This window comes from Aulostomus chinensis, chromosome 22 (genome assembly GCF_037954235.1).
Source record: "Aulostomus chinensis isolate RoL2024-O1b breed Wild chromosome 22, RoL_Achi_v1.0, whole genome shotgun sequence".
Classification (NCBI taxonomy): Eukaryota; Metazoa; Chordata; class Actinopteri; order Syngnathiformes; family Aulostomidae; genus Aulostomus; species Aulostomus chinensis.
The window spans coordinates 8,993,458-9,064,419 of NC_141341.1; the positions used below are offsets into that span (position 1 = coordinate 8,993,458).

Sequence of the window (70,962 nt, forward strand, 5' to 3'; positions counted from 1 at the left end):
CCAAAAACCATCTGTCACCAACCACGTTTCCCTTTCTTCTTACTCGCACTGAATGCTACACCTGACACATGTTTTTTTTCTTACAAAAGCACCTGCTTCCCATTTTCTTTTCCTTGTGCTCTCTCCTTCCTTCCTCCTTCCTTCCTGCCTGCTTTCTCCTGCCTACTTTCTCCCCTCATGACCTCTGCTCTACTCTCTCTCTCTCTCTCTCTCTCTCTCTCTCTCTCTCTCTCTCTTTCTCTCCCTCACTCACAACACTTCCCTGGCTCTTTTCAGGACGCTTGTCATTTTCCTGGCCATTTTCTCACGCCAGCGCAGGGTTTGAAAGGATTTTTTTTTCATGTTTATAGGAGAATGGGAAAGCAGAGGGGTGGGAACAGATGGAGGTGAAGGGAAAACAGGAGAGTGATGTTAACATTTGTTGTTTGTTTCGGAAAGAATAAAGGGTTTAATGACAGTTTGGCAATTATCAAGCTTGAAAGGGACAAGTTCTAAAGAGGAGGAGTAAGAGGAAAGGGGGAAGTGAGCGGAAGAGATGAAGCAGGTCTGTTTCCTGGATGATTGATCAGTGCAGGAAAAGCTAATAGCCGATAATTTAAAATAACTATATGAACATAGGGCTGCACAGTGGTGCAGTGGTCAGCACTGTCCCCTCACAGCAAGAAGGTTCTAGTTTCGAGCCCTGGCTCGAACACAGGATCTTTCTGTGTGAGTGTGCATGTTCTCCCTGTTCCTGTGTGGGTTCTCTCTGGTACTCCAGCTTCCTCCCACAGTCCAAAGACATCAAGAGGGGACGAGGCTGATTGATACTCTAAATTGACTGTAGGTGTGACTGTGAGTGTGAATGGTTGTCTGTCTCTACGTGTTGGCCCTGTGATGGACTGGTGACCCGTCCAAGGTGAACCCCACTTCATGCCCGAAGGCTGCTGGGATAGGCTCCAGCCCCCCCGTGACCTTTAACAGGATAAGCGGAAGAAAATGGATGGAAGCTATTAATTTAGGTGTGAAGATTGTTACCTTGATAAGATTGTGGAATAAGAATTTGACACCCCCCCCCCCCCATGTCCATGTTTAGGATTTTTGGTAGATACAGTACTGAATACTGTGTATTCTACATTTCTGTAGTTTTATTTTATACTATGGTATCTGGAGACTACCATCATGCCAAAACTAAACTGGTCTGAACTGACAGTTGACCCACGCTGACACACTGCACCTTTGAATGAACAAACAAGTGGAGGAAGAAAAAAGATTGCAGTCTTTCATGAGATATTAGAAACGGAATACACGGGTGCATTTTACAGTGTCATGTAGCTGCAGGAAACAGTTTTGAAACAAACCATCAACTTTAAAACAGACATACAGTAATCCTTGTTCGGGCCCCTCCTGATAACAAGTGGAGGACTGTTTGGAGAAATTGCAGCTTAGGTGGGACTTCCAGACTTCATATTAACTGATGAGAACATCTGAAAGAAAAAGAGTGGGAAGTGTTGGTTTACAACTGTTTCCTAAAAAAGATTTTACAGGTAAATGGGGGTAGAAAAAGCTCAAGTCAGGCTGTTGCCAGGGAAGAAAACCTGTTCTGTGTTTCATGTGATTTTAGAAAGTTCTTGTTCTTCTCTCGTTTAAGTGGTCGAGTAAATCGATAGCTCAAAGTCTCGCCGCAGTTGAGATGAGCGACGTCTTATATTCATCATTTACAATAAAAGTTACAAAGTTTTCCTGTCTGCAAATTTTTTGGTGCAGGGATGATGAAGACACACGCACGCACGCGCGTGCGCACACACACACACACACACACACACACACACACACACACACAAAGTCTTCAGTGAAGTTGTGATGAATGGGCAGTCTGTGTTCAAGCAGTCACACATTTAGCTCCATTTTTAGTGTGTGTGTGTGTAGGAAATGTGCATAGTCAAATGAGTGCTTTGATGATAGATGGAGTAGATTGTACATGTTTCTTTCCCACGATCAATCAGCAGCACAGCCAGTGAACTTTTCCTGTCTCCATCCTTCCCGTTATCTTCGTCTTTGCCCTTCTGATTCCCTGCTCTCGCATTTTCTCTCTGTCCTCCGTCTCTGAAACCTTAATCCTTTCTCATACTCCTTCTCTGCCCGTTTCTTCCTTCCTTGCCTCTTACTGCTCTCTTTTCTGTTTCTTTCTTTCTAAAAACTTCCTGCTTCTTGATTCTCTCAGTATTGTTTCGTGTGTGTGTGTTTGTGTGTGTGCGTGCGCGTGCATGCACGTGTGTGTGTGTGTGTGTGTGTGTGTGTGTGTGTGTGGGAACTCAGCTGGGTTTTTTTTAGTCAGTGTGTCTGCGTTTGTGGGGGGGTGGGAACAGAGACGTGTCTATCTTTTATTTACTAGGTGTTTTTCTACATCGTGTGTGTGTGTGTGTGTGTGTATGTGTGGGGTGTGGTGTCATGTGGGGGGACACAACTGTTTATTAGAAAGCGTTTTCCTGTTTTGATGTTGACAAACTGGCAGACAGACAGATTGTTATCTACCAATTTGTCTGCGACTTTTATGGCTGTGCCACTGTTTTCATCTTCACAGGTATTGTATATGTGTGTGCATTTCAGAATGTGACTGTGTGTGTGTGTGTGTGTGTGTGTGTGTGTGTGTGTGTGTGTGTGTGTGTGTGTGTGTGTGTGTGTGTGTGTGTGTGTGTGTGTCCAGAGGCAAGTCCTGTCTCTGTGTGTGCATATTCAACGTCCTATTTTCCGGGTATGTATGCACACAAATGTGTTTGTGTGTGAGAGAAACAAAGACAGAATGGGGGGAGAAAAAAATAAATGTGAGAAAAATGGAGAGAAACTTTCCTCAGTCTGGACAAACCCCACAACAGGAAGCACCGTGTGAATTACATTGCTGTATTAGGAGCCAGGAAACGAAGGTGATGGAGTCTCCGTGGTGACAGGGTTCCCAAGACCTGCTTGCTGCGCCGACAGGGGTCAAGCCCTGTTTATGACTCTCTCATGAGAAAGACAGAGGTCGACAGTTGTACAGGACAACAGGAACATGGTCTGTAATGTGCGAATGTAACCTTCCTGTGTCAGCCTTCGGTTCAGTCGAAAGAAAATGCAACTCGCCAGCGACGCTGCTAAGATTGTCGCTGCTATGTCCCACAAACAGCAACACATTCTCATCATTCTCCAGCAATCTATTGTTGTTAAGTGCAACGAAGGGTTGTGGGAAAAACAAGCTGTTCTTGTGGTCTACAGCACTTCCAGAATCTCATACTGAGGTGTATCTGCGGTGTCTGCAGTTTATTTCCCTGCTGTATCTTCAAATTTGCAAAGTGGAATGAAGGGAGCCTCCTGATGAAATGAACTTGTAGCGTCACATTAAAGTTGCTTCATAAAGGTGTCACAGGCAGGCACACTGTCAAACAATTAGATGAGCAGGAAAAGCATGTGCCAGATATGTCTGATTAGTTGTGTACCTGTCTAAATATGAATTATTCAGCTCATGTAATGATGTTGGTTTTCAACTTTACACAAAGTTTACACAAGGCCGATTTTTATTTAACTTGGTGGCGCATGAGCCAAGGACCATATTACATTTTGGGGGTAATCCAGGAATAATAATTTTTTTTCCCATTTTTTTTTTTTTTTTAGATATTGCATCATTTATGTAAGATTTAGTGCAGAGAAAACAGACTAGAAAACCTCCAACAACATGTTTCTGACACAAGGATTCAGTTGCGCACAAGCCCGCAGAAAAGTGGGCTGTTGGCCTCCATACCCTTCTAGCTGTAAATTATGTTGTTGACTTTTTGGCTTGGTATTACCCATCCCCCAAGCTGACACTGCACAAAAAAAAAAAAAACAATAAAAAAATTACATGTTATTCTACAGCAGGAATGTTTTAACGACAGTAAAACACGAGAAATGTCCAGAATTGCTTCAGGGAGGTTTTTCAAATGACAGAAGCAGACAAACAACTCCCCGTTCTCCAATAAACCCACAATACCAACTCTTAGACGCTGACATGTGGTCCAGCTGCAGTCAGGAGGTCCAACTATCCAGACTGGATCACACCTCGGTGCTCTTGAATAAGACTCTGCAGGAGGTGGGGACATTTCAGACACGCTCTTGATAATTTGATATCATGGCACTCGGCTGTTGATGTTTCCATTCGTTGAAGAGGTCTGTGGGAGATGGAAGACCCTGCATTATACAGCAACAAGAGCCTAATGCCCAAATATCAGAGGCATCATCCTCATCCTGCGTTGCCAGGGTCTCTATTGTCTGGTCCTCTTTTGAAATTTATTAAGTTAAAAAAAAAGAAAAAAAAGAAGTTGGAAAGGATTATGGATTTTCATTTTAAACTTCGTGTTGGCTATAATTCCCGTTCCTGGCATCAGTAATGGCTCTCTGTAACGATAGATTAGTTTAATAAAGCACAACTTTTTATTAGCTCAGCTCAGATACGATCTAATTTCTCAGAGTCTTCAAGTTCTGTCCGTTTCCTAAACTTGAAGTTTGAGTTGTGGATTTTATTTTTGAGTCAAGTTCATGCTGAGATATTAAAAAAGCGAGAGGAGCAGATCCATGATAGATACCTGCAGTGTTTGCGGGAGGATTGCGTGGCAGCCAGATTTAATATATTCTCAGTGAGCCGCATTAAACAACACAATGAGACACTTTTGATCGAATTATTGTCATCTCAGCTGACTTCACTTAGCTGAAAGACTGTCAGGAGTCTTCCTCCAGGCAGCTCGGTGGCGTCATTGCTCTGTGTCCCAGGACATTGTCTGATTAAATTCTGTTATTGATGGGTCTTTCATGACTCTGGCGTGGCGTGACTTTAAGCAAGATGCCAATCCTCTTAATTACAAGTTTGACACCCTGTGTGGCAGCCTCCTCCATCAGTGTACGAATGCGTGAATGAAGCAGCACGAAAGCTTTTTGATGGTTGCTGAGGGAGAAAAGATTTGATATGATATCAACCAACTGTGAATAATAAAAAACAAAAACATGCCAACGTCTACAGTATGTGAGTAATGTTCTTATGAGTTCAATGAACAAGAATAGACAGGGAAACCCATTCAAACCCTTTAAGACCAGATGTCTATGTAGTATTAAATGAACAGTGCCTTGAAGTCATTCTACGAAGAAGTCAGAGGTGTTTTAGGGAGGGTTTTATGTCATGTTTCTACCTGCCAAAGAGGCTGGGAAATAAAGACCTTGACAATTCAATCATTTTTTTCTGGTTCTTCTTTGTTAAGCGTTAGGTTTTATTGGGTGCACATCAAACTAGATGCCAGAGTGAATACCACCTTTTCATCAGTCACTATTGCGAATTAATCAAATGGATTAATAAGTCAGGCGGCACAGTCGTGCAGTGGTCAGCACTGTCACCTCACTGGGTTCGAGCCCCGGCTCGAGCACGAGATCTTTCTGTGTGAGTCTCCACGTTCTCCCTGTTCCTTTGTGGGTTCTCTCTGGTACTCCAGCTTCCTCCCACAGTCCAAAAACTTCAAGAGGGGACGAGGCTGATTGATACTCTAAACTGACCATAGGTGTGGCTGTGAGTGTGAATGGTTGCCACTCAATATGTGTTGGCCCTGTGATGGACTGGAGACCCATCCAGGGTGAACCCTGCCTCTTGCCTGAAACCTGCTGGGATAGGCTCCAGCCCCCCAGCAATCCTTAACAGGATGAGCGGAAGAAATTGGATGGATGGATGGATTAATAAGTCTGCACAGGCCAGTTGGTGTGGTTTCCCAGCTGTCATTAACACATCTCTCTTGTTGACGCTGGGAGAAAGAAAATACAACAGTTAAATCAACACATTCAAGACTGGGTTTGGATCTGTGAGAACATTTTCGATGGTGAAGCTGCATTTGAAATCCCCCAAAAAAAGACCTGGCACAGGGAGCACAAGAGGGATAGAAAAATCACCCAGCCTTTGTTCACTTGTTTTTACAAGCTTGTCTTTTCAGTTTTGTGAGTTTGAAGAAGTTTTCCAGTGGTTGCAATAGTTAGACATATATATCTATATATCTATATCTATATCTATATCTATATCTATATCTATCTATATATATGCATATGTATATGAATGTATATATGTTTGTAATAACACAATTACAGCACTTTTGCCAGACAAAACACTGTCTGTCCTGTGTCTGCAGATTGTTTCTCACAAAAGCCTGAGAAACCTGATCAGCCAGGCGTCACTCCTCTGCTCATTTTCTCAGCATTTATCAGGACACAGGAGTCAGTGTTGTGGCCCTTTGTGTGATAAACCAGCATGAATGTTCACAGTTGCTCAATAGACCTTAGATGAATCCTCCTCCGCAGTGTGTAGTCGTCTTCCTTTACCTTTGTCTCAGGTGTTGAAAGTAGTTTGGCACAGGTCAGCTAACCAGGGTGGCTTTGTGTTGCTTTATGTTTTGCGAAACTCCACTCCTATCACGTGACTTGTTTAACTGCTTAATAGACGCTGTTTTAAAATTGAGAATCATCATAATCGTCATGATAGAGAACACATGAGGTGTCACTGTGCAATTGAGGTTTCTGATGAAGTGCAGCAATGTAAAATGTGCCTTCATTGGAATAAGAAGAAGCACAAGTGGTGTAATCCTGTTAGCTCTAATGGAAATATCACAGATAAATGTTTTAGGTTGCATATCTTAAAATTAGTCAGCTCACTTCAAACTGACCACGTTAGTACGGTGACTCTCACTCCTGCTATTCAGATGTTACTTGCTCCCCCTAGTGGATGCATGAAAAAGCTTAACGGGAAATTGTACTTTGTGACCCACCAGAATGAACCTGTCATCTGTCTTTCTGCATATCTGTCTGTGTGTGTGTGTCCAGGTCTTCCAGAGCAGTACTACAGTCTGACATGGTTCCTCAGTCCCGTCCTCGGCCTCATGTTCACCCCTCTGATCGGCTCGGCCAGCGACCGCTGCACTCTGCGCTGGGGCCGGAGGAGACCCTTCATCCTGGCTCTCTGTATAGGAACGCTGATAGGAGTAGCTCTGTTTCTGAACGGGTCGCTGATAGGTGAGAACATTCATGTTCAGTCCCCCCATGTAAGGTTCGATACTTTAAATGTCACTAGAAGCCTTCCTGTTAAGACCTTACAACTCCTTGATATGTATGAATGTATGAAACTCTAAAACAGCCACAAGAGATCATTACCATGAAACATTTAGGATTAGATACATAATCTGGTGTGATGAGGTGGTGAAATTTTATGTGTAAGTGCTTCATTATCAAGATTTGATCAGCCAGTGGAAGGGCTCAACAATTCACTGTGTACATTGAATTTCACGTTGCTTTACAAATTATATGGACCGATGATTAATTTGCATTACATTGCCATCGGCTCGCGTTCACAAAGAAGTGTTGTGTTTAAGAAATAAGAATATATCTGATATAGGGAACCAATTCTTAGTTGATGAGTGTTGCCATTAAAAATTTGTGCGAGAAGCAGAGGATTCTTGAATATGGGAATAACTGCATGGAGGACGCTATCACTCCAAAAAAAAGTGGCATTTAAGTGATTTCTACAGTAGGGGCATGTTTTTAGATAAGGTATCTGACGTCAAGAGACGTATTCCAACCTTGTTTTGTTTATTATACGTTTGTAGATTATTAATGAGTACATCTAAAAGCGTAAGAATAGAAAATAAATAAAAACATGTTTTACTTAATTACTGCACAAATGCACAGGAAAAAGCTACAGCTGCACTGAAGAAGTGTATGTAAGTGTAACTACTACAAGTGTTCCTGAGTAAAAGAAGCACACCATTACAAGTGTTTTTCGATTGTAATTAGCATAGAACATTATTGACTGAGTATAATATCTCCCTGTGAGATATGTTTTGCCTCATCCCTTGTTATTTTATGCCTTCACCGTTTTCCCCTGTCCGGGTCATGCGACTGCCTCTCAGTGGCAGTAAAACTCTGCTGAATCCCGTCAGTTGGAAGCACAAAGACAACTTCCGAGATGTGACCCTCAAGAAGCGCAGCGTGACCATGGACATAATATGTGCGCTGTTGCTTTATCCAGCATGCACTTGCCTCACAGTGGAGCTAAGAGAGCTCATTCTCCTGGAGGCGACACTGCCTCCCTTTCTGAAAACTGAGTAATATCTGACTCTGCACAGAGCACTGCGTCAGAGCAGCGCAGTTCAACTCACGGTCTACTGCATCACTAAGAGGTCATGTCAAGGTCATACACATTCAGTCAATGATCAGCTGTTATTGCGCTGCACAGATATCGATCGCTGAGCTAAACATGACATTGTTGTTCCGTTTGTATCTGTTGGTGCACGTTACACACACATGGATGTAGATGAAGAAGCCAACTTGAGAGGTTAGGTTTTATCTGTGTATCAGACATTTAGCAGTGTTTGCAATGAATGCACCGTAGCACTGCATGCTACTTGTGACTGATGTCAAACCAAGGCATTTACATCATAGAAAGGTGCCTTCAGATAAGGTTGTTTTTTTTCCCCGGTTCTGTTGGTTTTGACTAATCTCTATCCATCAAAGCTAATGCTAATGCTAATCATTGTAGACTTAAAAAAGAAAAGAACTTGGACACAAGTTCTCAATGGACTCAATGGAAAAATATTTCTGCTGATCTTCCCTTCACTTCCAGACACTGAAAGTGGTTTTTCACTTTACAGTATTGATACTATTATTTTTAACTTTAAAGATGCCGAATGATGGCGCAGGCACGGTGGCACCCCTGGTGCTTCTTTGATATATTTGTTGTGTGGTTCATCCATCGCAAGGAGCTTTCAGATTTTATTTATTGAAAGCTACACAATAATAACGAAGGCTTTTTATTGTGAACTCCATGTATTCATAAAGGAACAAACTGTAAATGGGAATTAGCTTGGTGGTAATCGATTGATGAATTGATTGATTGACCTACAACACTGTGTGTACCCTGCGCTTTTGTTCCGTCAAAGTGTTCATAAAGTGAACAAATGGAATGAGTCATCAAAGGAATTATAAATAACTGTAACAAGTGTGTGTGAAGTGTTCTCCATCAGCACATTCAATTCAATGCTGTTTTGTTCTCCGTTCTCCTGCCCAGACATTGGCACTCAGGTCATTTAGGGGCACCAGGGAAGTGTGTGTGTGTGGGTGTGTGTGTGTGTGTGTGTGTGTGTGTGTGTGTGTGTGTGTGTGTGTGTGTGTGTGTGTGTGTGTGTGTTTTAACATGGGAACACAGGAGCAGGCAGTTCACAAGAAAATGCTTCCTGTTTGCTTCCTCCTCTCCACCAATCACAGTTCACTTCCTGTCTGCCTGGGTATTGAGGAGTGACACACACACACACACACACACAGTATGAACATTTATTTCCTTGACATGAATGGATTTCAGTTTGTCATGCTGTGTCAGACCGCCTGTGATGTTGCTCACGCTGCTCACATGCGCATGCACACGTACACACACATTTAACTGCGCATGGAAAAAAACGTCCCCTCGTCGCCTCGTGCTGTTCATGTTTCACACAAATGTTAACAGATGTAATAAGCCACACAAGGTCACACACGTCATGCAAAGCAGTTGAGGCAATGTGCAGTGACCTGTGTTTTGTGTGCGTGCGTGCGTGCGTGTGCGCGCGCATGCTATTCAGCTCATTAGCCAACTATTGATCACATGTGCAGCTCTTATTTACATCATCCTCGTTATCCTCCTCTTGTGTGATTGATTGTGATATACTTTCTCATTTCATGTGGTTATTACCATGATTCATTAATTGTTATATCTGCTCATTTTTTTCCATTTCCAACACAAATATACTGTATGATCTGAAAAAATCCAATCTAGTTTGATGCGAAAACACTTCTTTGGGATGATTTACCTCCAGATAATAATACAAATGAACAATAATAATTGTAAATACATATATAATAATAACATGAGTCAATGTTGTGCTGTCCATCTGTCCATCTCTGTCTCCATCAGGTCTATCATTGGGTGACGAACAGGGGAGACAACCAATAGGAATTGTTCTCACAGTGCTGGGGGTGGTGGTGTTGGACTTCTGTGCAGACGCAACAGAGGGACCAATCAGAGCTTACCTGTTAGATGTGGCGGATGCAGAAGATCAAGACATGGCGCTCAACATCCACGCAGCCTCAGCAGGTTCTGACTTAACTGCTGACACCCATGTTTTGTTCAGAACACTTGTTACCATATTTTAGCGTCAACACATTTGACACTAAGAGAAAAAAACATCAACTGATTGTTGTCAGTTTCAACTTGTTCCTGTGTCCGTGCGTTCAGGTCTGGGTGGTGCGGTCGGCTACGCTCTCGGAGGTCTTGACTGGACACACACCTTCTTGGGAAAAGCTTTTAAGTCTCAGGAACAGATCCTGTTCTTCTTTGCGGCCATCCTCTTCTCTGTGTCTGTGGTGCTGCATCTGCTGAGCATCGAGGAGCAGCAGTACATACCCCAACACGACAGGCTGGACCAGGTACTCTGTTCCTGGCTCTTATGGTGTATTAAAATGATTCAGTTTTACTTTAAAAACACCTGACGCTTAACATAATGTTCATTGAAAAACATATTTCTTCTTTATAGGAGAGTCCAGATCCCACCCACCCACAACCTTCTGCCAATGGCAGGACGGGACTCCTCGCTCCTAAGCTGGAAATGATTGGAGAGGATGAAACGATGGACAGCTACGACCTTTATGACCCCTATGGAGACGAGCAGTCAGAGCATGGGGACATGGACATGGACTTCCTAGAGGTGGAACTTGTGAGGAGTAAGTTTTACACATTTAGGTTTGAACGCCAAAACAACTCAAAAACAAACAAAAATTGTCCCCCTCTTTTTGTTTATTTTTTCTCTAATTCCCTTTCATTCCAGGTAAAAGTGACAGCGTCCTCGCCATGGCAGATGCCACCCTCGACCACCTCGACCATGAAGCCTTGTTCCTGTGCCACATAGAGCCATCCATCTTCACGGATCGCCTCTCACCTTACCACAGCTCCCCTCCTCGAACAGCTTCCTTCTTGAATGCCAATCACAACACTCCCCCTCCCCGGCTCGCCAACATCCGACGCAGCAGCAGCGCAGGAAGTCAGGATCTGCTCCGCCCCCAAAACAGCACCCACCAAACACACACCGGCACCACCAGGATTTGCCGCCTCTCTGCGTTCTTGCAGGAGATGGAGAATGATGAGGGGCAGGAGGCTTTGCTGAACAACCAGCTGAACGAGCAACGGACGCTGAACGGCCGACTGTTGGCCGGCGTGGACACAAGTGATAGAATTGGTACCAACGCTAACAGGCTAAGCGCTAAAGGACAGGCCCATCGTGCTGGCATGGTCAAAGGTTGGTGTTTAATTTCATGTACAGTAACACTCCTGTAGATAAATACATCTTGAAACTCAGAAATTTTACTTGTTATGTTCTGACATAATATTTCCTTAAAGATGAAAAGAACACTCAATTAATTAAGGTCATTATTTTCTGTTCAAGTAAAAGTAAATCAAATGACAACAATTAAAGTAATTAACACCTCTTAACATGTCAAACTGAGTAATTGGAGTAATTGCAAACTTTACTTCACAACATGACATCTTTTTTGAATCTTTGCAACTTCTTGTAACCTGAGTAATTAAGAAATTCATGTTGCCTCCTAATAAGAAGGACAAGTAAAGGAAAAGAACCAGAATTTGAAAACAACAACAACAACAAAACGAACATGGAAATACAAAACTTGATAACAAATAAAAGAACATGGATTTAATCAAACTAATTTAGCAAATTTAAAATGTTTTAAAAAGATTTTCAGGCAAGATGCCTTCCTGTTGTATAGAGCAACAGGGGTAAATTTAACTGCATTTGTCCTGAATTTATCAAACCTGATGCAGCAGACTGATGAGTCAGCAGGCTGATTAGCCTTATCTTAAGTGCTTTTTCCCGGACAAGAAGAAAAGGATGGATCAATTAAGAAAATGCATCTGTAGGCACAATCTCCTGGCAGGTGGACATAATTTGTTAAAAAAAGCAAGAGAAGGACAAAACCAAGAGACGTCCCCCACTACCCTTGGTCTCTTTACAATATGTGACCAGTAAATCATTATGACAAATGTCCTCTCATTCCAGCTGCCAGTACAGGAGCTCCCATGCGGCAGTCGCGTCACCATCACACCTTTTACCGCCAGCCGTCCTGCACCTTCTCCTACTATGGCAGAGTAGGGAGCCACCGTTATCGCTATCGCCGAGCCGATGCCGCTTTTCTCATCAAACCGTCCCGCAGCATGAACGACCTGTACGAAGTGGAGGCCAGACACAGGAGGAGGAGCAGACAGAGGAACAGACACCGCAGTGGAAACACAAACTCCTCCAGTGGCGATGCCGAGAGTGAAGAGGGCGAGGTGATGAGAAGATTCGTTATTCTGATGATATTAATTAACTATAAGAAAAACTATTTTACCCAAGGAAGAGTTTCAAGCACTAGCTATGTTGGTTCAAGGGAATCACATTTTGGCTCAGTAACCATGGCGATAAGTTAACCTCGTATCTTCTGTCTGGTATTTTGTGACGTCTCAGTAATCATCCTCCTCTTCTGGTCAGGTGGAGACCACCGTGCGACTGCTGTGGCTGTCCATGCTGAAGATGCCCCCGGAGCTGCTGCGTCTGTGTGTCTGTCACCTGCTCACCTGGTTCTCCATCATCGCCGAAGCCTTATTCTTCACGGACTTCATGGGACAAGTCATCTACCACGGAAACCCGGCTGTACGAAGGCTGTCCTTAAATATTAAGCTCCAGACTAATGGAAAAAAATTGATTTTATGATGTGTATGAATACACTTTGGGTACCATTTAGCTAGATGGGTGCTATGTAAATTTGGCCAACTCCCATAATAAAATAAAAGCAAGAACAAACAAATCAGACTATTTTTGTAACTATTTTGTAAATGTGCTATGAAGAATCAAAATTCTGATTAATTTATTGTTCTGTAAATTTTCCACTTAAACTTCATCTCCTCTTACAGGCTCCTGATAACTCTACCGCGCTGGATAACTACCACCGAGGAGTTCAGATGGGATGTTGGGGACTGGTGATCTATGCCATGACTGCTGCTACATGCTCAGGTAACAAACATGCACACACACACACACACACACACACACACACGCACACACGCACGCACGCACACACTTTTTTTCATCTGCATTGACACCCCTTCTCCTACTTGCGTCACCCAGCTGTCCTTCAGAAGTACCTGGATAACTTTGACCTGAGCATCAAGATCATCTACATCCTGGGAACGCTGGGATTCTCCATCGGTATGAATCTTCGCACCAGTAGCCCCAAAGACAATAAGCTTGTTCTTGAAAAAAATTACTAACAATTAACTCCATTTTCCTTTCCTTAGGAACTGCAATCATGGCAATCTTCCCCAATGTTTATGTTGCCATGGTGATGATAAGCAGTATGGGCATCATCTCCATGAGCATCTCCTACTGTCCTTACGCTTTGCTAGGACAATATCACGAAATGAAAGAGGTACATTCAGCCTAATCTATGACTCAGTCATCATCACATGGTTGTATGAGTGTTAATTCACAATTGAAAATATTCATTTTTAAATTAGAAATAAAAAAAGGTTTTAAAATGTCTTTCATGTACTTGAACCTCGCTGTAAGTGAGTGTTGATTGGATGGCTGTGATATAAAACCACAAGTGCTGTAAATGTTGTTAGTTATGTCTTTGATTCTCCAGCAGAAACACATTTAGATCGTTTTCTCTACTAACAATAATCTCTCCACCTCCTGCAGTACATCCAGCACAGTCCTGGTAACTCCCGGAGAGGATTCGGCATCGACTGTGCCATCTTATCCTGCCAAGTGAGTGTTTGCAATGTCTCAAAATATTCAGCCTCAAATGGACTTCTGTATTATGACTGTGCTCATATATTTCATATTTCACGTTGCAGGTGTACATCAGTCAGATCTTAGCAGCATCAGCTTTGGGTGTTGTTGTGGAGGCTTTTGGCAGTGTCCGTGTTATCCCCATGTTGGCCTCTGGAGGCTCTCTTCTGGGATTCTTCACTGCCTGCTTCTTGGTCATTTATCCCACGCCACACAACGGGTGAGAGGACCGCCTGTTTTAAATATGTTGCTTCTGTTATAGAGCCTAAAATGTTTTAGTCAATGTTTCTATTCAGCACCTTTGTAGTACCGGTGAGGCTGTATTGTAAATAAACTAAACTACAATGCGAATGCGGCTAACAGTTGTGTATTGACTTGTGGTTGGCAGGGAAGGGGTATCAGCTAAAGCCTCAGAGAAACGAGCTTTGACAACATTGGAAAATCCCAATGGCAAAGAAGCAGCGGTTACCATGGTGAAAGAGAAACCCAGTTTCTGGAAACTGAACAAGGAGGGCAAAGCCACCACAACCACCACCACCTCCACTTCCTGCCACATGGAGAACGAGTCTGCTCTGTGATTGGTCGGCCTGAAAGGAAAGAATCGTAGAAGTGACGGGACAAGTCACTTTCTTCTTCATCATCATCATCATCATCATCATCATCACCGCCATCATCATCATCATCATCACCGCCATCATCATCATCGTCATCATCATCATCATCGTCATCATCATCATCATTGCTTTTGCTGGAATCAGGGGGGTCCTGACGTTGCTGGTGTTCATAGACACAAAGAAGAGACAAGAGGGTGGTTGGTGTTGTGATTTGCTGAAGAAAACTCAATCTGCTGCGGGACCAGAGTTCCACCAGACCAACCTACCCGACTAAAAGCATTCTGGTCCTGATGCTACTTCCGCCCACAGCGAATATCCTTCCACTTTGTCCTCACAGATAATTGATTGATCTGTTTGGGTGTTCCAGTCCAGAAGTGGTTTGACGAAGAGGTTGTTTCTGTCTCTCAGGGGCTCAAGGAGGTGCTACTGAGCAGCTGCCTGGACAGGAATCTTCAGGGGACTCGCCTACTGACGAATGAACACATGAATACTGAACATTAGTCCTCAAAGCTGCAATCATTTGAAAAAAAAAATCCTGAAAATAGTTCTTCCTCGTTGTGGATTGAATCTTTGCGAAGCTGATTGACGAGAGCGTGTTTGTCTGCTGTCTTGACGTCTCCAGCGGAGGCGGCGTGAACACCAAAATAAGCCAGAGACGCTCGACTTTGCAGGACTTTTCCAGCACTCTGCAATGGTAGCTTTAAGACTCTATAGATGTTCAGACTTTCTGAAACCAGGAGCCCAAAGCTTCTTTTTTTTTCCTGAGTTTGAGCCCCCAAATTGACTTGAATGAGTGATCTTAAAAAAAAAAAAAATTGACTAATTAGCCTTCATTCCAGGACAACCATTTTTAAGCAGCTCTGCTAAACAAAAGTAGCGCATGAGCATAAATCTACCTGTATATTGATGGTAAAAAAAAAAAATACAAAAAAAACAATTCCAGGAAAGAAAGAGCATGGATGCAATACATGCAGCATACAGGGCATTACTATCCCAAATATTATTTTCATGATCTATCGAGGGCCCAGAGTAATGTTGTAAAAAGAATGACGTGTCTGTCAAACTAACTGAAATGCTGCATGTTAGAGGAGCTGAGAGGAGACCAACCAAACACGTGGAGTCCTTCTCGATAGCTTCTGTTTAGAAAATGCTGTTGTCACTAACTGCACATTAGCTGAGCCACTGTTGACAGACAGGCTGAACGGTGTCGAGTTGCTTGAAATCCTCTTTGAGGGTCTTGAATTTGTATGTGTTTGGATACCAGCTGAATGGCAACCAGTAATGAATGGAAATGGGAAACAAGAATATAGGAACGCATTGTAGATATTTTTGCTGGAGAGAAAATAATGCAGGAACTCATCGGAACACGAATATAATAGAGGAGAGGTGAACTATAGCAGGCTAGTGTGGAGCCTAGCGACCCACAGGGTAGTTTGGTGCATCGACAGTTTTGGTTCCATGTAAGTGGGCCAAAATGTAGTTAGTAGAGATTGATGTGAATTACTAATATATGTGGTTCACTTAATGTTTGGATGAGGAGCATCGCTGATGGAGACCTGGAAAAATATTTTAAGAAACTGTTACAATGTATGATTCAGAGGTCAGTTAGCTTCGCTTAGCTTAGCCAGTTAGCCTGGTTTGCTGTTAAGGCAGCAGAATCCTCCGCCAGATCTCGCTAGCCAGCTCAAACAAACAACATGTGACGTGATCAATTTGAGAGCTTTTGAGCTTCGAGACAGAATCAGACTTGGTACTCCCATCTGCTTCTAGCCATTGTTGCTAAGCTAAGCTAACTAGCATCCTATTAAACAGAAATGAGGGTTGCAGAAGAGAAGAAGCATTTACAGATATATATTTTGAAAAAAAAAAACTTTTATGCTAGATTAAGCTAAGCAATGTTTGAATTGTTACAAATGTGGAAATGTGTCTTAAGTTAAGATTTATCCAAAATATAACAATTGAGGTATCAAATTTAGATCCCTTATAGACCCAGAAAAAGCAATTTTTTAAGTGTTTTTGAGTTTTGAACCCTTGAACTTAATGAATAGCCTTCTGTGAAACTTTCTTTTCAGATAACCTTTGAAAAACACAAAAACAAAGAATTTCCAGAACCCAACACGTATGCATTTAATAGTGCATTTTCACACTTTGCTCCACCTTGACAAGATGGAATCACAATGGCAGCATCTTGTAGACTGGGGACACGAGGTGCCGGCTGCATGAGGAAGTAAAACTCGTTCTTCCATCCTGTTATGTGCTCATGAGATGCTAATGCATCTCTCTGGGGTAGACTGTTCGGTCGCAAACACAGATGGGAAACGTGCAAGTTGCAAAGCTGAAAACAAATCAAGAGTACAGGACGGGAAGGTGAAGCGGTCGAGTGAAGACAACGTTGGAAATGTGTAAGAAGTTAATTGGTGATATAAAAGCATCAAGACTTTATTGTGTTAGACAAATCAGGTCAGTTGCAGTAGAGGCGTCTGTTAATCAGCGGGTAGACGGCAGTGAGCAGGGTTGATGGGGGTTTCTTTCTGCATCCATTAGGCTTTTGATTTGGGTTAGTTTCCTGTCAGCTCTGTCTGCTGAAACACCTCAAATTGAAAGGAATAAAAATGTAAATGCAAGCGGGTTAATTTCTTCACAAAAAAGGATTTGATTGAGCGTGCGTTGTAATATTTCAGAGGATTCACTCTCTGATAGTGTGGGTTTTTTTTCACTTGTGTGTGCACTGGTGATGAGTTTTTCTTTTTTTTTTCCGATTAAATTTGATTCCTTCCATAATTTCAGGTACATTCAGTTCCAGAGCAAAATGGAGAAATTAGTTCTCTAGGTTGATCTGCTACTCTGGCTGTCTGGATGAAAATTAAAAAAAAACAACACACACACAAACAAAAACAAGCAGGGATGGTGACAAAACACATGCCAGAAAAGTTTGAAATTATTTTTGAAACCACTGTGGCAATACAACATTTCCAGATTTAAAAAAAAAAAAAAAAAAAAAATGGACACCATTTTAGTTTGAGAACACATTTGGTTTTGGGAGGTTTGCATGTGACATCGATATGCATGTGTGGAACACCAAAGTATGACTTTGTACAAATCACTCGAGCTCTTTTTCTTTATCATCCTACAATAAGTCAGGGATGTGTTTTCTAATGCATGTCTGGGTGTTTGTGTCTTTTGTTTGAACTTAAATGTGTAAAAGAAAAAACACGACATGTACTCTTTTAGCTGAAGCACTGCGCTCAGTCTGGGTCAGTACACTCTTAACAAGCATGTGACTTTTCAAAACTTTTTAAAAACTTTTTTATTTTATTTTTTTTGCACATTTATGAGTACAATTTGCGATAACGCACATCCTGTTGCTTTTCAGCATAACTTTCACCCGGATGGTGAAATGTTGTGTTAAAAGTCGAGATGGCTGTCGTTCCGAGCGACACTCTTTGTTAACAGTGTAGGCGAAAAAAACTCCAGGCCGCGAATACTTGAAGTGCAACTTGAGTGTTTTCTGTTCCAATGCAGTGTGAAGTCTATGATATTTTTGGGAGGTTTTGTTCTACATGTCCCGCGCCTTTTACCGCTGACTCTGGAATGTTCTGAAAGCAGCAAGGCCTGCTGGGAGATTGGGTTCATACTTCTGATTCCATCTGGTGACTTAAATGTTATAAAGTCAATGAATGTGAAGGGATTTCAGCTGAAATCCTTTTTGTTTCGATGTTTGACAAGCCGCGGGGGCTGACATTGCACAAATCTTGCACATAAGTTGGAAAAAAAAAACAACAAAACAAACTACAAATAGTCTCGAAAATGGAAAAAAAATAACTGTGGATATTTATTTTTTTTAGCTTTCTTGTCTGTAGAAGACACTTTTCACTTAGTTTCCAAATTGAAATCTATTTGCTGTGACGGAGAGATGTTACAGAAGCGGACTGGAATGTGTGTGAGCACAATTATGTAAATGTGTGTGTGAAGGTTCCCAGCTGCTCACGTGTAAAGAGAGAGGGCAAGAGTGTGTTTTAAAAATGTCATCTCAGTGTTTTTTGGTTCTCTGTTCTTTGCAATCACCTGGTTTACATTTAACTCTGGAATCGATGGCTGTTATACTGGGGGTTACTTACTAGTTGTTTCTGTTCTGATGTTTTCATTCAACTAGAAATTGTCTCGTTTTTTTCCCCCCTCTCCTTGTTTTTAATCTGAGTTTTAGGCAGAGCCACACATAAACAGTTGGCCTTTGCACTTTCCGTGGCAGCCATGTTGGCTCCACCGTCCTACCTGGTGCCCCCGCGCCAGCTGATCATTGAATGAATGTGGCGACGTCATGATGCTGTTTCATATTTCCAGCCTGGTGGCCATGCAGAGTCTAACCTGGCCGACCTCTGCCGGCGCGTGTATATGTGTGTTTGTGTGTGTGCGTGTGTGTGAGTGTGTGTGGCTCTGCCTCAAGTATAAACTTTGTTGACGACAGAGGAGAAAGATGCCTATATACTTTGATCTTCATAGAGATTAAATCAAGACGAATACTTAAAGAATGGGAAAGCAAGTATGCGCAGTGTACTATATAATATGCCTTGTTATTTGAAGAAAAAAGTTGTAAATATACATATTTCACTTTTAGTTTCCTCTTTTTTGCTGCTATAAAAAGATGATTATTTTTGTTAGTAGTTTTGTTTTCTATATAAAGACTGTATATATCTTTATGTTCTGTAAATATGCTTGAGCCTTCATATGTAGGACTCTGGATGAACACTGTATGGAACGCACCTTTAAAATCTGTTCAGAGGCAAACCAACATTGACTCCGCTCTTTATTTGTTCAACTGAACATGTATGTAGATGTGGCACATATTCTTTATTGAATACAAATATAAAAACTCCGGTCAAAATAGAAGTATTGATGACACTTGTTTTTTTTTCGCTGTTCGGTGAAATGAAAAGGTTCTTGCAGGCCGTGTCTACGGACTGAACCTCGTGTTATTTAAGTCATCGACTACTAAACATTCTACCACTGAGTAAATTCAAATTGAAAAAATAATGAACTGAACATAATGAGTGCTGGCTGCAATGTGAAAGTCAGAGCAAAGTTTTGAGCCTGTTTTGAAAATGTGAGGACAAGAAATAACTCAAAAATAAAGGTGGAGAGAACACACTCAAAAACTCACCCTGGGTCTAGTCGTGAAGTATTTGTTACTTCCTGCCTCTGTATGTATGCGTATATGGGAAGTATTGTGAGACAGATAGCAAATATTTAATGTACTTTATAATTTAAACATTCTCCACCAGCACTATTGGAGGTTCGACTGCAGAAACACAAACATGACCTGAAACTTCACAAACAACCTCATAAATGTTTTTCTCCTCACGGGTCTGGTCAACTTCGCCGTTTTTCAGCTTTACTGATGTAACGGCGATCTGTTGGTTCCTTGGCACTGCAGGTACTGTGGCACAGGAAAGGAAGGACGTTAGATGAGAAGAACCTTGTTCATATAACACATGGTTCGAGGACTTGGGTGTCTCTCAGTACTTTGTCAGCCAGAAAAGTCAGTAAAGTGATGATTTATTGGACTGACGTTGTTATTTCACTGTATTGAACAAGGTTATCCAGACTCTCTGCATGTTAGAAATCTTTGCCTTCGCTTTTTTGCAACAGTTGCTTTTCATTTAGAGTGAGTTTACCTCAACAAATACATGCTTTTAGACCGAGATCTGAGGGGGGGAAACAAAAGAACAGTTGTTGGTCTTAATAGTACAAAGACCAGAGATTCATCTTTCCATGTAAGCTGTATGAATGCATGTCTGAGGAAAATCCTCCATGTGACTGCTGGTGAAGCAACCTGCTTGTCTGCAGTTTCAGGGCTGCTTCTACATTTCCTTTCTCTCAATATCATGGCTGGTTTGGTCAGAGAAGAGAGGAAGATAAGGAAGTGCCATCTGCAGAATCTAGTTTCTCCTTCTCATGAGCAAACACTCATGCACTCACACACACTCAAACACTCACACACACACACACACACACACACACACGCGCACACACGCAAACACACTCAGGGTCACTGCCTCTCCTTTTACACACAGAGAAACCAGAGAAGGAACTTGAAACTGATGCGTGACTGCATGTCTTACCCATACTCATCATGTGACAGCAAGACAAGCTGACGATGCGTGTGTGTGCGTGTGTGTGTGCGTGTGAGGTGTAGTTATGCAGGGGTATAAAGTTATTGGCCTGGAACATTATGTCAGTGAACAGTGGTGACCCCCTCTGGAGGGATTAAAGGCAAATATCACTCAATACAGCGACTCACAGTCCCGCTGCAACTGTCACGTAACCACGGTGAACCTGCTCTTCCTTTGATATTTGCAGTTTATTGAATGAGCATTTTGAGAGAAGGCCTTTGTCACAAAAACTGATCATTTTTTAATCTGTTATACATTCTGGATAGAAATGTTCATCAGAAAAGGAGGTACAGAGCCTTAAAGCGCTCCAAGATAAATAAGTTCAAGTCAGTTAAATAGATTTATAAAAATTCATTTATTATGAAAGTTGCAAAGACAGACATCAATCATTTAGAGACTACATCAGTCTAAGCGGAATAGCATTTCTTTATTTTATGCTTTGTTGTCTAATAAGTACAAGGGATTTTACACCAAAATACCTAAAACCTAAAAGGGTCAGACTTGTGATCAGGTACATGTTTGCTTTGTCAACCGTCATCATCTGTTTCCACATCCGCCGCTGCAGCTCATGAGACCCGTGCGGCCCCACCTACTTCTACAACACACTGAGGCTGTGGGGAGATACTGTCCTCTGCTGGAACACGAGTCCCACCCAGTTGTACCGGTGCAAAATAAACGACGGGTGTCTGAGGAGGTCTGAAACATGTTGTCACTGATGTTAGTATTCAACGTGTTAATGAATAGGAAATAAATTATACATAATCATTAGATAAAAACAAGCAATGCAATAAAATATATCCCCTATGTGTAGAAGGGATAGTTACTTTTTTTACACAGTAAAAATCAAATGCAAAACAAAAATCTGCCGATGTCCCAACTAATTATCTTTTATATATATAAAAACGTCCAATTTTGAATTTGAAACACTATGAATAGAAGTAAATGAAAGAAGTAAATGAACAAAAGATAAATAGTTGGAACAACTTTTTACCAAACTAGCCTCCAAACTCATATTCAAGTGCAGCAAGTTACCATTCGTCATTTTTTGTGACTGAGCTCTTTATAGCCAAAGTAGAGGAAATGGAATAAAAGAGTAACGTTAGGGGCGGCATGGTGGTGCAGTGGTTAGGACTGTCGCCTGTCACAGCAAGAAGGTTCTGGGTTTGAGCCCCGGCTCCAGCACAGGATCTTTCTGTGTGAGTCTCCATGTTCTCCCTGTTCCTGTGTGGGTTCTCTCTGGTACTCCAGCTTCCTCCCACTGTCCAAAGACATCAAGAGGGGACGAGGCTGATTGATACTCTAAATTGACCGTAGGTGTGACTGTGAGTGTGAATGGTTGTCTGTCTCTATGTGTTGGTCCTGTGATGGACTGGTGACCTGTCCAGGGTGAACCCTGACTTTGCCCCCACCCAAAAAAAACATACAGACACAAAAATGATTCAACATAGACAATAATTAAAGTAATAGGTTTGAAAAAAGACAAAGAGCTACAGTGTTTACACTTGTGAACAGACCCTTTTAAAGCTAAACTGTCTCTTCTTCTCTCACATCTTCTCTGAATGCATCCACTTTGTCTTTATGCAGCTTCATGCGTCCAAAAAATAGAAGGAACCGGACCACCAGCACAGCAGTGTTTCTTTTATGTTCCTAATCATGAGGGTCTAGACTAAAAGGCTAACGCTGTATTTTTTTGGGGGGGGGGGGGGGGGGGTCCTTGTAGTTGTTTGTCATCTCTCTTCTCCTTTTAATGATGGTGGTAAAACTCGTGGGTTTGTGTGGATGTTAGTTAGTGAGCTGAGATGTTTGGTGCTTGGAGAAGAGGAGAGTCAAAGCCAACACAGTGTTTCAATGCTACGAATACATCCCATTTACGTAATAATGCACATTTTTTTAATATCACCTTTGATCTCTCAGTACAGCTTCATCAGTTTCACAGTAAAGTCGTAGCTTTGTGATCCAGTCTTTGTTGTCAGTGGTCCAACAGAGCAACACCCAAGGCTGCATGTTATTAATCCTTTTAACTAGTTTCTTCCATTTGTTCATAACTTTGGCACGTTCTCTATCAGCCTCTCCACCATGGCTTGTGTCCTGGATCCAGCGCTCAGGCTCAAGCAGTCTGCTCCATGTTGGCTACAGAGATGGGCGTACTGGCGAAGGTGAGCGTAGCCACACTATGAGCTATCGCCAGCGCCGTGCCCGAGCACTTGTTCATCGAATGCCCCTCCCCTTCTCCCCCACTGTGCCCCTCCTCCCCTCCCCCCTCCCTCACTCCCCTCCACCTGGTCCTCCACAGCCGCTTGAAACTGTCCGTCACAAAGCAGTAAACCACTGGATCCAGACAGCTGTTCAGGCTGCTCAGGGTCACTGTTATGTGATAGGCCAACACTTGCCCTGCCCCCTGAACTAGCCCCTCCCCTCTAACCTTAACCCGGAAGTAAACAAGGATCTGCCGGATGTGGAATGGTGTGAAGCAAATAGTGAAGACGAGCAGAACGGTGGCCAGCAGCCTGACAGCACGAGCCCTCCTCGCCCTGCTCTGCTGGGGCATCAGGCCGTGTCCGGAGGACAGGAAACAGGCGACGCGCAGCGTGAAACCCACCACGGCCAGCAGGGGGAGGAGGAACTCCAGGATGGTGAGATAGAAGAGGGCAGGGAGGAGCACACAGGAGGATTGGAACTCCAGAGCTGTGGTCTAGAATGAGAAGAGGAGAAGTTGCCAACAAAGTCTAAAGGTGCTTCATCTACCTTAAAGCCACAGTGCAACACTTTTGTCTCAACACTTTTGAAAGTAGATCAGGGTTTTTTTCACACACACCCTACAAACTGACTCATTACACTATCAGAATTTATCCATTCGGTCTGAGAACATTTTGAAAGTCTAGCAGAGCTACATTATGAAATAATTTATCCACGTTAAGGTTTGCAGAAGGCTAAGTGGAGGCAGCTGCCCTGACAGAGCATGTGCAGGATGGGTCGTCCTGGAAGTGTGGGAATTTTGCCACAGAGAAACTTCATGCAATGTGAAAAATAGAGAAATTGACCCAATGCCCATGAGATGAATGAGCAGTGTGTGAACTTTTGTCAGGGGCCGTTCATCTATGTACAAGTGATCATACCCACCATTTACAATAAACTAAAGCAGGCAAACAGCTCGCTAACTCAAGAGTTTATGGCCTCAAGGTGTGGACGTGAGTTATCAGCAGTTCAGGTATGTTACCGATTTTTCATTATGGAAGCACTGAGTGATAAAGAAATTAAAATAGAGAAAAGTCAAAAGTTGAACATAAGTTCCGGTGTGAACTGAGGATTTGACTAATTTGACTAATGATTAACAATTTAACAAACGGCAATCTTTTCTCCTAAATGCTCTTTGCCTGCATTAATCGAAAAACTGAAAAAATTCAAATAAGAATTGAAAATGGCAAGAAGACACTACTTTCCTGACGAAACCACAAAAATAACTTTGACCAACAAATGAAAACATTTGTTGACAACTGGAAGAGTTCATCTGCTCATGGCTGACTTTCTAAGAGAGGATGATTACTTCTGCTTACTAAGCCTAAAGCTAAACTTAAGATCCTAAACCTGATCGAACTGATGACTTTTGACTGAGATATGCTAACACTTCCCATCCACTGCCATTGATTGTGCTAAGCTAACTAGCAGTCAACAGGTTTCTGTAGGTCTCAGCTCTCTACTGAGAGGAGTCGGGTATCTAGCTAGTTCCTTTAACCCACATTTAACCGTTCATATTTTGTGTTTTTGTTGTGTTTGTAGTGGACGTGTCTTCACCTGGAAAGAGTAGGTGACCACAACTGCTATAAGCCACACTGTTGCACTGACACACCTGGCTGCTCCTGCGGTCCTCCATCGATGCAGGGTACTGGATGCATGGACAACAGCAAGGTAGCGATCTATACAGATACTGAGAGAGAGAGGGAGGGTGGACGAGGAGGCGTAAAACACCTCAAACGATGGGAGCGTTTTTATCGAAGCAGGATCGGCCCACCCACCTGGTGAGAAAGAGTATGCTACAGTACATGTTGACGAAGTAGCTGAAGGTGTGAACGTAGGAGCAGGCCACGCAGCTTCCAGCACTGTGGTACAGGGCGATGCGAGCGGGTAGTGACAGCGCCACCAGCAGGTCAGCTACCGCCAGGTTCATGGTGTAAACCACTGAGGCTGACGGGTGGACAGCGGTCCCACAGAAGACATAGAGAGCCAGACTGTTGAGGACCACCCCGACCACCAGCATCAGACAGTTACACACCTGCAGGAACAGGCTGTTAGTACGCAAATGACTCCGACAACATTTTATATTCATGTAATTTCTAAATGTCCAGATGGTCTAAATCCTGGTAGAGTCGCATGACAACCTAAAGATCTATTACTCTTTTTAAAAAAATTTTTTACTAATGAATATTTTTATTCTCATAAAGAAAAATTTATTGTTTATGTGTTCTTTATCTTGCCCAGTGTATGTGGGCATAACATCCACGCTAGCCTGAAAAAGTTTGAAAAATAGAAAAAAAAAAACCCTTATCAAATCAAATCAAAGATAATACTGTGTGTTCTAACAAATGGTGTAATTACATGAATCCTGTGTTTTGGAAAGAATCACTTTGCATCCGCTTACCATGAGAGCGATCCAGACAGCGTAGAAGTCTTGATACAGCTGCATGTCCAGGTGAGCTAACCTGTGCAGGTACGGCGCCCCCCACCGTTGGTCCCATGTGCTGCAATTCGAGGGGTCAGGGGTCACGAGGGCTCCAGCAGCAGAGGTGGTGTTATTGAGAAGGTTCTCCATTGAGGTTCAGAAAGATGAATAAGAGACTGGTCCGCTTCTGACTGGCAGTGGAAGTGAGGAGGCGACAAGACAAAAAAAGGTATCAATCTTTGTTGAAAGACAATTTTAAAGCATTTAAAACATAAAATGTCATGGAAAAAAAGCAGCGCACACCTCACTTTAGGTCACGGAGAGTTTCTTCCTGGAAAGAGACCAAAAAAAGACTTTATTTTTTCATTTTACTGTGAAATTATATGTGAGTGATGCTGACAAACTATTGGTTTCAAATACAAATTTATTTCATTAATTCTTAATAAATGGAAGTAGAGGAGTGTGTCTGAAAATGACTTTTTCGTCTAAAGAGAAACAACAGAGGTAAAGGTGCTGTTGGAACACTAAGGTGTCGTCTGCATACTGGAGATTATGTGTGTATTACCAAGCTGTAATTCTTTGATGTCATTAGTAACTTGCTACTAAACTCACCTTAAAGACAGAATGTTCTGGAATGTATCGTCACATCATTTGTGTCTTTGGTATCGTGAATAGTGACGTATCGTGTAAACACCCTGACTCCGTTGCTGTAGTTCCTTGGCTGCAAGCCGATCAGGATTAGTCCCAACTATGTTCCTCTCTGATTTTTTTGCTGGAACGATGGTATAATATTTCGGTTTCGCTTGACGGAATTATAAACTAATAACAGGAACATCCAAAATGTTTGCTGGAAATAAATTCATCAACTATTTTTTTTTTTATCCTGGAATCACTCGAAGAAACATGATTCTAGACATAAATGAGGGTGTGTGTGTGTGTGTGTGTGTGTGTGTGTGCTCCGACCGACTTCATATTCAAGCATAGTGAAGATACTAGAAACTAAAAGAATGAGCAATAACCCTTCCCGGGAATGAAAAGTCGCCAACATCAGCGAGAGTTAATCCAGACAGAGACTGTGGAAATTCTGCTCTTATAAACAACATCCCCTTGTCCTGCAGAAATGAGCGCATCAGTCTTCATAAGCTCGCTCAAAGGATGTGACACTTTAAACAATGTTAAGTATCTGGACTTGTGTTAAGGCTTTCAACACTACATATTAATATGAACCACGTCCCTGCGCGCTGCCATTTAACACGCCGCTGGCATGTTGTGTAGAACAAGGGACGCTGATCGTCTCCGAGTCGCAGCAATTTGATGAATGTGACACGTCCTGTTGAAAGGACGGAGGTTTTTCAAAAACTCATCGATCATAGTTGTTCTCTTATCAAAGTTTTCGGGTAACAAGAAGCTAAAAAATAGACCAAAATGTTAAAGGGACACTGTATTTGAAGAAACTTTATTGTCATAGGACAGAATACAAGTGTCTCAAGAGATGCTGCGGTGTTGCAGGAGGCCACTAACATTAACATACGGACACTTTTGGGTGACATTGCTCTTGAAATTAACAATACGATGTAGTTTATACAGTCATCTGACAGTAAGTAAGTAAGTAATCTCAGCTCAAGAACTGCTTAAGTTTTTTTTTGGTGTAATCTGCATGAATTTTAGGAACTCTTGTCCATTTGAAGTGGGATTGAAGATAGCATCTTAACGGACCTCTGCTGTCTCGTTTGGCCGCTTGTCAGCAACCACAATTTTTAAGACAAGTAAAAGCTTCACATTTCACAAGTGTGGTATTTTACTGGTGTTTTTTTTATGCCGTGGAACAGATATCTTGAGCTAATGTGAACCACAGACCTTATTTTAGGCATTTCACAGAAAACCCATTGACTCTGAGAGCAGGGGAGCAGACGTTCAATAATACTAACTTGTTTCCAGGCCTTTCCCTTTCGAAGAACAAATCGATGCTGATACAGTAGTTAAAAACATTCCAGTCAATTTGGCTTTCTAGATATAATTTGCAATTCATCTTCTTGTTTAATTCTTACCGCTTCTCTCTGAATATGTCAGTCAATCTTTATAGGAAAACAAAATTGTGCTGTTTATGAAAAAAGAAACAATAACCCTTTCTATCCTTTAATGGCATTTTAAAATCAATAAATGCATGTTGTTAAGGTCTTTTAACCTCCCAAAAAAGAACGTAACACTCCTGAACCCTAACCAGTGTTTTTGTGTCTATTAACACTTTAATCAGAGTAATAAAGCAAAAATTATATATCATTACCCTTCAAGAATGTATTTCATTTAAAGTTTCATTGAATTCTTTTGCAACAGGCTGTGGTGTCAAAGCGTCCAGCTCATCTGTGGGATGCAGAGGCTGAATTGTGAAATTTTATGACAGCGGAACGAAAAACCACAGCAGCACATCATATTTTATTAACCAAGGCAGAAAACTACTTCATTACATCTGATCGTATGAAGTATTTCAATAAAAATGTGCTGGTTTTGGCCAAAAAAACATCTTTATAACACGCCGGAGGGGGAAGAGCATTCCACGCTTCATCGTCAGACACTTGGATAAAACGTGGCTAGAGGACTGGATTTTGGACTATGATGGAGAAACTGGATCAATGCAGAGCACAAGGCAAGTTTGTGAAGGGACAAACACTTTTCTTTCCTTCACTTACGATCTCCACTCAATTGATATTAAAAATATCTGGTCTGAGATACATAAATGCATCCTTAGCTTATGAGTTGTTGTTTTTTTTTTCAATCACATGATCTGTCCTAAAAAAAACCCACACACTTCAATCGACGGTAATCAAACAGACCTCTGAGAATTTAACTTACCTGGTTGCAGAAGAATGGAAAAAGATCCCGTGTGCAGAATTCTCTCACAGCTTTTTGGACTTTTGATGCTATTCAGAGTTCTTTTGCTCGTACAGTATTTGTGCTGCGATGTGTTTGTGTAGTCGGTCAGTGAAGGACGACAGGAGTGGGTTTGGATGTGGATCCATGTGGGCGGGTCGACCCAGGCAGCCGGACCGCCTCATCGCTTTTCATGTGGCCTCCTCCTCACATAGGTGCAATATTGGAATGGACACAGCTGAGAGTGGAATTTTGTTACCTTCCATCTTCACTCTCTCTGCTGCTACCAGATGACTCCTCATGAACGCTTCATCCCACTCCTAGTCTCTCTCTAACGCAGTGACTTGGAAAGGATAGAAAAAGAGAAGAGGGATTAAATGTTTGTAAAATAAGCAGCACAAGTGTGTAAGTGATTGACAAGGGACAAAATACCACCCCCCCCCCCCAAAAAAAAACAAACAAGTTTACTTGGGTGTTGAGGCAAAAAGGTTGGCAGCAGCTCACATAACACACACCACATACTACAACAGGACATTTGGCAGAGGCATACAAGCCGTGAGGTGGTTATTCTAATGGATCCTTACTGTTAAATAGACCTTAACTGTATCAAGATGGCATAAAATATTGAGTTAATCTGTTCACTGTCATCTGGGAATATTAATAAAGTTTCCTGAACTACAAGACATCAACTTCTTACCTGTAGAGCAACATTGCTGAACCTTGACTTTCTACTGTCAGTGCTAATTTTGTGGTCGTATCCTTTATTTCTATGAGTCTGGGTTTGCAGTCAAAGCAAGCGACCCATACGGTAACTTAGGACTCTAAAATGATAGCGATAGGAGGACGATGCACTGATGGCAAGCGTTTGAAAATAGCAGGATCTGAAGTGACGTGTTAGACGTACCAAAACCCAAGTTAGAAGGAATAAGAGACTGGAACAGACTCTCATAGTTGCCCTAAAATAACATTTATTTAAAGTTCTCTCTGGGGTGGTCCAACACCCAGCGAGACACTGGTCCACCTCTTGTTTGTCTCTGACTCAATTAGGGAAGAGGAGGGAGCGAGGAAGGACAGAAAAAAGAGACGGCAACAAAGAAATATAAACAGTGTCCGTCGATGTTTTCATGAAGCTGCTAGCCCATGAAACAGACTCATCAAATTTACACACACACACACACACACACACACACACACACACACACACACACACACACACACACACACACTTCTTAGAATAAAGTGAATGTAGACAGAGAAAAGGGTCTTTTTAGCATGTATTTCAACATCAATACACCATTTGAAGTGAAAGAACATCACATAAATCACACTGACGTAAATACCCAGAGGCGGCCACCACTCAAGCGTGTGTATGTTGTATTGTATATCCAGGTGAGTGTGTGTATGTGTGTGGGTGTGTGTGTGTGTAGTACATGCCAGAAAGTCAAACAAACCACTGGAGCACAGACCTACGCTGAATCCTTGTGAATTTATTAGCCTGTTACATCGAGGAAGTTGAATTTATGTTGCACGGCTGGTGCCGTCACCTCGTAAAGTGCCTGGCTAATGTTTGATCGAATGTTTCTTGGCTTGTTCAAATATTTGAAATCATTTTGAGAAATATCCTGTCCGAGCTTGTTTAAAGTGCTGGAGACAGAACGTTCGGATGTCCCTCTGGATGGTTCAGTGGGATTTAGTGTGTTGAAGAAATATACTGTGAGTAGTGTGTAGGAAGTCTATTTCTGGAGACGGCTGACACAGACAGATTTGAATGTGAAAACACAATCAGATGACAGGTTTTTTTTAATTGTGCTCCTGACTTTCATTGCACAGTAGACATTGATGCTTAATTGACAGAGGGATCTGGAAAGGTACCTTTTGTCCTCTGTTGAGGTGTGAAGCAACAACACGCTTCAATTTAGGGGACATCGCCGAAGAAGACACAAATCTGGACAAAATTACAACCCTGCAGAATAAAAGAAAATCAATATACTGCCTCTAGTGCGCTTCTTTTCTTTACTTCCTGCTTTTGGGTGTTTCTCACCTTGTGTGTGATCAATGAAGCCCTGGGCAGAAGGGAGAGTACTGGCAGATGAATTAAAATCAAGGAAAATAATAAAATGCTCCATTGACATCTTTTAATTTGTTAAAAAAAACAATATTTTTATCTGTAGCATCTATTTCTGGGGGAATGCTAAAATAAGTCTGAAGTCACTAAAATGATTCCTTGCCTGATTCATGGTGGGAAGTCTGGATCTCCACACATGTACAGCCTCAACCACTTCTCTTTCCGGCATCTGAAAAGTCATCAAGAATCCAGTCCATCATCCCAGACGGTAAAACACTCGAAGCTCTGCACTTCCTGGAGGTGCCAGCGAAACCCTTACTGACTGAGTCAGAGACAAACCTGCAGACAGAGACTTCTTGCATTTATAGTGTGAGGATGGTTTCCCTCTGCTCTTATTGAACAAACAAAAGAAAGCCAATTCAACCTGTAAACAATCTTTATTAAACACAAAGAATTTCACGTGAAAGCCGACGAAAACTGATTTGCATTCTCAAAACATCTTCGTCTCACTTTGGATTTCTTCTGTATGAACAAAATGAATTGTACATTCAACTTAAACTTTCTATGATGCAATCAGCAGTCAGTCACAAGATTTACTCTTTAAAAAGGCAGTTCAGCCACGTTCTGGCCTTTTATACATCGTATTAAAGAGCAGTATGGTGCAGTAATACTATGACAACAGGGAGTGCTGAGACATGTTGAGACATGTTTGATTGCCCGGTGTCAAGCATCACTGCCGATTCATATTCAGAAATGGCACAAAAACAGGGCAGTATTACAAGTAAAATGCAGGAAAAAAATAAACAAATGTGCATCATTCACAGTTTTATATCGATCATTCGAATCCTCTTCAGTCTTTAAATGTGACCTGAACATAAAGTTCTCATACAAGTTGAGAAGGAAATGCAATGTCTTAGTGTTTCCAGCAAAAGACGCTGCAGAGACAGTGGTTGTCATCGGAGTGTGTCCAAGTGCTGCTACTTTGGGACTCTTTATCACATGGTTCACACTCTGGGGCAGGTTACAGGTTTCACCCGGCACGGAAAACGTTATAAAACAACGACTTGGTCACAAAGCTGCCGTTAATGTCATTGTCACTACAAATAAAGATATATTCAATACTCTCAAATCAGGATCGCCTTCCAAATCAGAATTCAAGACAATGCTTTTAAAAGGTAAATACTTGTTTTAAAGGTTTCACACCGGTGAGGGCAGGAGTCACAACCATGAAAATACTGAGTCAATTGGCTACGAATAAGAACATATTCTTGTATTTGCATAGCAGGCACTTCTGTTAATTCTCTCTGACGAGTGGTTTTCTTTAGACAAGAATTTTCCCTGAAACTGGATTGATGAGGAGGATTTTAACAAAGAAAACGCTCCAAATTAACATCTCTACTCAGCTTGTTGTTGGGATCTGGAAAAAAAAGGGAGCAAACAAATCTTCTGCCTACATTTATTATAATATGGCATGAATGGCTTCAGTCTCCGACAAATTCATAATTAGACTCTGAAAATATTTTGGCATGAAAAGGCTCTTTGAAACTATATTTCCTATTTTAGCAGCACATGAAACAAAGCCAAACATATAGAATAAAATATCTCCAAGCAAATTAAAAAAAAAAAAAAAGTACAATAATTAAAACAAAAAACAAACTTATTTGTGCAACCACAATGAGAAAACATTCATAGAAATATATTGCTTTAGTCAACAGCATGCATCTCTTTAAAGTGCAATAAACATTCATTGGTTCAAATCAGTAAATCAATTACTGCATTAAATCAGTGATTTAAATATGTCAAGATATTGTGACATTACTGTAGAGACATACCAACAAATGAAAATATATCGAGTATAAAATAAAATATCTGATTACTCCAATGCAACACAATATACAAACAGCCGGCACTGATCATTTGGGAGGGTCTGGATAAATAAACAACAACAAAAAAACAACAACTTTCTCTTTCACGTTCTCCCTCGATCCCTCACGTTCAAACCGTCATACATTTTTCTTATGATCTTTTAACTGTGGCTTGGAGGAGAACAAGAGAAGCACATCTCCAGGCATTTCGAGGTGATCTGTGGAGGCAGGCTCCACCTTCTGATATGCGCTCGCTCACTCGGCAGTGTTTCACATTTGTTTGTGACGTAAATGCGTGTTTTTTTCTTTTATTAATTTCAGGTTGGATTGTTTGGTTACGAGCAGTGTTTTTCACATTCAAATGCACTGTTGTGTGTGTAAACTCCACCTGAACCTCTCCTTGGCTCATCAGTTATTGATCAGTATTATTGGCTGATCAAAAAACAAACAAACAAACAAACCACTTGGGCATCACACTGATGGAATGAGTCAAACATTAGTTTTTAGCCGCATGACGAGGCGCTGAATGTCTCTGCTGGCTGTCAGAGTTGAAAAATGCCGAGTTAAAAAACGCTTCGCTCGTCACTGTCACTTTTTACACAGCCGCCCAATCACAGTGAAGAGGGGGTGGACCAACTTCTTTCATGGATGAGTGGAAGGACTCTTCCTTTGTTAGAGTTAATTAGTCAAAACATTTTCCTCATATTTTTTGCATTTTTTTTTTAGGTTTGTTTTCTCTTTATGGCCATAGATGAATTGCCCTGTCAATGATTATTGCAGAATCACTGTACTGTGATACTACAGCTATCAGGGGCAAAGTATTTGTGATAGTATTGTGAGTGACTGCGATTCCAACCCCAAGTGCTGACATTTTTATCTCCCGCTGATATTCCCGATCAAAGCGACTAAAAGCACTCCCAGTGTTTTTGGAGGAGAGCCTGGTGCAGGACAGTGTCCAGACCTCATGTTGGAAGTTGAAATGACCAGTGATGGATATAATGAGTGACTGGCGACTGCGGAGCCCCAGGAGTGCTAATGCTGCCTGACTTCTCCTGCTGTTCACATAGCCGAGGTCATTTCCTGACAAATGATAGTCCGTCTCTCTGGCGTTCAGGGAAAAAAAAAAAAAAAAAAAAAAAAAACGGAGTCGCAAATGGTTTCCTGGCTGCTGCTGCGGCTTCCTGACAGCTCTGTACTGGCAGCACTTTTCTATCATTGTTGCTTTTACATTCACTCATTGAGTTGGTGTGTGTGTGTGTGTGTCTGTGTGAGCATGTGTGTGCTTGTCCAGCACTATGTGGAGCTCCCATAATGTATGACATAGTAGTCATGCACATACATCAACACAGCAACAGGCTGGCCTATGATGAGTGACATCCACACAGCGGCGTTGCCATAGTTTCCGTTCAGGAAGCGACCTACGAACAACGCCAGAGGAACCTGGAGGGATTGAAGAGTGTGAGATTAAGGAGAAGAGAGGAAAACAGAGAAGAGGAAAGACCACAAGAAGAGAGGAGAGGAGAAGAGGAGAGAAGAGAGGTGACAAGAAGGGAGGAGAGGAGCAGCACACAGAAACAGGAGGGAAGGGTTTGTCTTACCTGAGCCATCATACCCATGAACGCCCACAGTCTGAACATCTTCAGCGGGACACTCACCAGGTACTTAAATAAAACATTCATCACATCAAAGAACAAACTTTAGCATGTAGAAAACAGAAAAACCTCATCTCATGTAATTTTAACGCATTCTTTGAATTTGTTGCTGCAGGACAAGCACCTCACTACAGTATTCTCTCTCTGTTGTCACTGCTTCCTAAGTGATAAGGTTACTGAAACAGACGAGGACTCCACGTTCTTGGTTTACCTCGTGGAAAAAGGCAGACACCAAGAAGACGGCGGTTTGAGCCAGTATCTTGTTCACCCCCCTCCTCAGCATCGGCTTGTAGAAGTGTCTGTAACCGACACGTGTACAGGAGATATTTGACATTTCATGGTCACAGTACTTCATCAAGTAATTGTTCCGTTCTCACCTCAGACACCACTTGTGAACTGGGATGTTCCAGTTGGACCAAAAATATGTGACACTCTCAGAGTTCCTGAAAAGAACAAGCAGTGAGCAGGAGATGATTTTTAAATGATGATGATATATTTTGATAATTAAGTATTTTAAAGCATTTGGAATGTGTCACAGGCATCTCTCTTGCTTTGGACAAAAGTGTCTGCTGAATAAAATTGTAGAATCTTTCAGCTCGCATCATCAAACAACAGTGAATCAGAACTGAAAACACAGGGACTTACAATGAACCATCTTAGCTTACTAGTAACGTTAGCATGCAGTTAACCAACAGCCTGCTTAGCAGCGGGCATTTTCAAGAGTCAGTATCATCAGATGTGTAATCATCTCTGTTACTCACCACCAGTCCCTGTAGAACTCTCGGTCTCCAAACTGCAGCAGCTCTGCTACAAAGTTCAAAGAGGAATGGAAAAACCAATAGAAGAATATTAACCATATCAGATGGTTAGGGACCTAGGAGAGGAGGAGGAGGAGGAGGAGGAGGAGAGGAGAGGATAGGAGAGGAGAGAAGAGGAGAGAAGAGGAGAGTAGGAGGAGGAGGAGGAGGAGGAGAGGAGAGGAGAGGAGAGGAGAGGAGAGGGGACTCAGGGTTGGTAAGGTTTCACGATGGCTGCTCATCCTAAGCTTTGTCTCAAGTGCAGCTACACTCACTGCCAGCTTCAGCAGACGTTCCACCATCCTAGAAAAGTCCATTTCCTGTGAGAGGAACGAAGATCGTTAATCACCTGTTCTGTGGACGATCCAAATTACAATCAAAGGAGTTTTGTTGTTGCATAATACAGTAAATATGTATTAATATCTACCAACCTGGAATGGTTTCATAGAGTTCTGTATGGTAGGAACCATCCACTGAAAGGCACAAATGAGATTGACTTCAGCTGGCTTTGTTTGAGGTGTGAATGTGAAAAGACATTCATTTAAAAACAAATCCTTGTTCATGCATTTACTGTGTGTGTGTGTGTGTGTGTGTGTGCGTGTGTGTGTGTGTGTGTGTGCGTGTGTAATATTCAAAACACCTGTTGTATCAATCCCACCAACAGTTGCATGAAGAAAAGCTGAATGAAAAAAACAAAGACATTTGTCACCATAATGTAAGTATCTCTCTCTCTCTCTCTCCCTCACCAGCATTACAGAGTCTGTGCATGTACCCATGTGACGTTTGCTCACCATTTCAAAAAGCCTCCTCATCAGGAATCTTTTGCGTATACGAGGTGAGCGCGGGAAGTTGAGCTGGTAGCAGAGAGTTGGGGCAAATATATAGTAGTACATGTCTAAAGATGAGGAAAGAGACAAGCACATCAATCTCAAAATACTAATGTTGTGTATCAAAACAGTCCCGACTTTTTTCAGTAAATTAATAATAGGCTTTGTTCTAAGGTTTTATAGGGAGCAGTTTGGTCCTCAGTTCCTGTTGATAATTCAAAATAACTGAAAGTTTGTCTTCATGGAAACATGGCAGTACCTCTGTGGGTCAGATTGCCTGGGTAGGACACATTAGTATGAACTGCTGAACCATTGGACTGAGCCACGGACGGGCCTGAGAGAGAGAGATAGAGACACACACACACACACACACACACACACACACATACACAAACGTACACACAATCAACATTCATACATGTTGTCAGTCTATCTGCTTTGCTCCAAATCAGCGGATGTGTTCAACCATTTGTAAAGGAACGAAACACAGTCCTGCAAGTGATTGTCATGTGACTGATTTATTAGCCTTATTAGTTTAAATAATATCACATTACATTGTATGATATAAACTCCATTAAATGACAAAATAGACAGAAGGGATGAGAAAAATGAATGAATTGTTTGTTTGTTTTTTTGCCTGGATCTGATATCTGATGTTATAAGCTCTATCATCAGTATCTTTTGATGTTATGGTGTAATTTATCACCATTTAATTAAGCTACCCTCCCCCCCCCATCTTGTTATTTTTCATTTCCTGTATTAGGTTTCAGTTTACTAAACTACCACTAGATGGCACTAACATCCCAGTGACATGAAAGAAAAGCTATCATCCTGATTTGGTGTGCACTGGTATTTGTGTGTGTGTGTGTGTGTGTGTGTGTGTGTGTGTGTGTGGCCATACTTACACGAGTAGGAGCGTGTTAGTCTCTTGGCTTTAGCTTGTCTGATTTCTCGACACCACCTGTTGGTGTCTTGGTAAGAGTACAGCTTGAGAATCAGCACTGTGTAGGTTAATAAGGAGAGGACACTACCCACTGACACACACACACGAGCACACACACACACACACACACACACACACACACACACACACACACAGATTATGAACTAAACATCATAATTCTCCCATTTGTGATGCTGTGTAAATATACACGTCAAGCAGACCTACCTGGGGTAATGGAGGTCAGAATGAGTACTGTGGTGGTGGGAAAGATGAACATGGCTGTCAGATTAAATACATGAAGCATCAGTCCAACAGATTCTGAGATGGTACCCTAGAAATAATAACAGAAAAAAGAATGGACTCTTCATTATGTGCAGTAATGTAATCCCACATTTATATTCAACTACAAATATTCTTACACTCATGAATGTGAATGGTAGTAGCTGGGTATTCCTTTTAAGTATTTTCTTTATGTTGGTTCTCTGTATTTTATTTTTACTTGTATGCTTTAAGTCATCCAAGCCTATTTATTTCATCTATGTCTTATCTATCTTTTTGAGCTGCTGTTTCCATGTCCCTCTTGTGGGATCAAAAAAACTTTCATCTTTTAACACATTTGTGAATCCAGAAAAAAACCTTGATCAATATTTCATACAGCGATCAACCCTTACTATAAGTGTTAGGACTACACGTTACCTTTTATACACCTCGTTAGAAATGACATACAACACAGCAACTCTGCATTAGATCCAGTGAGGCAGTCATTTCTAGGTATGACTGAGTGTTCAGTATAATCTAATCTGGATGAGAAGTGGCTTTGTTATCAACAGGCATGATGAGGAGTGGTGCTGGGACACTGAATCTACTGTGCCAGGAAAAGTGAAGCACATGTTCTGAGCAAACATCCTTCTCAGGAGATGGCTGAGTGATAAATTAAAAATCCTGACACTCCTTGGAAAAAAAACAACAACAACTACAGGATTGAAATATTATAAAGCCAAAGGTCGCAGCAAATTTTTCAAACAGATGTTGAATTGTGGAGTCACGGTGTATAAACGAAAGTGTGTATTGTTGTCCAGGAAAACACACGTCAGTGACGGTGGGGACTCACCACAGCCAGGCGCCTCTCTGTGTACAAGGCTGCTAAAATGAACACGTTAGACGCTGAAAAACAGAACAGATTATAGATGTAAACCTCAGCAGGATTACTGCATTACTTTGTGTACAGCAATTTTGATGAAAATCCAAAAATATAAAAAAAACAACAACCATAAAACATACGTTGTTAAAATCCAAATATCTGTCTAAGATAAGTCTGATGAAAAGACAGAAATAGAGGGTCTGCTAGCGGTGAATACTGACTGTGTTGAGGATGCTGATGAAGGGGTTAATTGACGGTGGTCAGTACAACTGTCTCCATGCACCTTTTGCATTACTGCAAATATGTAATGTTCCAGCACGATAGACACAGCTGTGTCAAGTCATTCATGACTGAACATGACGAGTCTTTGGAGGATGGAACTCATTATTTTTGGACAGTTAAGAAGACACAGAGGCAGTCAAATAAAGGCGTTGTACCAATGATGAGGCAAGCAGCTGGCCAACTATAGGGGTCCTTCAAGAAGAGTGACACTACTTGGATAGGGTCCACCAGGATACCATACCTGGAGGGGAGAGAGAGGAGAAATCATCACTTCAAGGGTAGCACGACGGCAAGCACTACACTAAAGAGGACTTTCAAAAATCCACTGAGTGCACATTGATCATCTGATTTAATCTGTGGTTTCAAATTTGTGAATTACACCTGAACGCCCTCCATCAAATATCTTTGAAAACAATAACTCCTCAGCACTCCTGGAGCACTGCATATGTCAGTATTTTTCAGCACACTAAAAGGGATGTTTTGTTCCGTGCGACTGTCTGCCTGATGGAACACACGCTGAACAGGAGAATCAGCTCGTGTATAATAAGTGACAAAAGTGTAAGAGTGTGTGCAAGCTCACTTTATAATGTTCTCCAAGAAGAGTCGTGCATTACTCAGCACCTGCAAGAACACAGAACATCCAGAGGAGGATTGTGAGCAGGGTTCAAATATATTTAGTCAGCAGGAGCTTGTGACAATGGGTGCATGATATGAAACTGACTGTGATTGTTTTAACCGATACCTCAGTTGTGATACTTGCGAGATTAGAGGGAATATTTATATCAATTTAAAAACCTTCCAAAATGATCAGTTATTTTTTTCGCAGTGAATTTTATCCCGATGTCAATATGTAGGCAGGGCATCTCTGCAGCGCCACAATATTTAATAGAACACAGCATTTTATGATACTGGCAAACTTGCATCGTCCAGCAATTTGAAAATTTCACGAGGTCGTATTGTGACTGATTAAATTGTGATTAATTGTGCAGCAAGAGCTTATGACAAACTTCCTTCTTCGGACCCTAAAACTGTCTCTCAATGTTCCCTCTGATTTTTCATGTGTCTGGGCACACACACAAACTCCCTGACAACACTGAGGATCAATGTGAGCAACATCAATTGTGCACGCTGTGGGCACACCCCAGTACCATATCTGTTCAACAAATGGGACAAAAGCAAGGTACATGGCTTATTAAAACAATCAAATTACAGTACAGCAGCATTTTCTATTAGTTTACTTTTAATATTTTCAAAGGATTACAACTCAGGGCTGCACGGTGGTGCAGTGGTCAGCACTGTCGCCTCACAGCAAGAAGGTTCCGGGTTTGAGTACCGGCTCGGGCACGGGGTCTTTCTGTGTGGAGTCTGCACGTTCTCCCTGTTCCTGTGTGGGTTCTCTCTGGTACTCTGGCTTCCTCCCACAGTCCAAAGACATCAAGAGGGGACGAGGCTGATTGATACTCTAAATTGACCGTAGGTGTGACTGTGAGTGTGACTGGTTGTTTGTCTTTGTATGTTGGCCCTGCGATGGACTGGCGACCTGTCCCGGGTGAACCCAGCCTCTCGCCCGTTGACGCTGGGATAGGCTCCAGCCCCCCCGCGACCCTTACTGTAGGAATAAGCGGAAGACAGTGGATGGGATAACAACTCAACCGCTGAGCTCCCATCGCCGTCTCTTATCTCTGCCGCACGGTTGTTAGCAAGCTAACCTGCACGGTGCCACGGCGCGTATGGGCAGGGCACACACGCAAGCACTGTTAATGCTATGATTGGTTGCGTAGCCTAAGTGAACCATATTGTATCATTGGCTGGACACCTGTCACTCACTGAGTCTATGCGCTGCACAGATTTTCTTGTGCACTGAGAATGTGCGAGCGGGGCTCGATTGCGCTGGCGTGCAGCTTAGAGGGACCATTGCTGTCTCTCATACGCCCACCCCGCCTCTGTCTTGATCAAGTGCAGCACTGACAGTGATGAGACTATTTGCTTTGAGGAAAACATCTCATTAAAATGTTTTCCCAAATTAGTCCCCCCCCCCCCCTTTGCTGAAAGCTACTGGTTTCTGACATACAAGGTTTCCACTCAACAGATTATGTTTATATCAGCAAAAACTTGAAACTTGTCTTGTTCCCATCCTGCAACTTTAATGGGTTTGTCATGTTGAGTGAGATATTATTTTCTGTCAGGTGACAATTTAAGGGATTAAAGCTGTACACACACACACACACACACACACACACACACACACACACACACACACACACACACACACACACACACACACACACACACACACACACACACACACACACCTCTCCTGTCAAATAGCTGTATTCTGCACATGTGAAACCAGACCTTGACAACTATCACACCCTGACGCCCTGCTCACTCTTAAAAAGTGTCAAATAAAATAAAATATTTTTATCATGATATTATGCATTAAAGCTCAAGGTTCACATCCTGCTTTATCACGGTCATCTGAGCTTCTCTGAGATAAAACTCACTGGCCTCCCAAACACTGACGGGCAAACTATGCATACATACATATCATTTTTCAGATAATATTTATGGCACCCATGTCCAGTACACACATTAGAGTTGCAACAGTGAACATCAGTGAGGGTTTGACACATGATACGGCTGATCTTACCACGGTGATTATGTGTTGCACCTCAGCCACCCCCCCCAGCCAAGACTCTGTGCGGCCAGACTGGTGACCTTTGCTTTCGCGACCTTTAGCATGGATGTGAGAGGACACCACTTGTAACGCGTTTACTACAGCTGTATGAAGCATTTATTAAGGAACAAAGTTTTGTAATGTGTCTGCCGTAGTAAAATAAAGTTGTTGAGTGTGCAAAGTAAGTCACAGAGCAAATCAAGTGATTTCACAGGAATTCACAATCTTGCTTAAGACTTCTTTTTGGCTATGTTTTTCTTTTGCTTTACCACATTTCACTCTCTAAACTATTGACGCCAAACTTCTTATCTAGTAATGATTACCGTTTACAATTGGAAAGTAATAAAGACAGAAGAGAAAAGAAGTTCAAACGGCAGATTCTTTTGGATCCCAGTGTTGCAGTAACACTTCATCACAATCTATCAGCACGTATGTGTGGTTGTAGTTTTGATAAAGTTAATTTTGCATGTTTTCTGTCTTGTGAACAGAATAAATGGCTGCTTTGGAAGATGGCTTTAAAATAGATCAAACTCCTTGTGATGGATGACCCTCAAGACCCTGACCCTTCAGGCCCGAGATGATCCCACTGAGTTGGTGCTAACAGACCCTGAAAGATAAAATGACACATACAAAGAACCCTGGCTTTTTCTCTTGAAAAAACAGCACCTTAAAATCATGGAGTTCATGAGATTTCAATTTGTTATCCCAGAGAATATGAAAATTGAAAATAATCTTCTCTAAACCAAAAAAATTTGATTATTGCGTGATTTGGTTCGATCATTTGTAATATCAGAATAATTTTCCTTTGACAAGTCAAGGTCTTTATTTATTTATTTTTTTTAAGAGAAGAAATACATTTTTGGATAAAATGTATCTAATTTTTTCATGACGTAATGCCTGGAACCCTTGAGGTTGTTCAAGGGTTACTGATGTTGGGGAGGAAAAAAACTAAGATGGACTGTAAATACATCTGTAAGAGAATCTGTCAGATGATTGACAGCTGTCTGTCACTGAGGCATTTTTATGAAATCATGTCAAGTTCCTTTTTCCATGGAGACTGGGAGTGATGTCATACCAACAGTCCTGCGTGTACGACTGCTTTAATGTAACACAATTAAGTGTTCTAACCACTGATGCACAGAGCAGCCATTTTGAGTTGTGGTCTCGTACTTTCTACAATCTACAATTTCATTTAGCAGACGCTTTTGTCCAAAGCGACGTACAACACAAGCAAGAATTTAGACTTAATTAAGGAAAAGTCCGTAGGAAGCTCAAAAGTGCTTCAGTTGTGATTTGGTCACAGGTACTGCCATCTAGTGGCAGAAGAAGTGTCGCACCCCCCCTCCCTTTTTTTTTTTTTTTTTTTTTAAATTTTTGACAGACATACAACATCACGACGCTGGGATAGGCTCCAGCACCCCCACGACCCTTAATGTGGCATGTTCTCCCCGTGTCTGCATGGGTTCTCTCTGGGTACTCCGGCTCCCTCCCACAGTCCAAAAACATGCAATTGGGGACGAGGCTGATTGATACTCTAAATTGACCGTAGGTGTGACTGTGAGTGTGAATGGTTGTTCGTCTCTCTATGTTGGCCCTGTGATGGACTGGCGACCTGTCCAGGGTGTACCCCGCCTCTCGCCCTTTGACGCTGGGATTGGCTCCAGCCCCCCCGCGACCCTTAATGTGTAGGAATAAGCGGAAGATGACGATGGATGGATACAACATTACACAACACAGTGCTACATAATCACTAAGTGCTGGGTCTTGGACCCTCTGACTTATTCTACCCCAAAGAGGAGAAGAGTCAGGTTAAGTGCCTAGGTGCTCTCTGAACAATTGAGTCTTCAATTGTCTCTTAAAAGTAGAAAGGGACTCAGCAGAACGCACAGAGTTGGGTAGTTCGTTCCACCATTTGGGAACAACAGAAGAGAAGAGTCTGGCTCGGGATTTGGAGCAGCGCTGGGCTGGAAGCACCAGGCGTCTTTTGCACTACTTTATCAGGTATCTCCCAGTTTATCAGGTATCTCCCAGTTTATCAGGTATCTCAGCGTTTTGGAGTTGCAAGTCCACCTCTGCAGGGGGTGTGTTGAAATGTCCGACTGTAAATGCAGAAATTCCAACTTTTGAGTTTGACTGGAACGCACCATTATGCCCACCTCCAGGAGGGAGAAAACTCATGCACACATCATCTTATCACGTTCAGTATGTGAATTTTCAAGTCGATTCCAATAAATGCGTTTGCAATAATGTTGCTGAGCTAACTCACGTACAAAAGCTTCTAGAAGGGTTGGAAAGAACTCGGCCTCTTGCCATGTGGTTGCATCAGTCCAAAACTGCTTGATATGTACATTGTCCTGTGAGTTGAAGCGCTGATTTGAAATGCACTGGTGGGGACACAGGGTTGACCCTCAGGTCCAGATGTTTGCCGAGATAACAGCTCAGTAGTGAAGAAGGATTCATCACTCAGGAGCCATGATGTAGGAGGAGAATTGGTCATGTCAGAACAAGAGTACACTGAGCTGCTTTAAAAATGTGGATGTGGAACCGTTGTGAATGCAATCGTTGGGTTTTCTCCCATTTTGGCCGCCAGTTAAAACACTTGGGTTTACCAGTAATAATTATCAATGTACAGATGAAACAATTATGTGTAAAAAGAGATTAATCGAGCCTCCCGAGGAATGTACATTCCAGCAGCTGCCATTTTAGGAACAGAGATATCAAGAAATTACACAACTGTCAAACTGCGCACGCGCACACGCGCACACACACACACACGCACACACACACACACACACACACACACACACACACACACACACACACACACACACACACACACACTGCCTCTGGTCTCTGCGGTTCCACTTAATACTCTTACAGCCTAATCCCAAAGGTTTCTTCAAAAAGGGTCTGAACCGGGCAGTGACGGCTGTCCCTTGTGACCACAAAGTGGGAGATGTAGTCCTCAAAGAAATATCAACTTTCAGAGATGAAATTAATCCTATTACAGAAGTGCAAAATTAGGCTGCGTCCACACGTCAAAACAACAACAACAACAACAACAACAAAAAAAAGCACTGGCGCTCACATTCTGTCTAGAAGTGCACAATCGTAAATGGCCATGTAAGTATAAGCCAACCATGTGTGTAAAGCTTGTAAAAGACATAAGCACATACTTGCTTTATTTATAGACTGGATGCATTTCAATTTTAGGAGGATTATGGCTAGCTGGACATATTTGCTCTCTACACGCCTATCATGATATTACCAGCATGACTGTGAGGCTCAAAACTGCAATCATTTAGTCATATTTTGCAACAATTTTTTGGACTAAATTTTGTATCTAGATGCACAGGTGCGACCTGAAAATATTAAACCTTTATTTATGGAGCTTGTAAACCTATTGATGGAGGTTCATATATTCAGTATGTAACTAAGGTTGACCTCATCTATGATCATAATTTAACGACCATGTCAGAAGGTGAAAATTTAATCAGAAATGACTCCCAACAGTACAGTAACAGATCTGACCATATGGAGCACATTTATAAAACTTGTGCATCCTGTGGTAAAATATCACGATTGGCCACATTGGCGCTGTTTAGCCAAAAGCGGCGCTCGTCTCAATAACCCTTCACAGGGTTCTTAAGGTGTTCCTGACCCAGTCTGAGATGAATCTGGTCGATTCACAAGGAGGAGGAGCACATCAAAGTCGAGCTGCACGATTCTTGCTAAAATGTGGATCGCTGCTTTTCCCCCTAATAATTAAGATCATGACTCGCTCATGATTCTTATTATTTCAACAAAAACATTTACTGCACTCTCTAAAAACGCCCGGGATGCTTGATGTTTGGAATGGGGTTTAAACAGATGGCATAACATAAGTCACAATCCTTGCCTGTTGACAGTAATGCACAGTTACACACTTTTTTTTTTAATAATTAATTGTGCACCCCAACATCCAAGCATAAAAAAAGCAATTTAATTTCCTGTGGCCACCTGGCGGTATAGTAAACTTATCAGACTTCTCACAGACACACGGGACACAGTTCTAATTACAAGATACAAGGAGGATGTGCACCGTATGCTTCTGTCTTTCTAACCTTTTCTATCGTTTAAGCCAAAAGCATTTGTGCAGCAGTTCAAACTGCAATACTGCTGTTAGAAGTGTGTGTGTGTGTTTGTGTGTGTGGGTACCATTGTGTACGTGCGTGTGTGTGTGTGTGTGTGTGTGTGTGTGTGTGTGTGTAACAGAGTGACTAATGTTGCTTCACTCACCAGCATGACAACACACCAGTTGAGGATTCCTCTGTAGTTACTGTATCCGCTGGCTGAGCTCAGGAGGGACTCTTGTAGGACGTGACAGCTACAAGAAAACACAGAAGCGAAAGTTATGATGTATGAGGAACAGTCTGAGCAGATGATTGCCGCTCCTACAATTTCTCATATTGTTAATATGGTACCGATAAATGTAGATGTATTTGTACCTTTAATGAATGGAAGTATTTTTCACACTTACATTTATTTATCACAGCCTTCAATTATGACTCATGCGAGTACTAGTTTTTGCACATTTCAATCACTTACATGTTGCTTTTTTAAATATAAGGTTTTTGTTTTTTTACACAACTATATTTAGCATTTGAGGGGTTTAGGGTCCACATTAAAAGCTACTTTGTGGATTAATGTTTGTACGTCTGATTGCTGATGTGACTTGTGCCCAAGAATCTTACAGTTCTATTTCACAGTGATTTGGATCAATATTTAAAAAAAATAGGGCCCGACCATTTCAGGATTTTGTGGGCCGATGCTGATGTGGGAGGAGTAGAGAATTTTAAAATAACTGTAACAACCAGAAATGTTTTTACAATGATTTCTCTTATCTACTTCTCAAAAACTACAAAAACTTCCAAGTGACAATGTCCAAAATTACATCAGTGCACTGAAATAATAAACTTTACAGGGAATTTAATAATACTTAATTACCCCAAGCATCTTTTACAAAACTTTTTAAAGGTTTTCATTGCCACATATAGGACATTTGTCATACCAATACACAGTGAGTCAGGCTCTACCCAAAAAAACACAAGGAAATATTGTAGTAGTTTTAAATCTACATTTCCCAGCTCTGAATGACAAACAAAAGAATTAGAAAGGCATCTCTTATCCCTTTTTTTTTTAAATTTTGAAACATGAAGCTGCCTTTAGAAACTAAAGTTTATTGCTCATTCCAGAAAAGAACAGATTTTTGTAACACTTGATTTGAAGGAGGCTGTGAATGAGTCAGATCTCACTCAGCCGTTGATGAATCAAAGAGTCAATTCAAATTTAACCTTAACTGCTTGGATTTTTTTTAAACAAATATAAAAAGGTACATTATTTTGTGCTTCTCATATGTGAGGCTTAGTACATTAAATTCAAAACAAAGACAATCCGCCCTCTGCGTTCAGTACTGATACAGGTAGCTAGTTACTTTGCGTACAGTACGTAGTATTACTGGACTACGAAGTGTATCCATCCGCGGTTACCTGAGTCCCTCGTTGATTTCCTCCAGTGCGCTCCTCTGTTTCCTCGGACTGTCAGTGACCTGCTGCTGCCTCCCGGACATCCCCATCTCTCTGTACACATTCCCATTGTCACTAGCATGTCTGGACCCCTCGTCTGTCTTCTTCTTACCGGGACCCCGTGGAGGTTTCTCCCCGCCACCATGCCACTTGCTACCGTTGACTTGCTTCTCGCTGACCGCTTCTCCGCCGCCGTGGATAGTCGTCCTTCTCTGGCGGGTTGTGGGCCCTCTCTTCTCGCTCATGACGGCGTCTTCCCTCAGTCTCTTTACCTGCCTGACATAGCCGTTAAACCGATGTCAACCGTTTGTTTCGCTGTCAGTGGCTCTAAATACAGGAGCTGGGTAAATATTCCTAAACTGCTGTGTCGCAGTACGTGTGGGTTGGCGCTGCTTATTGTGGAAAGCGTGTGTTTCATCACCGCTACTATGGCTCAAGGTGCAATTGCCAGTCGGGTTGCCAGGTTTGTGTTTTTCAACCGACATCCCCCTGTTGGTAGTTTGATCCAACACCTCTGGGTTGGTTTCCCTCCTCAACTGATGGTAAAAAAAAAAAGAAAAAGAAATGGTAAACCACATTGGCATGAACTTTAAATCAACACACTGAACATGGCCGCGCACCCTTTTATAAACGTGATCAACAATCAATTAACCAGTCACTGGGCAACTGTGCCTCAATTTCACATTGCTTCAAGTAGTTCAGTAGGTTGTGAACTGTAATTGAAATTGGTTGGTAAATAGTTATGGCAGGGGTGCACAAACAAGGGCCAAAACTTAATCTTAATCTCTAACCACAAATGTTGGTAGAGGCTTGTTGGCTGTGTGCCACATTCTCTGCTTCGTTTTTGCTTCACTTTTGCCACTCTGCAACTTCATCCAAGTACGAGAAAGACAATAATTATTAGAGATCCTACATATTTAAAGAACATTTTACATTGAAAAAAATACTCATGATGAACAGATCTGATGCACATCATGTTTGATTATTTCAGATTATTATTTTAATTATTAGTATTAATTTGTCAAGTCGGTGGAAGGGTGGTGCAGTGGTTAACACTGTCACCTCACAGCAAGAAGGTTCCAGGTTTGAGCCCCGGCTCGAACACGGGATCTTTCTATGTGAGTCTCCATGTTCTCCCTGTTCCTGTGTGGGTTCTCTCTGGTACTCCAGCTTCCTCCCACAGTCCAAAGACATCAAGAGGGGACGGGGCTGATTGATACTCTAAATTGACTGTAGGTGTGACTGTAAGAGTGAATGGTTGTCTGTCTATATATGTTGGCCCTGTGACGGCAATACAAAAGGTCATTGATGACTGGAAGAACGTCTGCTTCTGCTACTCATGGCTGGCTTTGTAAGAGAGAATAAGGACGATGAACGCTGGACAAACGGAGAACCTGAACCTTATCTATTTGGGGACTTTGGTTGCAGGTATGCCAATAGTTCTCACCCTCTACAAATCACTGTGCTAAGCTAACTTGTAATCTTTGACGATCTCAGCTCCCTAAGGCATGCACAGAGAAGGGTATCTATCCTCTAGTCTGGTTCTCCTGGAGGATAAAAAAATTGAAATACATTTCTCCAAATTCCATTAATGGACATCGCATCTGAGGCATTCATGTTATCCATCCATCCATTTTCCACGACTCAAATGAAAAAAACAACAACTACTAAACTCAGGTCAGACTGAGGTGCGAGTGGGCGATGAGCCAATCATGTCCGAGCTTTGAGTCACATGCTTTTTCTGACCAATGGCAGCACAGCAGCCTGAGCTAATGCTAGTATGTCACGCCGAGACAGCACAGAAGAGTTGCGGCGGCATTTATGATGATTTTACCTTCTTAAAGTCGCACTTTAATTTGTCCGTCTGCCTATGGCACTTTGTAAACGTCACCTACTGGTAGGTTGATTGTTAAAGGGATGAAAAGGTTCAAGAGAAAGAAACATAAAGTGGGAGTTGAAGTGAATGGATCAGTCACAAGAGGTAAGTCAACTGAGCTAGCTAGGTGTACTGTAGGCTAAGGTACAGTAGCCACAGGAGCTATTTATGCTCCTTATATGTACGTTTGTATAGACATTATTAGATCCAGTTGCACTACGTCCATATTCAAATCCACTCGCAGTACACTGACTTGAAGGAGATGACACGAGTAGTCCCTCAGTTAACATAAAGATACAGCCCACAGCCAAATAATGTAAAATTAAAGACACTGATAAGTTTTCTGTTGTTTTTCTAGCTCTCATCGATCGTTGTTTGCTCAGACTTTTAAGATGATCTTATAGAAAACGTGTGGGTTGTTTACAAGAGCTGCTTGCGTGGCAGTCTGTCTGCCAGCTCCAGACAGCTGGTAGTCAGACAGAGGACATGTGGGGAACACCAGTTTCATCCTCTGTGTCACAGGACAATTATATTTCTTTTGTCCTTCAACAAAGGATTTGGGTATAACCCAGAGTGTAACCACAGTTTTTGTTTATAGACTCTAATGGGTGTCATTAAAGAGGACATTTGGCAATGTATTGATCCATCTATCCATCCATCCATCCATCCATTGTCTACCTTTTATCCTGTTAAGGGTCTCGGGGGGGGGGGGGGGGCTGAAGCCTATCCCAGCGGCCTTTGGGTGTGAAGCGGGGTTCACCCTGGACCATGGACCAGTCCATGGCAGGGCAAACACATATGGACAGACGACCATTCACACTCACAGCCACACCTACGGTCAGTTTAGAGTATCAATCAGCCTCGTCCCCTCTTGATGTCTTTGGACTGTGGGAGGAAGCTGGAGTACCAGAGAGAACCCACGCAGGAACAGGGAGAACGTGGAGACTCCACACATATCCCCGGCTATAAAATCAATATTGTGATCCTCTACGATTTTAAATGTTGTGATGTAATATTGTCTTTTCCTGGTTCCAAAGGCTGCACAACATTGAATTGGTGTTATGTTCTGATCTTGCCACAATATTCTAGTTGTTCTTATATTCATATTAACCCACTCAGGCTAATTTAATTGTATTACTCATTTCTGAAAGAAGCCTCACCACGTCAGAGTTCGTGAGGTTTGAATTGTAATGTTTGATTTTTGATCATGTCACCCTACGCTATTTAACTAGAGATTCATTTAATCCCAAACTGATGTGTTTTGTGTTAATCCATTAATTGTTTAATCAATAAATAGTCAGAGAAAATACTGTAACACACAACTAGTAAGACTTGGAAAACCAGAATATATTTAGCTGTGAGAATCAACCAGAAGGAGCCTCATTTTTGTAAACAAAATATCTTGAATGTTTATAACATATAGGGATGCACAGATACATCCACACTGTATCAGTATTAGCTGATTGGCCCTGTTGACTACCACTGAACTATAGGCAAAAGAAGATGGTGTTCCCAGATGCCAGTGACCAGTGTTTATCTGTAGATGTGAAATGTTGTATAAAAGATTGTTTCTGAAGTGTGAAGGATTGAAATTGTCCTCAAAGGTAGTGTGGCAAAAGGCTAAAGATTTATTTTCATGATGATTTTTTTTGTGTTCTTTTTGATTAAAAAAAAAAAACACAAGCCAATCAGCACTGACTACCAGTCGAATTATTATTATAAATGTTGTTATCAATATCGGCCCAACAACTTATGCTCAGAGCATCCTAATAAGCTAAATGTCTACGATCAACTTATCATTGATTGGCCGTCTAGTGTCACTTATAGGTTTAAGGAAACATCTGCTTGAGGTAAAATCTTGTATGTGAAAAATTATGTTGAGCAGGAAACGACTTAAATTTATTTACAATGAAAAAAGCTAATTACCATGTGATACTATTGGATGCAGCAAAACATGCCAAATAATGAGAGTGCATCCTGATATGTTGAACATTTATCCCAAGATGATGTGTTTTTGAATTTGTGCCTCTGTGCGTTACATGCTGATGATTTTAGGTTTTATTTTTGCTTCAAAGCGATGTCCTTCATCCCTTGACTTCTTTTTCCCTCCCACTCTTGTATGTTGCTCTTTTTCTTTCCTTCCCTCTGCATCCTCCTCCCAATGTCAACCTTCACTTTCTCACGACTGTCTTCTATCATTCATCAAATTATTTCTCCCTCTTATTCTCCCCTGATCACCCTCCTCCCACTCTTTGTTTTCTCATCTTATCTCTGTCTCTCCTTCACAGAACCAGATTGTGGGAAGAAACAGAAGTTGGTTGAGATCCATCAGGCTTTGAATAGGTTAATACGGATAAAATCATTTACAGTTTGCATGTTATCCAAAGTATTCTGTGTTTGAAATAAGTATAAATGAGCTATCTTGCTGCCAGTGGGGCCTTCTTTTCCCTGAAATTGCAAAACATCATTTGTGCAATTCTTGTGCAAAATGCGTCAGTTAGCAAAGGAGCAATAGGCCACTGATTTCCCAAGAGGGAACGTGTGTGTCCCTCTGCTTCTCCAACACGCTGTTCCAGAGGTAGAAGGCGTGCACCAACCCACAGATGGTGATCTTCATTACTCTCTATGTTTTAATTTCGTACACAATGCACAGCGGGTCAAGAAGAATCCAGTGTCAGCAGGAATGTGGCATGAGAGGGAGCTTTTTACAACAAAGAGTCGGCATTTTTTACAGCCTCTAGCTGCTTCTGTCTTTTCATTGATCAAGTAGTTTTTGGGGACTGGTAAATATGAGAAGATTATTAAGACTAATCATAACACTGAAGAATGCACAATTCTGATTTCTGAATGGGCAGTGATCCAGTGGACATTGAGACCCTGCGGCAGGCAGCAGCCAGTAAGGGAGGACTGCTGACAGATGAACTGAGGAGGAAAGTCTGGCCCAAACTCTTGAACATTAATGTGTACGATCTACCCTATAAGCCTGGTTAGTCTTGAACAGATTCATATTTACAGGCTTGATGTACAGGATACTACATCTTACAGATGGTACTTACTACCAGTAACTGACACATTTCTTCTTCTTGTAGGTCGAGATGTTAGGGAGAACCACAAGGACTATAACCAGGTTGTCCTGGATGTCAGGAGGTCCATGAAACGGTTTCCTAAAGGTGTGTGTGTGTGTGTGTGTGTGTGTGTGTGTGTGTGTGTGTGTGTGTGTGTTTTATATCTCTACAGACAGCAGCACTGCTCATGCTGTCATTCATTTATTTGAACCCCCCTACATGCAGCTATCTGGATAGGATTGATAATTATGTGAGCAAAAGCTGCTCCCCAAGACATTCCTGATGTAACAGATAAAGGTGCCCCCCTCTTTTTTTGACTGAAAGGCAGAAGAAGCTTCAATTCCAGATTGAGTAACAAATCAAATTTTTTGCGGGGGGGGGGGGGGGGGTAGCAGGACCCGCAATTAGGTCTTTTGTTGTGTTGATCCTTCAGGACATCAAGCTGCTCCACGAATACCCTCGTTCTTGATGACTATCTCTTGTTTTAAAAACAGATTAAATTTTCAGGAAGTTAAAATTTATATTTAATGCACCTCCTAAGTAAAGGAGACATGTTTACCCTTTGATACCACGACAGAACAGTATTGGCCTTTAAAACTGTAGCATAGAGGTGGTTACCCTGTGTTAGATCTCACACTGAACTCTTCAAATCAATCTGTTCCTTTCTCATCAGGCATGCCAGCCACAGAAAGAGCTGTGCTTCAGGAGCAGCTGATTGACATCATACTGGAGGTTTTGAAATGTAACCCTCAGCTCCATTACTACCAGGGTTACCACGACGTGGCTGTCACTCTGTTGCTGGTAGTAGGAGAGCGGATGGCCATTGCTATGCTCCATACTTTATCCAAATATCACCTCAGGTAGGAAATCTTTTCTTCTACTTTTAAAGAAATTCAATCATTAATGGCCATATTCCCAATAGTTTTTCACACTTTTCTGTATGTCTAGGGATTTCATGGATCCTACTATGGACAGCACTAAACACATTTTAAACTACCTGATGCCTTTATTGGATCAGGTCGATAAAGAACTTCATGACTTCATGATCAGGTACGAAGTCCCACACACAAATACACAGCTCAAAATATTTGGTGTAACATGATAGCTAACAATCCACCAAATACTGGATTGAGAGGGAGCCACATTGAACTCGTGACTGCCTGTGCATCTTGTGTTCAGTTTGAATGTTTTCTTTAGGAAGAAACCCCAATGGTAATATAAGTCACAACCACTAGAGGGCGTTAATGTGTTAACTTTCCCCTGCGAGTTTCAGAGTGGAAGAAAATTGTTGAATTGGTTATTACTGTATAATTTCATCAGGTGTTTGTTGAAAATCAGATTGTCAAACTGGTCATTTTTGAACACCACTATTAGGAATAATCAGGCAAGAATTTATTTGAATTTTTTTTAAAGAAAAAGATAATGAAAAATTGAAATGATAATTGTGAAATAACATGGTAACCAAACACATTAAAAAAAGTCATTTTTGAAAGCAAAACATCTGGATATATAACAGCCGTCTTCAAAGTATGGAAGTTTCTTTTCAAGGCTCACTTCCTCTTCCCTCTACCTCCATTTCCATCTCTGTTCCTTTCCTCCTTGTCTTCACCCCTCCCCCTCTTCACCACTGACTTCACTTGTCACTCTCTTCTCTTCTTGTACTCATCCTTCTCCTTCTTCTTCATCCTCCCCAAATGTTCCTATCCAATATTTATCAACAACCTCTCACAGTCTCCAAGTTCCTTGAGACTGTCAAAAATAACTACCTATTTATGCCAACACTCAACAGACAAAGACATCAAGGGAGATGGTGGGAGGGTTACAAAAAGTCTGTGATGGTAAAGAAAATGTAGTTTTCCTCTCATGTCTGTCAGAAATGGGTGGGGTTCTTCAGACAATATTCTATTTAATAAACCTTGCAAAGAAGACTCTAATTCTGAACTTTGAGCAGAGTATGTCCAACAAAACAATGTACGTGTCCATGCAAGATGAGATAAGATAAGATAAACCTTTACTCATCCCTCAGTGGGGAAATTTGCACTGTTACAGCAGCAGAAACAGAGAAGTATCAGCAGAAAATGTACAAGGGCGATAAATAGCAGAAACTATAATAAACGACAATCAAACTACAGTAGATACTAGCAGCAGAAGTGTTGGCTATTGCACGGTGCAGTGTCGAGTATTGCACAGCAAGTGTTAAATATGTATAAGCTTTTCTTAAACTCTCAACTGCATTTCACAGTGAGTAACTGAAGCCAGCTCAGGTGCTGGAAGCATGAACTAAATATGGAACTTTGAGTCATTCACGTCAAAGATTATTTTTAGATTTGTGTGTCTGACCCCCTCCCACGCCAAATGACAAAATCTGTGTACATCTCTTTGTGTGCCGTGGAGGTTTAATGGACTTATATGAATTTCCATTCATCGGGCTTGAACTTGTGCAGATTGTATGCCCGTATTTTACTCCACTTTCTACAGAGTACTATCAGTTGTCACAATTTGCTCCTACCGTCCTGCCTGGCATTCATTTCAGATGGTGAAAACTCTGACTTAAACTATGACTTATTCTGTGTTTTTTATATTGTTAGTTTTTAACTCACTTGGATTTCTGCATATCGTAGAACATTAAAAACGTTATGTGAATATCCATCCTTGAGTCCCAGTGGACGTTTATACTTCATTTTAAGAAATTCCTTCAAATTGTTGGTGAGGTTTGTTTTCATGTGAGGTAATCGTAACCTTGACCTCTGACCTCCCAAAACCCCTTCAGTTCGTCAGTGGATTTTAGTGGCAAATTTGAAGAAATTTCCTCAAATTGTTCCTGAGATATCACAATAACAAGATACCACGTTAGGTGATAGGGCCCTTGTACTCTGACCAATGCAAGTTTTTCAGTCTTCATCTTTTAAGTCCCAGTGGACAAATGTTCTAAATTTGAAGAAATTTCTTCAAAGCTTTCTTGACATACCGCTTTAATGAGAATGGACAAACAGATTAATGACAACCTGAAAACACAATGCCTCTGGTTTTGTCTTTCAGAGCGGAGGTGGGAACCATCTTTGCGCTGTCCTGGCTCATCACGTGGTACGGTCACGTCCTCTCAGAGTTCAAACACACCCTGAGACTCTACGATTTCTTCTTGGCTTCACATCCAGTGATGCCCATCTACCTCACCGCTACGGTAACGAGGCCTGAAAGGAGTGAGAGCTAGGGAGCTAGTTTTGTCAGTAATCCAGGACTTTCGCACATTGATGCTGGCTGCCAGACACACACTCTTACACACAGTAACACACACGGTGCTGTGAAGTCACTGAACTAGTTAATTGGATACCTCTAATGAACAGATGAGAGAGAGAGAGAGAGAGAGGGAATGAAAGAGGGGCGCAGAGGGAAAGAAGGACACAGGGGAAGATGAAAGGCGGACAGGATGAAGACAACATCAGGAAAAAGAATGACAACCTGACTGATGTTTGAGTGCGACAGAAAGAGACAGATTACAAAGGAAAAGCCATCTTATTTTCTGACTTGTTTCTAATTGTTTCACTCTGGAACAGCCTGCTGGAACACTCGCCTATTTACTGCAGGGACATGTACAGTACACGTGTGTTTGTAGATTTATGGATTTCTTTTGCATGTATTTTGGTTTCCTTGGAGTTTACTTGTGAGCGGTGAGGCCTTGTTTTAACAGAAAGGTTTTATGCATGTTGATTAGAGTGTGCAGTTGAGGATGTAAGAGATTAAGTGTGTGTGTGTGTGTGTGTGTGTGTGTGTGTGTGCCTGTGTGTGTGGCTTGGCAGAAGGAGAGCTCTGTTTGAAGTATGTGAAACAACAAAGCAGAATGTAGTTCATGTTTCCTCCAAGGCAGCATTCAGCACAGCATGGGTGGGGTTTAACTCCTCATCGGCCTGTTTCGGTGCTCTTTCTACCTCACAAGCAGCTCTGAAGCTAGCAAATGTGCCGCGTGTTACATGTGATTCATGTTTGACCTCAGTCAACAGCTTGAGGGTTAAAACTTTTTACTCCTCCTTCCCTCGGCAGATTGTGCTGCATAGAGAGAAGGAGGTGAAGCAGACAGAATGTGACATGGCCATGGTCCACCATCTCCTCTCCCGCATCCCCCAGGACCTCCCATATGAACTTCTGATTGGTCAGGCCCAGGACCTGTTCAACCAATATCCTCCTTCCTTCTTGGCTAAGTGGGCGGCGCTGCACTCTCGCAAGAGGTGAGTGGTTGAAGCACTCTTTGGAGGTGGTGTACCTGTATTTTTTCATGTAGAAAGAGTGATGGAGTCCCCTCAGCAACCAATAGGGGGTGCTGTAAAAACACTTCTAGACCCGGTGATTGTTGCTGACACACTCAAATCTTTCAGGGAGCATTTTTCCCACATTTGTTATTGAGGAAGCTCTGTGTATGCACAGGGTGTCTGTCTCTCTCTCTCAGCAAGTGTCCTTCAGTGTTGAAGTCACTTGTGTATGAGAGGAAGTCACATCACTGGTGCAAGGCCTTGACTGACAATGAAAGATACTGATTTAGCAGTTTATCCCTCAGTGCATCTGTTCAGCTGTTCACCTGCTCCCCCCCCCTCCACTTGTGCCGTTCTCCAGTCAGTCCATCAGTACCTTCAAGACCTTTCAGCTCTCCACCCTCCACCAGAGGCCAGACTCAGTCCTCCAACGCCTCACCAAGACCCAGGGCTCCACATCCTCCAGACAAGGTAAAAATAGTAAGTACTAATGATTCCTCATAATGCAGAATTACAGACACTTCTCTAGATTAGTAAAGTGCTTTCAGATTGTTTGATGGCTCCATGCCCCCCCCCCACCCCCCCACAATACAAAGCACCAATAAATATGGCATCCTCCACAAACACTGCCCCCCTTTGGGCCAATCAATAACAAGTAAACAAATGTTGATGCACCCCCATCAGACCAATCAAGTACAAATTACAATGTGCCAGAGCAGGAACAAAGAGATGATTATTCCTGTAGGTTTTTGTTGAATCTGATCAGTGGTGTCTGCCATATTGTCTGTGATGTACAGGCAGTCAAAAACATGTTGCAGCGTTTCCTCGGCCTAAACAGAATGCACGTTATTCCCAGTAGTTTAATCAAAATTCAGTTTATAGCATCCATGATTAAATGTTTGATTTCTCTGCGACTCAGTAAACAAAGTGGCATCTAAATGTAAAACCCGGTGACATGTAGAAGTAAAAGTTATAATATTTAGGATTTCATCTGTTGCTACTTCTGTGTGGCATTATTTCATCATATGCCTTTTCATGTGCTCCTTACATTGAAGATTTGGGGGTACTGAAGTTAATTCTTGCGTCAGGTTTGTGTTCGTTTCTGCTTCCCCCGTGTGGGAAGAAAAAAAATTCTTGAATGTAATACTGTGATGCTTCCTCCTCCTCCTTGTCCCCGATCCTTTTGTTTTGCTGTTCCTTGACCCCCCTTTTGTTTCCATCCCAGTAACAAAACGCAGTTTGGTTCTGCTTGGAGCTCTGTGGAGCCTCTTGACCCCCTCCTTGTCTCTGCTCATCGCAGTCTTACCCCTCCTCTTCCTTGTTCTGTACTCGTAGCCGCACGACACTCAGGCCTGGAAGCAGCTTTGCCCTGGGACCGAGGCCAGCTGTGGGGGAAGGGGAACAGGATGGTGAAGATGGCAGTGTGGGGGCTTTCCGCTACACTCGGGGCGGCTGTGATCGTCGTGGCTCAGACAGCCATGGACTGGGGACCCGAAGTGCTACTACAGCTGTTCTAAGGTGGCGGTGGGAATAGAGAGTGTTAAGCTGCCAGAATCACTTTTATTGACAAATATAAACACAGAAACAGACTTGAAGCTCGATGAGGAAACGATGGAGAAGAGTTCTGTCAGTCTCCTCTGTGCCAAACAGGTTGTTGCTACGCCACTGTAAGGAACGTTTGTCACCTCGACGTCAGCCTCAGGTTGTGTGTGAGTGTGTTTCTGAGTGCATGCCTCAGACCTCATATGCACTACCAAATCTTGCTTCTTCAGGTTGGTGCAAATGTTACCAGAGTTTTTTCCAAAGTATTTTATCAGCTTTTTTGTAGTAGTGGTAGTAGCAGCTGTACTACAACATTAACAGAAAAACATCCGTGGACGTGGTAACAAATCGGCAGTGACTTTGTCCATTTGCAGTTCCCTTCAGGAAGGTTAAAGCTTTGCTGTAATGTAATCCATAAATGGTTATTTTGTCAAAGTTATTGAAGGAGGCAAGTGTTATGAATCTTATCTTCTCAGGACTGAGATGTGTCACTCTTGCTCTTCTCCAGTGTCCTCTTCTTTCTGGCTTCTGAGCTCTGTGTCTGAGCAGGGTTTGGTGATTTCTCAGCAGTTATCATGTCAAACCTTGAGGGATGAGGTGATAGGATGTTCGTTATCTTGTTGACAGGCAGGCACTCGGAGATAAGAGAAGACCTCAGCCAAACTGGATGTTAAAATTTTTTTTTTTTTTTTTTTTTTCCCCACTGCGTGAAACGGATGTGCTCCAAAATATAATGGGTACTTTTTGGCCCAGGCTGCACCCCTCTGACATGTTTTGCAAAAATCTGCCCCGTTGTTTTTATGTAGTCATCGGAACAAACAAGGCAAACAAGCTGCATTGATCTCATCACCATTACAGCATCTCAGCTACGGTCATAGAAGTGTGTGTCGCTCCGTATCAGGAGGAACCGTGTGTTCTTATTGTACCATTCGACATGGGTGTCAGAGCATTTTCTGTTTAGTGATTATTTTCCTGATGACTCATCTTTTGGCTGCCATTGTAGTTTCACTGCATTTCTGTTGTGTGTACCCTTTTTAGTGTTTTTAGTGCGCTTGTTGGATCAGCAGCCATATCTGAGCGAGAAATGTGCCCGTAGCCAGCACAATGACACAGGAATACAAATTATTTAAGAGCGGTGTTTTCTGCTGAAAGCTTCCAGTCATGAGTAAAGAAGGCGAGAGAAATGGGGAGAGATTCTTCTTGTGAGCTGCTGGTATTAATTGCTTTACCTCAGGTGTCAGCAACTTACATTTACAGCAGCTTCGACTCACGAAAAGAGCTGTTACAGCCACAAAAATGAATATTTCACCGAGTTCGCTTGTGAAAAGCAATGGACATTTTGCAGATGTATACCAAAGGATTGCCATAGGTATTGAATTACATATATTTCCATTGTATTCATATTTTTTTTAGTATTTTGCATGCCACTGTGGCCCATCCATGCTGAATAAATACACAAGTACTTTTACATTGTTAAAATATTTACCAGGGGTGTGCCACCCTGCACAGCCGTCAACAGCGCTACAGTACGAGTACTCAGTTCTCCTCAACATCATATTCCTCTTCACTATTTACAAGTGTGCTTAAAACATATCTTCCTGCAACATTTAGGGGGCATTTTAATGATTAAACAAATGGAGGAAATTGTGATTTATTGGTGGAAGAAGTAAACTACCTGTGTCTCCCCCAAAGACCCACGATATAGCACTGAAGTGTGTGTTTGACCATAAACTTGATCAGAGTTTCACAACCTGTAAATAGAATAATACAGGCTGTTCCCACACAGGGGCATATTAAGAACGTAGGGTTTTCTCCAAACAGCCACGTATGCTCCGTGTGTCGACTTATATTCTGAAATATTGATGAGCTTTTACTAGCATGCAGCCCAGCTGCATCTGTTAACACAACTTCACCGAAGTACAACACTCTCCGCCCTGTACACGTCCTCCATCATCAGATGAGTTGAGAATGTGACACGTCTTCTCCCAGCTGCACATACAGTTCGCCCTGTTGATTAAAGTATTTTTGGAGTGTGTGAATTCAACTAGTAGAGTCTGCTGTGTACAGAATTACAGGGCATGACAGTATCATTCATCAACAGAGCACCAGAGGAAAGCAATGAATACATACAGAAGGTTTTAAGGTTAGTTTGGCTTTATATAGAGTATGAACAGAAAGCTCCAGGGCTGCTTTGGCCAACCTGAAGAGGATTTTGGAGCAGGGTAGTGGATAATCCAGGCAATCGGTTACTCAGTTTACTGGTTAGATTCAGGCATGCTTTTGATTGTGATAATCAGTCAGTTATTCTACTAGACAGTCAAGAAATCCTGAAGTTTTTTTCATATTTTGTTCATATTCAACTCAGCTCCTGTCCTGTTACACAGTTAATAAATCTATCATTTTCCTGTAACCTGGGCTGTTGGCGGTTGTGACGAGTAGTTAGCAGGTCAGTTAGGAAGGAGACAGACATCCAGTCAGTCAGTAACCTGGACGGGTTGTTTTAAGAACCACCTCAAACCATCACTTTGACAAGTTCTACTTCCCATGAAATAATATGGTGTCTGTCCGTTGTGATTCAAAGTGTTTTTGTGTGTGTGTGTGTGTGTGTGTGTGTGTGTGTGTGTGAATGTGTGTGAGAGTGAAAGATAGAAAATATTGGCTTCAGTCACAGCTGTTCTTTCTTATTAGACATCTTTCATTTGCACTCGTTTATGTGTTGGCGCTCTCATTGGCTGGGTTATTAACTGTCAACAGTCTGATTATTTATTTTAACAGCAACAGTCTGACGGCTAATGATCTGAAGGAGTAAACATTTAATTGGGTATTGATTTTATATTTAAAATAACTGAATACTGTGTGGCAGCAGTAATTAATGTTAAGGTTTGTAATTATCAGCAAACTGTTTGCGTTCATAGCTTTTGAAGCGATTCGGTTATTTATCATTTGAAATATTGTTTTTGGTCAGTTATCAGGTCAGACTTCTGTTTTCATGTGCGTGCCTGGTCTACATGCACCCTGCTCTTATTAGTGTTAATGCCGCAGTTGATTTACATCAGCTGATTCTTATCAAACAAAAACTTCTTTTTTTCGTGTGTGCACGTACTCTTATTTGCTTGCATCTAATTTGCTTAAAACATTAATATGCAAAGTGAAACTCCGGATTGGGGGGCGGGGGGGTCTGTGGATTTCAAACATTAGTCTAGATGCTTCATTTCGACTTGTGGTCTTATACGCATACACTCCTACAGGAGGAGAGAGTGCTGCTGCTGGTGGTTGGTTCTTAATGAGGATTTAATTCCCGCCCCTGGCTCTTGGCGTTCTTAAGACGCCATCTCTCGTGTTTTTGTTTCTCACTTTCACAGTCGAACACCAACACCTGCACTTGTTTCAGTCTGGCAGATGCTTCAAGTCATCTGTGATTGAAGCATAATTGCCGGTATGAATTAAATCAGCTAAAATGTAAGAGACAGGCGGATGGATGCTGAGATGTTGACTCTCCAGCATTCGTCGGTAGTTGACTCAAAACACTCGAAGGGCCGTGAAAACCACTACGTTAACATCTTGTTGTGGAAGAATGCATACACCAAAAAGGATTAAATCAAAAGGCTTTATTGAGAAGAAGTAAAATATTTAGTTTTAAAGCTTTTCGTTTGCATGTTATTCTTTACATTTTTTACTTTAGCTCTCATTTGCAAAGATTTTGAAGCTGTCGTGCACATCACCTACTAACTAGGATTCTGCTATTTCTTTTAGAAAATCCCAGAGATGATTTATTGTTAGAATTTTCAGAAATGTGGATTTAAATAGTAAATTAACATGTGATATAGCAAAATGTTCAAAACAAACCATTCGGTAACCACGCGACCATTTTAATGCGCTTAACATAGAACTGTGTCTAAAAATGAGTTCCGAGAGGTTGGATTTGAACACGTGGCTATGCCATCCAAACAAACGAATGCTTTCTATAAATCAATGACTTTTCATGCCAAATCACAAGCTTGTGTTGTGTTGAGCGGCTGGTAAGAATTCTGTCCTGCTTGTGGGTCAGAATGTTCCAGCAAATGCAAGCCTGTATGCTTGTGCGTGTATGTTGGTTCTGCGGGCATTCAATCCAAATGCACATTTCTAATGTTGTTTATGAAACATTTGATGCCCAGGCATTCAACATATCAGATTATTTGCACCTTGTACTTGCTGTGCTGAGACGTTTTCATGTACAGATGAAGCTGTTTTTTTTGTTTTGTTTTGTTTTTTGGGAATGTCACAAATCAGCAAATAAATGACTAAGACAAGAATTTTGCTCAACTGTTCGGTTATTTGTTGCAGTCTTGAATATAATTACTCACAAACCATTCATTCATTGCTTTATACTCAAAGCTATACCTCATCCAAAAATTGTGTATATTTTGCCTTTGAGGTACTCACTGATAGGTGTGTCGAGCTCGCTAAGTTAGCTGTGAGTATTTAGCTCAGTTAATGGTTTCTGCCTGCTGCTAACATGCGGCTAAACTGTCTAAAGACATCTGTTTACGAGCTATCATGCACATTCTCCGTTATAATCCACATCTTCTTTATGCAGTTGTGTGCTCAGTCATCCAAAAACACTTTTATTTGAAAACAAAAAACTAAAACCGAATCAAATGACAGCACCACTTCAGGTTCAGCACTCATCCAAAGTAGCGTTTTTGGACAGTTTAGCTGTTGTCTGTAGTGGTTGACGAGGGGACACCTTTAGCCCCAAGCTAAATATATGTAGCTGGCTCTTTCTGCACTCTGGAGACACAAAGAAGTGAAACAGAGGGCACAAAAACATCTGTCAAACTACTGATAGGTGAAATGTTTTTGGGTGAAATATCACTTTAAGATTTCCCACATGTTGCTATGTATGTGAGGACACTGAGGCTTTGAATGTGAAAGTGTAAGCACATGGAACTACTTGAACTGTGATTGTCTACATCTGTCTACTGCTTTTGCTTTGTGTGTTTGTTCTGTACAGCTATGCTCTTTTCATAGGCTTCATTTTAGAAAATCAGGTTTGAAGTGTGTGTGCGTGTGTGTGTGTGTGTGTGTGTGTGCATGCGCGCGCACGTGCGGCTACGCATCTGTCCATCTGACCCCGTGGGAAATGACAGAGTGCGCAGGGGAGACTCAGACAGGAGGTGAGAAAGAAAATCAAGGGTTAAGGAGGAAAGAGGGCCGATAAAAGAAATGTGTACTGTACAAGAAAACATCAGGTGGTTGTGTTAGAAGAGCGTCATGCATTGAAATCCACTTCTTTCTGCTTTTTAAATGACTTGCAGTGGAGTTATCATATCCCCATTTTTACACTTAATGATGACCATAACAACACAACCATTAACACACACTTCCCCCTTAACCTTACTTACTGTAATTTGTCTGCATTCAAGTTAAACAGTGCTGAGGGTTTTGCCGCTCATACTGTTGGTAGTTAGAAACCTTAATTTCAGTTTTCATGTGGGGTTGCAGTGCGTGCGTGCGTGCGTGTGTGTGTTTCTGTACATGAACTGTGTGAACCCACAATGAAGCACACAAAAAGCAGAGGTTGGTAAAGACGGTACATGTACTGTATGTGTCAGTGCATGCAGGCAGAAAAACTACTGCAGCGTGTGCATGTGCATGCGTGTTAACATTTGGGCACGCTGGGGACAACAGATGCTCCAGGGGTCTGCCTGTGTCCCCCCTTGTGACACTGGCGTACACACAAACTCGGCCTCCGTGTCACCAATAACAGCACCTCTACTGCTGAGCCAGAACAAATTCACTTTTATTTTAATTCATTCATGGGATTTACTTCTACAAACAAAGAAGCTCCATGTTGCCTGTTTTGTTTATGTCTCTTGAATTGATTTACTTGATCTTGCCCTGCTGGATTAACCCTGGAACTGTGCCAAGCGTTTAATTAATAGGGGACATGGTAATGTTTCAGCATTGGATTCAGATCAATGGTAATTGTCTTCAACAGTAACATTTTGGATAGCCGTACCATCCACATTCTGACATTTGTTTCTCTCATGCAGACAAGAAAGAAAGCTTGAAGTCTTCCTTGACCTCGGGACCGCGTCTATTTTTTCACAACTTTCTTTCTTTTCTTTTCTTTTTTTTTTCTTTCCAAGAGCTGAAAACTGCCTGCCAAAATAACAAATACAAAAAAAACAAATGTTTTATTTCAAAGGTCGAAACCAGTCAAATGAACCTTGAGCTCTGAGTGTGCGGTTACAGAAAGAAAAAAACAAAGATGTTATGCAACGATTGTCACCATTTGAACTTGCATGGTGCAATCATCTTTGTGTTTAATCTTTTACATTTTCAAGCATACCGTGTTTGTCATGTCAACCTCACACACACTCTTATTTCACTTTTTTACACTGTATCACTCCAGAGAATGCTACACCCTCTTTAAGTGATTTATTCTATTTGGGAATAAAACTGTCTCTTAATGTCTACTGATTCTTTCTGGTAGATCTTATGAACATTTGATTTGAAATGAATGCTCCACATTTAAAAAAAAAAAACAAAACTGTTGCATCTGTTTGAAGGTTGTTCGTACACTGAGCATTTTCAGCACAACACATTTAATTTAAAGTGAAGCTGCTGCAATCACAAAGGCTTATGAAGCTGGATTTACTCGTGTTTCACGTGGACACACATTCATAGTTCACACACAAACTCTTTGTCTGCAGCTCTTTTTTTTGCTCCCTCCCCCCCTCCCTTCTCTCAGCCCTTCACTCTGTCATGGATCAGAGAACATGTCCCAAAGTGCTTTACAGGCAACACACGTGCAGCATGTCCCTGCATGCTGATGTGGCTTTACCGTTTCAACCTTGTACACTGAATGTGTGTGTGTGTGTGTGTGTATGTGTGGGGCTGTGTGAAGGTGGATCTGTGGCCCTAGGTGCTCTGACAGTAGGTACAACTGTTTCATGTGTAGCAGCCTCTCATGTTGTGAATATAAGATGTGTGCCAGCATGCTTTAAGGTTTAGATACTTAATGGTGGGTTAAAAGGAGGACTCGGAGAGGTCTTGGGTCCCCATAATGGCGCCAAAAAAACCTTAATTTAGATTCTACAAGTCTCTGGAACTGGTGGGTGTTTTGATGGTGGTGGAGAGCGATCTCTTGGCACTTCAGGCTTTCATAGGTGTGCACCACTGGAGACTGCAAAGGTCACGATTCCCATCATTTTCATTCCCATCATAAAACAATTTAGTGATTCCTGGCGGTGAATGAGGGAGAAAATCGGCTTCATTCTTGATTAAACTAAATTCAGGGCTGAAAAAAATTCGATCCTGTGTCAAAGCATTTCATGAATTACACTCAATATAGTTTTTCTCCCCTGCAATGGACTGGTGACCCATCCAGGGTGAACCCCGCCTCTCTCCCACATCAGCTGAGATAGGCTTCCGCCCCCCCCCCCTCCCCGCCCCTTAACAAATAAGTGGTGTAGAAAATAAATGAATGGGTGGATGGATCCTTTTTCTTTACTCATATGTCCAAGTTTTTCTGTCTTTAAGTTGATGTATCATTATGTGTGAATTTAAGGAAAATATTGTGATTAAATCGAAGCGAAGTAAAATCTGGTCAACTGGACGTAAGTTTATCTTGAAGACGTTTCACCTCTCATCCGAGAGGCTTCTTCAGTTCTAGTGAAGAGTGTGGAAACTCCAGCTTATAAACCTATGTGGGAGTGGTCAGTGCTATTGTGGTGGAAACGACCCTCCCGAGACTCACCTGGCCTCTCCAAACGACAGTCGTTGTGCGGTGTCCCACATAGGTTTATAAGTTGTGCGGTGTCCCACATAGGTTTATAAGCTGGAGTTTCCACACTCTTCACTAGAACTGAAGAAGCCTCTCGGATGAGAGGTGAAACGTCTTCAAGATAAATTTACGTCCAGTTGACCAGATTTTACTTCGCTTCGATCTACGATGACCTGGATGAATGAGAACCTACACAGACATTGTGATTAAATGCTCATATATTTTGGATTACTTTGGCTGGATATTTATGATTTTGGCCGTTGTTTCTGTTAGTGATGATGACATCGTAAGTAGTGGTGCTGAGATATTAGGGCCACATTAACCATGTCTGGGCCATTTACCCAGAAGTTTTTTTTTATTTAGAACAACAAGGACTAAGAGTTATGTGCTAGCATGCTAATATTATCTAATTACTCGGAAAGTAGAGCTGAGTGTTATTAGTTTTTGTGGGTTAGTCGTAGATCAATTTATTGGAAAATTGACATTTCAACCTGATGCTGGCGCTGGATAATAAATCAGAGGATTTCCAGGATTATTGCAGCATCCGGACGGACCTTGAGTGTCTGCATGAATTCTCCTGAAAATGCATCTGATAGTTGTCAAGACGTGTCACTCAAGACCCCAAATGTCAACCTAGTATGACACTGGAGGTGGCCACCAAAGTCATTAGGATGCTGTCTTGTCACCATGTATATCTGTGTGTGTGTTGCTCATCCATCAGGTGTGTGCAGATATTCCACTGGATGGTTTCTTCTGATGAAGGAAGTCATATATCGTCTGGGATTATGATATCTGACTCTACTTCGCCTTGTAGCAACACTTTCAGGTTTTGTTGTGGCGCGCCAGCGTTCCCACCAATGCTGTAAGCGTAGCTAAAAATAGCGGCGAAAACAAATGTGGGATTAAAATTGTGACTAAGCAAAGTTAAAGATTTGACTCTGTGAAACTTTCAAAAGCTGTGCAGCTTGAATGCAGCACTGAAAGTGTCATATTGTGAATCTGTGATAACCCTGGGGTCTCATTAGCCCGCTGCAGCGCCTGCTCCATACAGCTCTCTAATACCTTACACTCATTATTTGCATGTGCTTTGAGTGTGTCCCTGTCTTGTCCTCTGTCTGGACACATGGGACTGACCTCCCGAGCCATTCACACATGACCTCCTGTCCTCTAGGTCCCTTGATCCCGTCGGTCCCAACCTCTGCAGACCTTACCTCTGTTTCCATGGACACCAGAGGAATTGGGTAGTGCCCCGGTGAGGCGCACCTCTCCTCAGAGGTCTAACTGGTTTAGGTCTCTCGGTTCAGACGTGATGTTGAAAAAAGTCTCAAAGATGAGAAATGATGCTTTCAGAAATAATGAGGTTGTGTGTCACCAAAGAGGCAACTGGCCAACAGTTAAAAATAATAATAATAATAATAATAATTAACATAATAAATCCATTTTTGCATCTTGCACTGCTAACTTATTTCAAAATGTACTCAGAAAGGGTTGAGGTAATTACTTGATATGTTTTTTAGTTTCTATGGCACAAACGGGACAGATTTAACCCCCCCCCCCCCCCAAAAAAAAGAAACTATCTGATCAGACTTTATTGGTGTTGATAGCTGGATTTTTGGTGCTTTTCCAGGTTTCACAGGCCTCTTGTGTATTTTCCCACCTTTTTCTCAACATGAAGTGTTTTTTTTTTTTAACCAACTAGTGTTTATAACTGATGTGTACCGTGTGACCTCACAATTTAGCTTTTCCATAAAAGTTTACTCTGCTGACTAATTTACAATGCATCATCGTGATGTCTTGTTAATCTTTCAAACTAACTGTCAGTTGTCCGGCCAGCTCATTTTCCGCAGAGATGAGGCCAGCTAGAGACGGCGAGTAAATTTTTACGCTTGAATGGGATCTGTCTGTGTCAAGTCTTTGCACGCTGCAGAGAGGAGCATCTTTTGGAGGCTGTGAGACAAGTTTTACTGCGGGAACATATCAATCTGTCTTAAGTCACAGGGATCTATCTCATGTCCTTCATTTTTAAAATGCCTGGCAGAGAAAATGTGTAGAGCTGGCAAATGTCAACAAGCGTTCACTTTGTGTGTTTGTGCATGTGTGTGAGCGGGTGAACTTCGTCCACAGTGACTACCAACAGGGTGTGTGTGTGTGTGTGTGTGTGTGTGTGTGTGTGTGTGTGTGTGTGTGTGTGTGTGTGTGTGTGTGTGTGTGAGAAATATGAATTTGTTGGTAAATGTCAAGACGTTGGCAGTGTAATGGCTGAGCTGACAGATGATCCATAAAGCTATAAAGTGATTGGTTGGGAGATTCTCATTCATTCTAATGCAACTGTCATCAGACGGAGTTTGAGGGTGTGAGCCCCATGTCTGGGATGGAAGGAAGCTTCTGCGGTATATTTGCAGTTTAATTAGATCTAGATTGAACTTTAGGCTTGTTGCATACTTGTCACTTTACTCTCTTGACTCCTCAGTGTTACTTTTGGAAGCTTTTAGTGGCGCGTCCCCGTGAATAAAATCCTTCGTACGACTTGTTCGTGTTCACCAGACATGAGCGTGTTTCTGTCGTGCACCACGTTCGTCATCAATTTCAAAAGAAGTCGTGGAAGAGAAGAGGGAGTCTTTATTTGGCAGAGGGACATCAGAATTGTGCTTTTTTTAAACTTTTGGTGCTAGTTCTTTGGAACCTCTCTGTCAATAATCACCCTGTTTAGTCAGCCTGCCTGTGCTAAGAGATGGGCATTCTGGGCCTGCACTGGAGTCGCTAAAAATTCCTTTATCAAAAGAGACTAGCAGAGTCCAAGCCCCTAGCTAGTGATCAAGCACACTGTTGCAGTCTTAACACATGAAGCAGGCAAGCAGCTTGGTTCCAACACTCCTTTATAAATCAAGCTCAAACATAAATCAAATCAAAACAAAGCGAAAAGAATTACATCAAATCTAATCTCTTGGTTCAGTCGTCGTGTACCTGGATGACAAAAGGATCTTGTCTGCACCACGCAGGGCAGGAAGAACAGAAACACGGCTGCAAGGATCAATTTAAAGCAGCTTTTGGTGTCACTTCTGTCAACTAAAGAGACAGGAGATGACAGAGGATAAAAGGATGTTAAATCACCTCTGGACAGGAACAGACAGGGATCTGATCTATCAATGTTTGGTGCCTTTTCAAAAGCAGCAGGCTGCTCACCAACAGGAAAAACACAATCATTCCTTCTTCTCATGCAAAATAGTCACTGATATCATAACAGGATTGTGTGTGTGAGATGCTATAAGCCCGCATCCATGACTGTAGATTATGTTATAAATAAGTGTGAGTGTGTGCGGGTTGATGTTTGATTATGCTGTCACAACTTTGAACGTGACATTACTTGAAATCCCATTTCAATCTCATTCCTCCGCGGATCCTCTCTGGGTTGGAATTGACTATCAGCTTATGATGCCTTCCATCATGTATCTTAAGGTTTTTGCAGCTTCAAAATTGAAAGCCAACAAAATATTGTTAGAGGACAGAAATGCAGAAACCCACTGTAAGCGTAACGCAGTTAATTTGCATGTCCTTCCTCCCATTATAAATAGGGATGCACTTGCTGTATCTGCATCTATTCTACATGTCTTTCATCTGTTATCTATAAAAATGAGATACACAAAATTGTTATTTGCCAAAAAATGTATTAGGAGAGTTTAATTTTATATTGTGACAGATATGCTCCTTCAATCTGTTTCTGCACTGTAAGTGAGAAAGTTGATGTTTGCGGCAGCAGACTAAACCAGTGGAAGGTCCTCTGCTGGTGGGCGTGTTGTTTCAGCCACTGGTGAGATTGAAATACAAGCTAGAAAGCCTGGTTTGAGAAGTAGATCCATGATTTTGAAGGCTTTGCAGGCCCTAAAATATTGGATGGCATCTTTTACTATCATACATTTTTCAGAGCCTCTGAAAGGTCATGGTGGGAATTATTTTAAGAACTTTTGCGTTACCTTGCTGTAAGTGTTGCATTGTCCCCGGAAATGATGAGGAGTCACAGAATAAATTCCCACATCAGTGTATATGGATATTAGCAGTGTTGATGATTCATTCAGATCCAAGTCTGTCTCCTTCAGACGTGTATAATACTGCCAGATGGTACAGTAACACTGCAAATTCCACAGAAGGAAGAGACGATCTGTTGCTGCTCAATATTCCTTTGGAAAACTCTATTAACTCAACTCATCCACTTGACGTCAACCTTGGCGTGTGTGTTGCTCTGAGGTCTGAGGGTCTAGACAGTCACGATTCAGGGTTGCATTGATGTTGTTTGTCTGGATGTGTAGGGATTAAAGCAGTCAGATGATCAAAGCCGGAGATTTTCAGGGAGTGACACACAACCAATGGCCCGTCAAACAACGGGCACTGCAATAGTATTTTCAAACTTCCAAACTAGGACCATTTATTACCACTCATTCCCTTGTGCATCCGTGCAGGTGCAAATGCATGCACCACAGATATTTTCATCTGGCTGTCGATGCTTATCCCTCCTTCAAACACCACATACAACATGATATTTCCTTACCAGGTGCTTTATGAGAGCGGAGGTAAATCTCCTGGAGCTTTTTAGAAAAGCCCGTTTTCATCATTGGCATGGATGCTACTATCAGAAACAGTCATGGCTACATCAGGTTTTTGAATTCAGACACCTGATGATTCAGGCTTTGGGTTTGGAGACGGTGAATCAGGCGGAACATGCTTGACATTTACGTGACTGCAAACATACAGTATATTGTAACCAACTGGAGTGGAAGCTAAACGTTTAGTTATGGACTGCTCACTTATGACTAATGCAGCTGCTTTCCTTGTGTGCTGAATTATGGGGATTGATATCTGACTTGGTCATTCTCAGGTTGTAGTTGTAGCTGGATGGATGTGAGCACTGCAACTGTACTGCAGCTAGTTTTTACTGCTCGGATGAACGAAGTGAACAGAGTTGAACACTTGGGGATTAAATCTGGTCAGCCTGTAAATACATATATTAAGAAATAAATGTGTCACCGCCCTGCTCACCACAACAATCAAACCAAAAATGTGGTTATGAATATTATAATTCATATCTACCTATAATATATCCAAAATTCCACACGCTAAGACAACTTTATGTGATTACCATAACCAAATATGATAATGAAAGAAAGAAAGAAAGAAAGAAAGAAAGATGCAAAACCACACAAAGAAAAACAAAAAGACCCGCAATAACACATTAAATAAATTGAAGCAAGGCATCTGTGCATTACCTGGGTTCTTCTTTATACATTCGCTTTTGAAAAGATTCTGATCGTTTTCAAATGTAAGATTTCGTTTGATGTCTTTTCTCAATTATACATATCCACTCTCCCACTCACTCACTCACACCTCCTCTCATTCCCTTTCATCTGCATCTCAGCTCTTCCTCTCTGACCCGCTACTCATCCCTCTATCATCTCTGCGTCTCGTTGAGTAAATAAGCAGTCCTGCCTGTTTAGTTGAACCCGTCATGCTGTTTCACCAGGTAAACACACGAGACTCCACTTGAAATGAGGTGTTGTCCTGAGAGGAAGCAGATCCTATTACACCTGACCTCCTGCTCCTTTCTAAACTTCCCTCGCCAGCCGCCTCACATTCAACATTCAGTCATTGGATGCTATCGGCCTGTACATGGGGCCTGGGATTCATTTGGTGTTAGTTTAGTCTGAAGAATCTGCAAACAGCACTGAGATCAATTCTCTCAGAGCGTAATGACTATTGATTCTGTAGGAGCACAGAGACAGAGCGCAGTTAAATGTATTTAGATAAAATAATGCTTTGCTCTTTCACGCTACACTGAACTTCTCTGCTTCTGTCGGCTGGAGCGGGACAGGGCTGGATTTGCATCTCAAACACACACACACACACACACACACACACACACACACACACACTCTTGATCACATTTGCTAACGCTGCTGACATCAGTGTTGTACTTTAACTTTTAAAGATATTGATTATGTCTTTTGTGGGGACACAAATCAGAGTAGCAAGCATGGAGTATTGTTTTGCTGTTGGTGCAAGAAGAGGTTAACAGGTATTTTGGAAGGGAAAAGGCAGATTGAGCTCTCGAATAATCGCAGCAGCAAAAAGGCTGATTCCCAAAACATATACAATGGCAGAAGTTCAAATAAAAACGCACACAAAAAGGTGGCAGCAGGGGTGGAGGAAGACACTGAGCTCCTCAGAGAGATTACACTATGTAAATTTAGCGTGTCCACGATACGGTTGGATTGTATTCACGGAGCAGGGAATGAGCCCATGATCATGAAGCACGATGGAAACAGTGCATGTGATTCCAGTGATCTGCCTGAACTTAAGTTACACTTCTCATCTCTACAGTGAATCCACGCCCACAGTATTTTTAAACCTCCATTTTACTGCAAACCCACATAGCATATGAGTTTATGGTATAATTGGATGTTTCAT

At 41.9% G+C, this 70,962-nt stretch overlaps 4 protein-coding genes across 7 annotated transcripts in view; 2 read left to right on the top strand and 2 right to left on the bottom strand.

Annotated features, from left to right (window-relative positions):
- slc45a4a (solute carrier family 45 member 4a) overlaps positions 1–19,286 on the top strand; it is a 53,590-nt gene extending 34,304 nt beyond the window's left edge. For both annotated transcript variants that reach the window (XM_086194173.1, XM_086194174.1), the window contains exons 4-16: positions 6,838–7,026; positions 9,956–10,135; positions 10,277–10,467; positions 10,575–10,761; positions 10,866–11,333; positions 12,111–12,382; positions 12,582–12,743; positions 13,004–13,103; positions 13,218–13,298; positions 13,388–13,518; positions 13,791–13,859; positions 13,949–14,103; positions 14,272–19,286. In XM_086194173.1, the coding sequence (XP_086050299.1) occupies positions 6,838–7,026; positions 9,956–10,135; positions 10,277–10,467; positions 10,575–10,761; positions 10,866–11,333; positions 12,111–12,382; positions 12,582–12,743; positions 13,004–13,103; positions 13,218–13,298; positions 13,388–13,518; positions 13,791–13,859; positions 13,949–14,103; positions 14,272–14,461 (2,375 nt within the window). In that variant the 3' untranslated portion in view covers positions 14,462–19,286. The remainder of the gene's footprint in view (positions 1–6,837; positions 7,027–9,955; positions 10,136–10,276; positions 10,468–10,574; positions 10,762–10,865; positions 11,334–12,110; positions 12,383–12,581; positions 12,744–13,003; positions 13,104–13,217; positions 13,299–13,387; positions 13,519–13,790; positions 13,860–13,948; positions 14,104–14,271) is intronic.
- Positions 19,287–22,774: 3,488 nt separating this feature from the next.
- LOC147240622 (G protein-coupled receptor 20) lies at positions 22,775–30,372 on the bottom strand. Its single transcript, XM_086194323.1, has 7 exons — positions 30,234–30,372; positions 30,065–30,155; positions 25,628–28,535; positions 25,304–25,515; positions 24,681–24,937; positions 24,460–24,592; positions 22,775–23,359 (listed from the first exon to the last, which is right to left on the bottom strand). The coding sequence occupies exons 4-7, from the start codon at positions 25,472–25,474 to the stop codon at positions 22,775–22,777; spliced, it is 1,146 nt and encodes a 381-aa protein (XP_086050449.1). The 5' UTR covers positions 25,475–25,515; positions 25,628–28,535; positions 30,065–30,155; positions 30,234–30,372.
- A 290-nt stretch (positions 30,373–30,662) lies between these two features.
- dgat1a (diacylglycerol O-acyltransferase 1a) lies at positions 30,663–46,588 on the bottom strand. 2 transcript variants are annotated; one of them, XM_086193151.1, is made up of 17 exons: positions 45,970–46,586; positions 44,720–44,807; positions 38,345–38,385; positions 37,920–38,005; positions 37,453–37,505; positions 36,567–36,672; positions 36,304–36,432; positions 35,658–35,732; positions 35,363–35,466; positions 35,212–35,250; positions 35,003–35,044; positions 34,847–34,891; positions 34,536–34,648; positions 34,152–34,217; positions 33,986–34,073; positions 33,721–33,783; positions 30,663–33,562 (listed from the first exon to the last, which is right to left on the bottom strand). In XM_086193151.1, exons 1-17 carry the CDS (start codon positions 46,248–46,250, stop codon positions 33,416–33,418), a joined length of 1,566 nt encoding a protein of 521 aa, XP_086049277.1. In that variant the 5' UTR covers positions 46,251–46,586; the 3' UTR covers positions 30,663–33,415. The 2 variants fall into 2 exon arrangements, with proteins under 2 accessions (XP_086049277.1, XP_086049276.1); XM_086193150.1 differs by having other exon boundaries at positions 33,399–33,783; positions 45,970–46,588.
- A 1,166-nt stretch (positions 46,589–47,754) lies between these two features.
- On the top strand, positions 47,755–57,453 carry LOC147240624 (TBC1 domain family member 20). 2 transcript variants are annotated; one of them, XM_086193916.1, is made up of 10 exons: positions 47,755–47,986; positions 50,170–50,224; positions 50,737–50,867; positions 50,971–51,051; positions 51,620–51,806; positions 51,895–51,996; positions 53,986–54,127; positions 54,985–55,169; positions 55,552–55,670; positions 56,526–57,453. In XM_086193916.1, exons 1-10 carry the CDS (start codon positions 47,923–47,925, stop codon positions 56,705–56,707), a joined length of 1,248 nt encoding a protein of 415 aa, XP_086050042.1. In that variant the 5' UTR covers positions 47,755–47,922; the 3' UTR covers positions 56,708–57,453. The 2 variants fall into 2 exon arrangements, with proteins under 2 accessions (XP_086050042.1, XP_086050043.1); XM_086193917.1 differs by having other exon boundaries at positions 55,552–55,661.
- Positions 57,454–70,962: the final 13,509 nt, after the last annotated feature.

Excerpts from the sequence above, each read along its gene's own strand:
- LOC147240624 (XM_086193916.1), top strand. The coding sequence starts at position 47,923 with ATGAAAAGGTTCAAGAGAAAGAAACATAAAGTGGGAGTTGAAGTGAAT. Across the intron at positions 54,128-54,984 it reads CCATCTACCTCACCGCTACG|ATTGTGCTGCATAGAGAGAA; the intron begins GTAACGAGGCCT and ends TTCCCTCGGCAG. Across the intron at positions 55,671-56,525 it reads CTCCAGACAAGGTAAAAATA|CCGCACGACACTCAGGCCTG; the intron begins GTAAGTACTAAT and ends CTGTACTCGTAG.
- LOC147240622 (XM_086194323.1), bottom strand. The coding sequence starts at position 25,474 with ATGGAGAACCTTCTCAATAACACCACCTCTGCTGCTGGAGCCCTCGTG. Across the intron at positions 24,938-25,303 it reads CTGTCTGGATCGCTCTCATG|GTGTGTAACTGTCTGATGCT; the intron begins GTAAGCGGATGC and ends CTGTTCCTGCAG. Across the intron at positions 24,593-24,680 it reads AGCATACTCTTTCTCACCAG|TATCTGTATAGATCGCTACC; the intron begins GTGGGTGGGCCG and ends TCTCTCTCTCAG.
- dgat1a (XM_086193150.1), bottom strand. The coding sequence starts at position 46,250 with ATGAGCGAGAAGAGAGGGCCCACAACCCGCCAGAGAAGGACGACTATC. Across the intron at positions 38,006-38,344 it reads TTCTTGGAGAACATTATAAA|GTATGGTATCCTGGTGGACC; the intron begins GTGAGCTTGCAC and ends TCTCCCCTCCAG. Across the intron at positions 36,433-36,566 it reads TCTGACCTCCATTACCCCAG|TGGGTAGTGTCCTCTCCTTA; the intron begins GTAGGTCTGCTT and ends TGTGTGTGTCAG.